This window comes from Saccopteryx bilineata, chromosome 3 (genome assembly GCF_036850765.1).
Source record: "Saccopteryx bilineata isolate mSacBil1 chromosome 3, mSacBil1_pri_phased_curated, whole genome shotgun sequence".
NCBI classification, from domain to species: Eukaryota; Metazoa; Chordata; class Mammalia; order Chiroptera; family Emballonuridae; genus Saccopteryx; species Saccopteryx bilineata.
The window spans coordinates 11,282,535-11,354,623 of NC_089492.1; the positions used below are offsets into that span (position 1 = coordinate 11,282,535).

General features: G+C 45.5%; 1 protein-coding gene and 1 long non-coding RNA gene across 2 annotated transcripts; both read left to right on the forward strand.

Moving 5' to 3' along the window:
* The first annotated feature begins 12,159 nt into the window (after positions 1-12,159).
* LOC136329726 (elongation factor 1-alpha 1-like) lies at positions 12,160-23,282 on the forward strand. Its single transcript, XM_066266388.1, is given in 14 exon segments — positions 12,160-12,360; positions 12,995-13,223; positions 13,371-13,506; positions 14,812-14,943; positions 15,903-16,069; positions 17,647-17,769; positions 21,277-21,465; positions 21,861-21,959; positions 21,962-22,058; positions 22,060-22,182; positions 22,184-22,773; positions 22,776-22,820; positions 22,823-23,125; positions 23,128-23,282. Coding segments are annotated over 14 exon segments (2,589 nt in total).
* Positions 23,283-43,136: 19,854 nt separating this feature from the next.
* On the forward strand, positions 43,137-51,085 carry LOC136328460 (uncharacterized). Its single transcript, XR_010730046.1, has 3 exons — positions 43,137-43,219; positions 43,372-43,451; positions 50,842-51,085. It is a non-coding gene; the product is annotated as an uncharacterized lncRNA (long non-coding RNA).
* Positions 51,086-72,089: the final 21,004 nt, after the last annotated feature.

Genomic DNA, 72,089 nt, shown 5'->3' on the forward strand with positions numbered 1-72,089 from the left:
TCTGTCCTCCACTTCTCAGAGCACTGAAAGATGGATTCCCCTCAGGCAAAACCTCTAGCCTGGCTCCTAGGCCTGAGAACAAGAGCTCTGGCTATTTGCCTGTAATTATACATTGCTATAACATCGCCCATAAAAAGTCATTACAAAGATGGCAGAGAAAAACCCCATTCCCTTCTACATACTTCCCTTATCCTTGGCACCTTTACTGAGCAAGGCCCTGGGGATAAGTTCTGTTTTTATGATCCTGAAGGTGGCACCCACCACACAGAAGCAGGTGATAACAGATGACAGCCCCCAGCAAGCATCAGAGGTGGGCGCTACCCTCTGGCCTCTGGGAAAGGACATCACACTTTTGTTACAGGTATTGAAAGAACATTGTTGCCTAAACACAAAAACTGAAAAAAATAAAAGAGCCCTGTACCGTTTCCACTGGCTTTGCCCCTCCACATAGAGAGGGGGAAGGCTTGGAGTTAGCACACTCATAACTGGAGCCCTTACTTGGTCACTTCCCAGTTGTGTGACCCCAGGAGAGTGGCCATCTTCCTTCTCTGAGTCTCACCAATGAAACACCAACTCCACAAATAAAAAAAATATATATAAATATTTATATAAATATATATTTATATATATATTTATATTTATATAAAAACTCTGACCTGTAGCGCAGTTAATAAAGTGTCAACCTGAAACACTGAGGTCACTGGTTCAAAACACTGGGCTTGCCTGGTCAACGCACAAATGACAAGCAATCAAAGTAATGAACTAAAGTGAAGCAACTACGAGTTGATACCTCTCACTCCCCACCTCTCTCTCCTCTTTCTCTAAAATCTTTAAAATAACCAACTTCTCAAAGTGGCTGTGGGGCTTAACTAAGCATAGGAATGGGAAAGGGCTCTTGCTTTAACTGCTCATCTTGTTATAGTTGCCCCACATGGTGCAAAATGGATGCTGAATGAATTTCAAGGATTGAAATGTGGGGCTAGAGAGGATTTCTGTGTCACACTTATCAGATCAGTGTTATATCAGGAGGTAAGTACTTCAGTACGCATGCTGTCACCTCTAACTTGAAGAGTTGTTTTAATCTTTGACAATGTATAATTTCCATAACCCTCAGCTGCCTCAGCTGTAAAACATTACAGGTGTTTCGTCTGTCCCATTACCCCGCTTGCCATGGGTCTACAGAAGAATCCACTTAAGATTTCTGTCAACATTTGAAACATGATTTTATGATAAAAGGTACTTATTTTAACCTAAGTCCTATAGCAGGCATTTATAAGTATTCCTCATCACTCAAATGGGTCAGAAATGTTTATGATACTATTTAACTATTATATCTATTTGTTTATTATCTATCTTTGTTCTAATATACTACTAGCTGGAAAAGTAACATCCATCCTGGAGGCTGGTTACTTCCTTCCTAGTATACTATGCCTGCAATTCAAATAAACACCACTAGGTAGAGTTGTCTCAGATCATTCATCCGAAAGTGTGCCTCTAGTTATTAATGTTGGAATCTACTGTAAAACAAAACAAAACAAAATCTTTAAAAAGTAACAATTTGCTTTTATTAGGATAGCTTGGTCCTAGTCTCCAACGACAAGTTCTATCTTCTAAGCTGTTTTCTTTTTTAAGTGAGAAGAGGGGAGATGAGACAGGCTCTCACATGTACCCCAACTAGGATCTAGCAGGCAACCCCCATCTGGGGCTGATGCTTGAATAATCCAAGCTGCTTTTTTCTAACTGAGAAGAGAGGAGGTGAGACAGACTGCTACATGTGCAGGATCCACCTGGTAACCAGGATCCACCTGGTAACCCCTGTCTGGGGCTGATATTCAAATCAACCTGTCTTCAGCCCCTGGGGCTGATGCTTAGACTAACTAAGCTATCTTCAGTACCTGAGGCCAACATTTGAACCCACTGAGTCACTGGCTGTGAGAGAAGAAGAGAGAGAGAAGTGGGAGAGGGAGAGGAAGAAAAGCAGATGGTCTCTTCTCATGTGTGCCCTGACTGTGGGTCAAACCCACGATGCGCACATATTGGGCTGATGCTCCATCCACTGAGCCAACTGACCAGAACCATTCTGAACTTCTAAAAGGACAAATCTGCTTCATTCTTGTTATTCTGAGTCATCATAACAATACCAGTGCTTACAAAAGTATACCTTTAAAGAATAGGTATCTTCATATCCCCTAATTATAAAAATCAATTGATTTTAGTCACCCTACATAGTTCCATGGGTTATATCACAAATATCAACTCTTAATCAGAAATACCTGAAGAAAGAGTGTACTTAATATTACTCAAACTATTAACTAACATCAAGTATCAAAGAGTACTTAGTAAATAGATATGCTCAATAAATACATAATATGAGGCAGGTATTTCCTCCTGTCTAATTTCTTAATTCTGTAAGTATTTATTAAGTTCCTGCCATATATCAGGCAATGAGCTTAATGGGGTTACAAACAACAACACCCATGGCCTTAAGCTTATAACTCACTGCAGGGATACATACATTAAATAATCAATAATTATTAGTAAAAAGCATTGCTATAAAAGGTAAGAACAGAAAATCATGAGAGAATAATGGGAAAGGAATTACTCAGGAAGAGACAGAAAAGATGTTTCAACCTCAACAATGAGAAGGAGACAAATACACCTGCTCTCCATGAGGAGAACGTTCCAGGCAGAACGGAGAACATATACAAAATCCAGGAGGCAGGCAAGATGTGGGAGCGTTTTAGAGTCTTAATAACGTCTGCATGGCTCAAGGGCCAGAAACAAGCCATAGAAGACTGTAAGATTTCGATGTAGAGAAGTAGACAAGGGCCAGACCATGAAGGGACTTAATCCCATAACAAGGGGGACATTGCAAACATGACAGGAAGCTTCTGAATGCTTTCCAGCAGAGGAATGAGATTATGCATGTTTTACAATCATCAGTAAATGCTGTGGCAGAGTGACCGTATGAACTGGTTGCAGTGAGTGGAGGGGAACAAGTCAGAGGGTGGCCAATTGTTTTTTGTTTTGTTTTGTTTTGTTTTTAGTGAGTCATCATTCAGGTTCCAGCAGGAAATAGATAACACTTTCAAAACAAGATAATTTGGGAGTTTAATACAGGATAGAGGTAGAGGTGGGGTGTACAGAAGCCACAGGAGAGCAGTGCAGTTCCTTGAGGACAATGAACAGTAGCCGCCATTAGCATACCTGCCACAAAGGGGCGGCTAATGTAGGGAGAGGTCATTAGATCATGGAGACAGATGGCTTCCTCCTGACATAAAAACGATACTTCCCACTGAGGACCCCAGCAAACCTGGCCGTCATGGAAGGAGGGAGCCACAGAACACACACCCCAACCTCACCCTTCTCCATCCAATTTCCTGCTGGTACTCCCCACTAACTGAGTCCCACCAGAAGCCCAATGGTGAGGGAGCTTATTAATGTGGCATAGACAGGTCAGCCTGCTGAGAAACAGAGCAGGATGGAACAGAAAAAGGGGGGAGAAAAGATCTGGAAGGGAAATGGAAAATTGCCATCCAGGCGAGAGTGGAGATACAGGTAAATAAAAAATTCAAAATATCCTTTATATAGAATTCCCATGAGGTGCGTATGCTTTCTACATGGAGAGTAGAGGAGACGTAGGCATCAACTATGAAGCTTAGCCTTCTATTTGGAGTAACAAGGTTAATTATGATGCTATCTACTAATATGTGGTAGACCTGTGGGAGAATGGGTGCTTAAGGAGAAGCTCAAAATTAATAGGCATGTAAAATGTAAGACGTCTGAGAAGCATCCAAGTGGCAGTGTCAACTGGGAAGGCGGATGAGCAAGACAGTATCTCCAAAGGCACATCTAGGCTGGGAGATAAATTTGAGAGTTGTCAGCATACACATCCTGTATAATGAGATGATAATGCTGTTATCTCGAAAGAGATTGCAAAGAGAAGAGAGAAGAGGGCCTGTTTTCAAGTTCTGACATCAGATAAAGGAGGAAAAGCCAGTACAGAAGACTAAGCAGGTGTCGCCGGAGTGGTAGAAAGAGAACCAGAAATGGATGAGGTCACAGACTATGTATGTTTCAGGGAGAAGGGTGGAGGGTGGGCAGTTGCGATGAATATCCAAGTGGTTGATAGCACTTCCAGACCCGTTTCAGGATGGGGAGCAGGCAGAAGTCAGGTTAGAAACAGATTTTTCACAGTAATCCTGGGATATAGGTTTCATTATTTGTATTAACAAAGGGGAAAAAAATAGTGCTAAAATGACCTAAGTAGCTCTTTCATTTAGTTCCTCAAGATTTAAATGTAGGTGTTTGATTCTCCAAACCCATGATCTTTTCCATTCTGCTGAGTAATTCTCCAACTCTATGATTCATGCTACACAGGGAACAGTCTGGAAGGTACTGGCAAGTTAGCTTCTGAGCCCAGGTTTCTGCCCAAATCTGACCTTCTCTCAGCTCTGGCTCCTAAAGGCAAAAGATGAGAAAAGGCTTCCCCTCCAAAGGGGTGGAAATAACATAAAATAAATGGCAAGATGCTAATCTTGAGAGCATTTACATAGGTGCTAAGTGCCCCCGTTGGCATTATGAGCAGTGAGCTTCAAATATCACTTGTATAGCAAGCTGCTTAGCTCTGCAGATAACAAGTCACAGCAGGCCTTCTTGGGTTGCAAATGTAGTCACTCTGTTTGCCAATTAACTCTTTCCCACATTGGTTTTTATATAACCAGCCAAGAAGCTTTGCTGAGACAGCAGGATCTGTTAGAAAACAGCACTGGCCTGAGAGTTGGAAGAGGTGATGTGTTAGAAACCGGGAGGTGGTAGCAACAGACTGTAGTAACAACATAGTAGAACCATGAGTAAGTCAGAGCCCTTGGGGACCCTCTATTTTCTGAAATAAATTTCCATGTGCTCTGAGCTTAATATCAGTCAGTGTCATAGGCAAGACATTGTTCTGTCACCTCAAGAAATTTCAATTTGACCTGACCAGGCAGTGGCACAGTGGATAGAGTATCAGATTGGGATGCAAAGGACCCAGGTTCAAAACCCGAGGTCGCCAGCTTCAGCATGGGCTCATCTGGTTTGAGCAAGGCTCACCAGCTTGAGCCCAAGGTTGCTGGCTTGAGCAAGGGGTCACTCACTCTGCTGTAGCCCCCTGTCAAGGCACATATGAGAAAGCAATCAATGAAACAACTAAGGGGCCACAATGAAGAATTGATGCTTCTCATCTCTCTCCCTTCCTGTCTGTCTGTCCCTATCTGTCCCTCTGTCTCTGTCACACACAAAAAAAGAACTTTCAATTTGCCCAAGTTATCTGAGCTTGCCATGGTCCTTCCAGGTATACTGCCGATGACCTTAAATCATTCATTAGCCTAGACTAGATTTCCCCAGGAGCAGGTGGCTTGCTGTCTTAGAATTCTCTCACCCACCAGGACGGTGACTTCTAGCAGGTGAACTACAAGGGTCTCCTGGGTGTTCTTTGCTTGCTTAACCTTCTGTCAACATTCAACATACTGACCACCTCACTTTCATAAAACCTGTTTCCTTCTGTCTTCCTGAATCCACAGCCTCCTGGCATTCCTCCTACCACAGGGGTTCTTCTTCCTCGGTTTCTTGTAGTGATTCCCCAACTCTTTCCTCACCCGACAGACCCTGAAACATCCTGGGGCTTTTCTTAAACTCTTTGCTTTTCCATTGTTTTTTTCTCTCCATGGAGAGTGTCAATATGATTGACCATCTAAAAGAGGACCATCTAGGGAGAGTCACAATGCAAGACCAGGCACTAAGTATTACAGAGTGTGAGGCCAGTGGCCACGCCATGGCCAGGCAGGTTCTCATTGGATTCGGGCAGATGGTAAAGAAACAGTGGAGCCAAACAATGGCGGGCCATTCCTTGATTACAGTCTCACACCGGCGGCCGATGAGCAAAGAGGCAGGGAAAACACTTCCCTTCCATTCAGAGCTCCCAAAGCTCTGACGCATTCTCCGTTCCTCCTAGAATCAAAGGCCCCACCAGTCTCAGCGGAGCCTACAAAGCCCCTCAGCTCTGGTTCCCCATCTGCACACCTTCTTCTCTTCTGCAAAACTGGCTTCTTCAGCACTCTGCATTCTCTCTGCTCTCCCTGCAAAACTGTCTGGGCCCACAAAGACCCCTCCTCCAGCAAACATTAGCAAAACAACTGCCCCTCCCGAGCAAGAACGCAATCTGCAATTTGCAATCAACTGCCCTGCTTGGAGGGCAAGCACACACGTGGCTGCCCAGTGCCATTTTTTAACAATAAGAGTGAGCAAACTCAAAAAAGACAAATTTTACAAATTCATTTGCCCAACACAGGACCACAGAAGTGTTTCTAGGTGACCGCCTCTGCATGGCAAAGATTCCTACATCTCTTATAGACTCCAGTCTCACCGACTCAGTGGTCAGCTTAACATCCCTCCTTGGATTCAAATATAGCATATGTAAATATCCCTCCTTGGACTCAACTATAGCATATGCAAAACATAATTTTTGAGTTTATTCCTACAAACCTGTTTCGTCTTCCCCTTTCTAGTAAACGGCTCCATCATTCATCCACCATTCATAAAGCCAGATCTTTGGATTCTCTTTCTTTTCCCCCTATATCCAGTTGATCAGCAGGTTCTATTGGCACCACTACCATCGAGGATAAAGCTGCTACCACCTCGCCGCTAGGTGGTGAGCTACGTCTTATTTCACGGGTCTTCCTTCTTCGATTATTGGCTTTCTGGAATCAGTTCCCCACACTTGGAGTAAAATGCATGCTCCTAACTTTGATGAGCAAGATTCTCCATGTGTTGGCCCTCCTCTGCCCTGTCCTGTCACCCACTCTGTCCACCCCCCAGTCCCTCTGGCCTTCTGGGGCTTTGCAGACCCTTCCTCTGCCCTTACAAGCCCTGATCCTCAATGGCTAGCTTCTTCTTTTTTTTTTTTTTTTTTTTTTTTTTGTATTTTTCCGAAGCTGGAAACGGGGAGAGACAGTCAGACAGACTCCCGCATGCGCCCGACCGGGATCCACCCGGCACGCCCACCAGGGGGCAATGCTCTGCCCACCAGGGGGCGATACTCTGCCCCTCCGGGGTGTCGCTCTGTTGCAACCAGAGCCACTCCAGCACCTGGGGCAGAGGCCAAGGAGCCATCCCCAGCGCCCAGGCCATCTTTGCTCCAATGGAGCCTTGGCTGCAGAAGGGGAAGAGAGAGACAGAGAGGAAGGAGAGGGGGAGGGGTGGAGAAGCAGATGGGCGCCTCTCCTGTGTGCCCTGGATGGGAATCGAACCCGGGACTTCTGCACGCCAGGCCGACACTCTATCACTGAGCCAACCGGCCAGGGCCTGGCTAGCTTCTTCTTGACATCTAGAGCTCTACTTACTGTATTTCTCCATGTATAAGATGCACACTTTTTCGAAAAACTTGGGGTCTATAAACTGGGTGCGTCTTATACAGTGGTTGTAGATTTTTAAACTTGCATCTCCCGCTTTTTTGCACAGATCAGGAGTTGTATGAATTTTATGATGAGAAAACTTGAGTTCAATAACTTTATGTAATACTTTTTTTTTTCAAATTTCAGGCTCTAAAATTAAGGTGCATCTTATAAATGGGGAAATACGATAAGTGATACCTCCTTAGAGAGCCTTTCTCAGTGGGGTTCCTCATCTGAACTACCAACCACAGTCATGATTTCAGTAACTCTCCCACCTCCAATTTTCTTCAGGACTGTATATTATTAGTATTATTCTAAATGCATAGAAGAGAAGCGAGTTCATTATATCCAATGGTTGCCTCAGGACCGTTGAACTTAATTCTCCAGGGAACCCGTTAAAAAAGGCAAACTATGCTCTCTCATCTCATCACCTGTTACTCTTCTTCTAAAAGTGCTTATTAGGAGCTGGTATTTTCCCTCATTTATTTACTTATTTGTTTATTCCCTATCTCTTCCCCCAGATAGTAAACTCCTTAAGAGTAGCAACCACAACCACGTCCGTGTTCTCTGCTGGTACACAAGGTACATTCAGTGTCTGTTGGAGGTGAATAATGGAGCTATAGGGAACCAGGATGGAGAACCTAGAAGCATGAGGGTTTCGCAAAAACCCCTTCTGAGGTGAACCTTCCCTCCGAGCTTATGATTTTCTTTTTATTAGACCATGCCATATATTTCTTTGACAGTCCCCATCACAACCTGCAATTATCTCATTGTTATATGTGCTTGGTGTCTCTCTCCTCTCCCTGCAGTACGAGTTCCAGGTAACAGAGACACCACCGGACATGCTGTCCTGTGTATCCCCGATGTCTCCCCCAGTTCTTGGCACATACCAGTTTTATTGACTAAATAAATGGGAAAAAATGGGCAAGTCTCTGAGTAAAGAGGCTGCAGTCCAGGTTAAGCTTAGGTCAACCTTGCCATGGACCTCTAAGCTTGTCACTAAGCCAGTTTATATGTCAGATGTCCCCATCTGTAAAGTGAATCTCCATTAAGATTAGACCCACCCTATACATCATGAGGGATGGATTATTTACATGTCATTTGCATGGGCTGTTTTATGTAGTTTGAGTCCCCCAGCAGCAGTCTCTGAAACAAGGATTCCAGCGTAAGACGCCGGTGAGGAGCAGGAAAACGCAGATGGCCACCAGTGCGGGCAACTGAGCTTGCTCCCAATGGGCTCCCTGGGAGACAGCGGAGTGCAGGTGTCTCGGACAGAGCGCAGGCGGCTCTCACCAAAGGAAAAGGGGGGCTGGGGCGTTCACACTCCTGCCAATCTTTGATCAAGGGCTGTTCCCAGGGGGCACGAATTTCCCGGCACCGCAGGCTGCGGGAAGGGTGGCGAGTCCTCCCCTATGGGAAAGCTGTAGGTGGAGAAACGCAGGAAGCAGCGCTGGACGTTGGGCGGGTCTGCACTGCAGCGGCGAGAGCGAGGGGGTAGGGAGGGCCCGGGAGCGAGCATCTGCTCCCACGACCCGCTGTGGAAAGCGACAGCCTGCACAGCACAGTACCCAGTCAGCAAGTGCGCGCTCTTGTTCATGAACCCTCAGAATTGCTATACAAAACTGTGGATCATTTTGCATTTTGGGGGGAAAGGATGCTAAACTTTCATCAGATATTTAAAAGGATCTGGGACTCCAAAGAATGAAGAGCCACTGGTACATACATCTATCACACTCGAGGCTTGTCCCTTTTCTACTCACCCATTCACAAACGTTGTGGCAGGAGCCGCAGACCAAGCACAAAGGCAGCACTGCTGACGGCCTCACGGCAATCTCGCGGGGAAGGACCAGGGTGCTCCCCACCCACGGGGCAGGGATCCGAGCCACCGTCACACAGCTCTCCACGGGGAACGGCACCGCCCTGACACACAGCTTTTCACATGTTAAAAGGATGTAGCCATCTCTACCTTGTCAGGCTCTTGGAAGAACTGAATGGCATACTTTATGTAACACATGCAAGTACCTAACAAAAGTCCCGATACCCCAGCGCCTAGAGGGCCGGTGCAACGACCACATTTTTGTTCATCCTTTGGACACCTGGGAGTGTTGGGCCCCTGAATGCACATTGGGCCGGCTTACGTAGAGGAGAGCTGAGTGACAGGGTGAGCAGGCAGCCGGACCAGAGTGAGTTTCAGCCCCTCGGGTATTTCCAGAGAGAGGCCCCGTGAAGCCAGTGACATACAGGGAGGGCACATAGGGCATTTAGTAGACTGGTGTGGATGGGAATGGGCTCTGAGCGCTTGGAGGACCCTGTGGTAAGGACACAGCTGGAAGGTCAGAAATAAGGAGACGCCGCAGACACATTTCCGACTGTTTCCTTGACACAGGAGGCGGGGGTTCCGACAGAGGTTGGTCTCCTGACATTTGACTCCAGGGTGCCAGGTCAACATGCTCAGCTGACTAGATTTCAATCTCAGGTACATTATTGTTATTATTATTATTATTACTATTGTTAAAATGTCTTGGCTGGTACATTTTTGCACTATCTACATGTTGGGCAAAGAGCCACATGGACACAGTAAATGGAATCATCGTTTTCTAGCTCTGTGGGCTAGAAGTATTTTCAAACAATTGCTTAGAAGCATGGCTATTGCCTAGAAAAGATTTTGCGTCAGTCACTAGAAGGCCCAGGTGCAAATTGCAGCCTATCGATTACACGGGAGGCGAAGATCAAATTGTCCTAAGCCTCACTGTTCTCACCCAGAAACCAAATCCAGGCTGAGAAGATTAGCAATGTGCGGGATATATGTGCGTGTGTGTGCATGTGTGTGTTGAGCAAAAATGGTAGCTGTTCTAAGTATCCAGCCCAGTCCTTCCTCTGAGATTTTACAGATGAGTTAAGTGAGGATAGGAGGAGTTTAGCTAATGGCCTCAGTCATGCTCGTTAAGTAAGCAAAGCAGAGCAGAGGTCTGCAAACTACTACCCACGGGCCAAGTCCTGCCTGTTTTTGTAAGTGGCGTTTTATTAGATGACAGACACACCCAGGCATTTCTGTCGTGTCTATGACTGCTTCTACGCTCTACCAAAGGAGCTGAGCAGTTGTGGCAGACACCAGATGGGCCAGAAGCCTAGATGTTTACTTTCTGACGCTTTCCCGAAAATGTTTGTCAACCCTTGAAATGGAAGATGGGTGAACGTCACATTATGAGCCGTGTCCCTACACCGATCGCCCATGCCTGCCCCTTCCGAAGCTGAGAGCTCCCTTGTCCAACATGGTGGGAAACAGGAACAGGGTTGGCCTTGGAGGAGCCTCAGACTGGCATTGCCCTTCCTCCCCACACTCTCCCTTGTCCACATCCATCCTCTCCTGGGACCCCCAGGTCCCTGCTGTCCACTTAGGGGCTGACTTGCTCAAACCAGGTTGTGATCTCCCGGCAGCTATGGCGTGGTACAAACAACCCCATTTCCTCTTCCTGAAGTATCAGGTTTATAGAAAATGATGTAAAATCTTATCTTTTTATAAACACAAATAAGGCATAGGGCTGCAAATAAGACTCCCCAGTCTGCTGTGCGTCTCCCCATTATCCTCGCCCGAGAACACACTGGCCCTCTCTGCTTCAGGATCTGAAGGAGAGGAACTTGGCAAGGATCCCGCATTGCAGCCGGCTGTGCCGGAATCAGGCGGACCTGCGTTTGCCTCTCTGGTCCATTGCTAAATGGCTTGTGTCCTAAGAACTCCAGCACACTCCCTGCTTCCCATTCCACAAAGTGAGGGGTGGCAGGAGTAAGATGACCTTCCTGGGGAGGTCGGGGGGAGAGGAAAAAGACAATTAGAGTCAATGGCTCTCAAACCTGACCGCACATGAAAAGTACCCGAGGAACTTGCTGGGTGCCTGAGCCCCACCCTCAGACCAATGAAAACGAACAGGGAGTGGGGACCAGCACCGCATCGGCTGAGTTGCTCCCGGTGGTGGTTCTATTGTGAAGCCTGGGTTAAGAAAATAGCGATGGTCATGGACGTGTTCGCATGATGCTGACTCACAGTTGGTCATCAATAAACGGTAGCTGAAAGTGGGAATGGGCGTGTGGCCCTCACCCGGGACTGCCTACTCCCGGCAAGCTGCAACTTACCCTGGTGTGGCAGATAGCCCGAGGCTAACGTGTCACCCCACCCATGTCATGGATTTGCATTGCAGAGCCCAATGGCGCCCTTAAATCACATCATGGAGACAGCTGCTGGCTCCACCTGATGCCAGCCCAGGTCTGCGGTGGGTGCTGCTGTCGGGGCAGCTGGGGGTGAACGCTAGTGCCGATGAATTCACGGGAACCCCTGTCCGTTACAGGCGTGGGAAAACACAGTGTCCGCTCTTTCGGGGCCCAACAACTTATGAGATTCTCTGGAAACACTCTAGAGCTTCACCTGCTTGATATGGACATGGACCAAAGCGTGTACATGTGTGCATACGTGTCTCTGTGTGTGTGTGTGTGTGTGTGTGTGTGTCTGTTAATTGCAGCACTCCTGACCTTCGGTCAGAGTTCTGGCTTCTCTCCCATCTTGTCCTAGCCTGGATTCCCAAGTGAAACGCCCGAGTCAGAGCTCGTACCACAGCAGTGTAGACGGCAGGTGACCTCAGGGACCACACGGGAAACAGGGAGGAAGGACGGGAATGTAAAAACACGCTGTCACTTCACTCATGGGGTTGTGGCCCCACCCCTCTCCCTCTGCAATATGTCTCAGAAGGAAAGAAAAGGGGAACTATCTACCCAACAGTCTCAGTCTCCTTTTGGATATGAGAGGCCCTTCATCTCTGACCTCTCCGATAATCCATCCTTAAAAGCCGAGCGAAGTTTTACAGTGTGCCAAAGAAAACCGGACTGGAGGCTCACCCCTGCACAAAAGCTGTTGAAGGGCATGGGACGGTGCGCGCAGGTTTGGAGCTGGGAGGATCCGCCATTATGCAGAAAGGTGTTTCCCACTGACTCCCTGACTCAGCAGATGTTCTCCGCATCATCTCATCGGGTCCTCCCCAAGCCCTAAGCGGCTGGCATCTTTCTCTTCATTTCACAGATGAGAAAACTGGACCTTAGACATGTCAGGAGACTGACAGTGTCTGAGCAGACATTCCAACCAGGTGCCCACAAGGGCATGCTGTGCTTTTCCCCTCTGAGCTGGGAAATAGAAGGGTTGGCACATCACTGCATCTTTCTGATTCTTGGTGACCTTGCTTCTAACATTGTGCCACTAACCTCTGCCTCCTTCTTGAGCTGTGAAGAAGACAAAATGAGGACTGCATATAAACTATAAAGAAAAGTGCCTATGCGAGGAATGAATTTTTTTTTTTCAAAGGCAATACAAAACAAAACCCGCAACAGCACGTACACCGTAGCAGGAGATGGGAAGGCGGGTTCAAAGCCACATCCATGATGGGGGTGGCTCTGGTTGCAGATAGGCTGCCCCAGGGTTCTTCCTGGTTTGGGACAGCCTTTCTCTGGGGTTCCAAGAAACATCGAAGTAACTGGGGGCAGGAGGACAGTTGCTGGGCCCGCCTCTGCTTCTCCTGGAGAAACAAAGACCAAGAGCCCGGTTCCTGCGCAGGGATGTGAAGCGGCTCTGCAAGGGAAAGCCAGAGCAACCCGCCCGGAGCACTTCTCTGTTCATCATTATTCCCAGGCCGCTGTGTCACACCTCACACTTTCCATCGGGCATGTTGGTGCAGAGTCGGTGGCAGCCGTTCCCAGCGTTCCGCCAGCTGACTGCCCAGCCTGGCCCCGGGAGCAGCGAGCCCGTGGCTCGTTAACTGCAGTCCCTGCCCACGGACCGCAAACCCCGAAGAAGAGCAGATGCTGGGTATTGAAGGAAATTCTCCTCGCTTGAAAATGACTACAAAGTCTTTTTTTTTTTCTTTTTTTACTATCAAGCTCCTGTTGGCATTTTTCTAGAAAGAAAGACTGTGAACCTCTTGAAGAGTCCCGTGTTCACCTGCATTACAACTCAGCTGACGGTGCGGATGCTGCTGGGCAAAGCTTTGACTCACAGGCACAAGACACAAGACACCCGGGCGCCCCGGGCCTCCAAGTATGGGGATTTAAAGTGACAGGCTTGCGAGCGCCGGAGCGCGGCAATGCTCATGCCGCCATCATGTGGCTGGGAGCGGAACTGCATCAGGAATTTGTCTTTTTCCCCTTTTCTCTCCTTCTCTCCCTGCTTCCTCCTGTCTTCCTCCTCTCCCTTTCTCATTCCCTTTGTTCCTTCCCCCTTCCTTCCACTGTGACAAACACTGGCATACGAAAATACATTGGAGCCCATTCCTGCTCTTAAGTAGTTTAGTGAAAGAGAAGAGGAAAGGTAGGGTGAAATAATTAAGTTCCACTGTTTGCACCCCCCTCCCTGTTCCTGGGAGTTTACCTGTACAGGATTGTTGCACGTAATCCTCACCTTCCCCGCGTGGGAGAAGGTGTCACTGACACATAGTTCCCCAATGAATCTGAGTGGTCATTCAATACATTCTTGATGGCACTGCTGTTAAAATAGGGTAGGTGAATTCAATGCCAAAATTGTGCAGCTTACCTTTAAGAAAAGCTGATTCCCACAGAATTTTATGGGCTTTATACCTGGGTCTTTGGCTTACTTACTGCTTTAAATAAAAATTGGCATTTTCCCAAAACAAAACCAAAAGGCCTTAGGACTATGCTCTTCTCCTTTGTTTTCTTAGATTGTCTTCTAATTGTCCATTTGTAAATGCTCTTTGTGTCCTGGAGTTATCACCCTGTTGTGTGTTGCTACTGGTTGCAAATACTTTCTCATCATCAGTTATTGGCTTCCTTTCTTCATGGAGTTTCCTAACACCTAGATTTTTTCCCGTTATTAATATTGATTTTTAATAGAAGCAGAGCCGCTAACTTTGTTTTTCCTTTGCAGCTTCTGGGCTTCATGTCTGTCATGCTCAGGAGGGCCCCCTCTACTTGAAGTGATGAATGTTGTCTTTCATATTATTATGATTTTATACTTTTATTTTTGTTTACATTTAATGCAAATGAACTTATTTTTATACTTTAAGGTAGGCTAAGTTTATTTTCATCTAAATGTGAAATCAATGTCTCTACACCATTAAAACCAACCAAACAAAAAAGACCTTTGTCCTTTCCCCACTGAAATGAAATGGCATATTTATCATAAACTAAGTGCCCTGTATGTGTGTGTGTGTGTCTGGGTCCTATCAGTTTCACCGACATATTTACACTTCTCCACCATCATGCTGTTTTCATCTGGTAGGATAAACACCCAACCCTTACTAATTTTCTTTGACAAAATATTCTTAGCCATTCTTAAACATTAACTCCTCTATCATATAAGTATGCATACATGGTTTGAATTTTATAGTAAACAGACATCACTTTTGTTGACAAAAACCGTCTTCCTTTCTGGACCTTCTGCCGAGCTTACATCACCTTCCGGACGCCTGGCAGGAGAGCGCCACCTGGAGGCGGCCCGAGCCCTGGACCCTGCCAGAGGGTATCGGACTGGCCCGCACTCAGGCACGACCTCTTCCACTGTTGCCAGGGGAAGGGTCTCGGTGGTTTATACATGTTTATACATGCTGCCGAGGGTCCACCCTATCTGTTAGCCGTGGTTGTTCCCAGGAAACGGGGGTGGATGTGAGATGGGCGGAGACCCCAGTGTTTACTATGTTCCTTAACCCCGCATGCTTGAATTGATTGCTGTTTATATGCCAGGGTTTAAAACTAAGAAATCAAAAATAAATCAGTTACAGCCCTTGCATTCAAAGAGCTCACATTCTACAAGGGACTGACATATGTGAAGGCAAAGTCAGCATCCTGCTAGGCAAAAAAGTGGAATGGAGAAATGTATATTGTGCTGCATTGGCTTTAAGGGAGGAGCAGGTATGCCCGTCCCACCCTACCCCTGTGAGGCAGGATGTGATCAGAGGAGTGGACAATGTGTGAGGGTGATGTGGCACACTGTCCCTTCCTTCTTGGAGGACTTGGTCCTTGCTCAGCTCAGTGGTAGAAAGACGGGCGAGTACTCTTGTGCATATGTGCGTGTGGGTGTGCATGCAGTTTGGTCCAGTCCCCTGCACTGGAGCCCCGCCAGAAGCCACAGAGATTGCAGAAGTGGGTTGAAGAGACAGATTGAAGGCTTTAGGAAGGAAGGAACTCATATACATCCTTCCCATTCTTCTTCCCCGTCCTCAAGTGACAACGCAGGCAAACACTTCACGCAGCCCCTCCAAAGAAGACAAAGTTCTCCCTGTCCCAGGAAATGGGAGCTTATACCTTGAATAAAGAGTCCGCTTCATACTGTCCCACCTTTGCCCGCCTCCCTCCTGACACACAAATGCCGTTTGTTTGAAAGTTTATCTCCACGGGAGGCTTCAAGGAAGGGCCCCCTGACGTGGCCGTAGATCCTGTGTTATGCTTCAGCTGTTTTCTGATGTTTGTCTGTTCACACAGACGAAGTTATGAAGATCACAATCTGGGAAAGACGATACTTTCTGCAGTAATTATTGTTCTTGGAAACAGGAGAGCGGAGCCTGAGGGACTGGGAGGGAAGGAAGGGATTCAGGCGGCCAGCCAGCATGCCACCAGCTTAACCCCGGGTGGAAGAGGGACCCGGGGAGGTAGGTGACGGGACCTGGCCAAGCGCACACAGCTAGCTTGCCCTGCACAGGTGTATCTGAAGAAGACCTCTCCTGGAAGGCTTCGTCGTCACATCATCATGCAATGACGGTCTCCTTTTGGTGGGACACATCAGTTCTTTCTCTTCCAAACGTCAACGTCAGGGTTATTTACAGTCGTTTTATATGTGAGCATTTACAGATAAAATACTCCACACAGGAGTGAGTGATGGTTCCAAAATGATAAAAGCACAGAGAGGTTCACCTCAACCCCCAAGAAGGGCTTCCAACAGGGAAAGCCTAACGAGGCAGGGAATACTTATTTCTCCCTCCAAGGTCTTTCTGAAGAAGTTGTTTCTGGAACGCTGCTGCCATTCAGCCTACACCCCCACCCCCAGTAAGAGCCCCAACGTTCTGTGTGGATGGTGTTGTATTGAGCTGTACTCTTGAAACCTGTATGGTTTGGTGAACCAGGTCAACCCAATAAATTTTAAAAATAAATAAAAGATAAATAAATAAGTAAGAGCCCCCAAGCTGCCATGTCAGAGAGTTCGGGACGAAGCCCGGAGCTGATAAGGTGCACCTCTCCGTTCCTGTGTCAGCCCACTGCGCGGGGAGAGGAAGGGTGCGTTTCCTGCCATGCGGATGAAGGGCGTACACCACAAAAAAAAAATGTCTTTTTTTCCCAGCCCTGGCAGGGCCCTGGTATCAAGGGCAGCCTAATTCTGGGGAGCAGTGTTAGAAAACTCACCGCGGCCTTATCCCCAGGACTCTCTGTGTCGGTAACAGAGGTGGTATTTGTGCCCCATCCGTCAGCCCCTCGAGTCTGTCAGAGAACACCAACGTGCACCAGCAGGTGCTGATTCAGGGACGGAGAGTAGCTTCCCCGTGGCTTCTACAAAGGTCAAGGATGTCCCAAATTTCACGGGGAACGTAAATACTTTTCTTCATCACAGTTGAAAGCTGTTTTTAAAACTCAGTACTTTTTTTTTTTTTTTTTTTGCTATATTGTACCTTTCTCTTTGGATAGAAGCAGAGCAGAAAGTATGAGTGATGAGAACTTAATTCGGCCATCAAGACAGGCCACTCAAAAGAGACTCGTCCGAGAGGCAGGCAACACCTGAGAGGTCAATGGAAGGAATCTCCTGGGACTCCCACCCAGACCCCCGGATCATTTTTCTCTGGGCTCCGCAAGTCTCGCAGAATCTTGGAGCAGAAAGGTAGGGTTCTCTGAGGTCACCTGAGGCAAGCCGTGTTGAGGACTTTGCAGTCCTGCTACGACATCCCCAGAAAGCATCTGCCCAGGTTCAGCTTCCCCATGGCCAGGGCGCTGAAGCCTATTAACACCAAAGTCAGCGCGTCCCATCTTTAACAAGCCTATCCGTGCACAAGTTTCGCTTTGGCTTGTTTGTGCCCAGCATGCTGGGAGTGGCCTCCCCGAGCTCCATCTCGGTTCTTCTCTTCCTGGGATAAGCGCGTCCTTCATCAGTTCTAAGATGCCTACTTGTTAACAGTCTGTCTCTGAATGGGGAGGGTCCCTTCACCGCTGAAGGCGTCTGATGGCTGCGTTCGACCTGCAGTGGCGGCGACACAGCTGTGGTTTGCGCACGTGTGCGCTGGGCTGTCCCGCGCGGTGCGCTGGAAAAGGCAACGTCTCAACATGTCAGTCATCAAACCATTGTGGTGCCATAGGAATGTGGAACGTAAACCCTCTTTCTGACCTGAAAAATCTTCACGGTGGAAACTTTCTGAACATCACAAAAGCACCAGCATGAAAATGTTTGGAAGGCATCTTGAATAAAAAGAATCCTGGGGACAATTGTGAGGCACTCGAAGCATATATTGTACGACAGTGTTCTTGTAAAGAGAATAAAACTGAGGGCACACTACAACCATGCGCCTGGCACACTGAGTGCGTAACTGTTTAGGAAATGAAATAGTTGTTGATTTATGATGTGCTAGTGACCTTCCCATATTTTATTCCACTTAATCCACCTAGAAACCCAATGAGGTAGTGAGTACAGCTACCCTACCCCTCATCCGGAGCTCTTGAGGCAAGATGCGTTTTGAACTTCACAACTATGTTTATGATGTTAGGAAGGTAATGTGGGGCGTGTTTTTCATCTGATGGCATCAGCAGGGCCTGGGATAATGTGGTTTAGTCCAACACATTAATATTTTGTAGCAAATCACATGCACCTTCACGCGGAGCGGGGTATAGACAGACCAGAACAAGCCTCATGCCAGTTCAGGTCAGGTGTAGCTGACAAATGAGTTGGCCTGGGCCTTATGGAAATGTTTTCTGTTTTCAGATATATTTGGACTTTAGAACTGCCCAGGAGGCATTTGGGATGTGTGTTACTATCTCTACTTTGAAATACAGAAAGTATGGTTTTCTAAGTGGCTTCGTTGGTGCACGCAGCACAGAAGTGTGGATTCAGCTGTGAGACACGGGCCAGCCTCCCTCCACAGCGCATCACAAGAGGACCGTTACCACGAGGCTCGGTGGCCTCACGGAATAGCCACCTGTCAGGTGGATGAGGCTGCCACCCCAGGTCCTGGTCTCCTGTTCTGCAAACTAACTGCCTGCAGATAACCACCATCCCAGATAGTCTCACCACAATGGCTACTGTCCTCTGAATACACAGCAGCTCCTCCCGACCTCTCGGGCACAGTCTCACACCACACGGAGGGAGACAACTGCTAACAGAGGGATGGCAGGGTGTGGTGAGGAAGTCCACCCCCGCAACACCAGCCACTTGCTCAGTGAGTCTTTTTATAAAAAAAAACTCAGAAAGAAATCATAAGCCAATCAAGTGGCCTCTGCTTTTATAGTGTTCATAATTTTAGAGGACAAAGAAGAGAGAGACACCATGGGTTCCAAACTCAGCATCAAACAACTTCCATCCTAGTTCTATTGAAATTACTAGTCTTCATAGAAATCCTCCGAGGAAGTCACAAATATCAGAAGGATTTTAATAATCATCCACTTCAGGCCCTGTAGCCGGCTTATCTGGTCTGAATCCCATTCTGCCACTTCCTGGCTGGAAGACCTTGAGAAAATTACTTAACCCCTCTGCACCTCAGTTTTCCCATCTAACAAATGAAAAGAATAATATCGCCTACCTTCGAGAGTTGGTGTGAGAATGAAATGATTTGACATGCGTGAGCTCTAGGACTAGTGTCTGGCTGTAGGAGGGATTCAATGAATGGAACTTTTTCATCGTTACCATCCTAAGCAGCATTCTCGTGAAGGATATATTTTAACCTATGAGCCACGGTCTCCCAGGAAGGAAAAGTAGCAGAAGCAACCTGAGGAGCCATACCTCTCTCTGCCTCTGGAGCCCGGGATCTTCAGTGTCCGACTGTCCTGCTTCACACGCCCAGGAGTTGTGATGCCTGGAGACGAGGCTACCCACCCCCTGAAATCCTAGGGCCCTTCCACATCCACTCCAAGGAGCACCACCATGGCTTTTCCTGCCTCGGAATCACGACTTGGTGCAAAGCAAAACAAAGACCTCCAGCCATCTCCACCGGGTCCCCCCGGTATATTAAAGCAGCTCACATGTGCTCCAACACGCTCATTATTAGGCTTCACTACGGGTAGGAATTTCTGGGGTGCTCTCCAAGCAAACAAAGGTGGTCCGAACAGTCTTTGTCTTCAGTGAGATCTCACCTTAGTGGAAGTTACACTGTATATACAAATACCTCAGAATACGGTGCAATGCATACGGGGTGGGGCAAAAGTAGGTTTACAGTTGTGAGTACCTGAAACAGAGTTTATTCTTGCATTGTTATTTATTAATTATTGTATGATTTTTCCATACAAACAACTGTAAATGTCCTTTTGCCCCATGCTGTATATATAGACTCCTGACGCTTTGTGCTCAATGTTTACTTCCTGCGTCTGAGTCTGAGTTTATTCATAGAGAATGGCTTTTATTTATTCTCTCCCATGTATTTTTATGTCTTTCAAGAAGGGACCATGTCTTGCTCATTTCTACATACATGTTGCCCACAGAAATAAATGCTTGATAAGAAACAAATGAATAAATGACTTACGCGAAATCCCTAATGGGATACAAGTAATTTCCACCTCACAGAAGCCCCACCCCCCATTCCATGGTGAATCCTTTCTAGAACTCCCAGTGGACGCCTGAACCACAGATAGTACCCAACCTTACGTATACTCTTTTTTCCAATACAGACATACTTATGAGAAAGTTTAACTTATAAACTAGGCACCATGAGAGATTCACAACAATAACTAATAATAAAATAGAACAATGATAACAATATACTGTGATAAAAGTTGTGTGAATGAGGTCTCTTCTCTCAAAATATCTAGCTGTGCAGTACTCACCGTCTCACTCACGGGAAGCACTTCCCAGCGCCTCCTGGGTGTGTCCGCTTTGCCAGCTCCACTGCTTTGCACTTGGGGGCCATTATTACGTAAAACAATGATCACTTGAACACAAGACAGAGGAGCTCATGACCACGATGGCTCCTGGAGCTCATGACCACGATGGCCCCTGACGAGTGGCCTGGCAGCGCCCCAGTGCGGATACGCTGGGTAAGGGGATGACTCATGCTCCCGGTGCGCAGAAGTGAAACAGCGCGAGACTTCATCATGCTGCTCAGAATGCGGCACAATTTCAAATTTATGAATTGTCTATTTCTGAAATTTTCCATTTAATAACTTTTGAACTCACTGGAGAGCAGGTAACTGCAACCCCAGAAAGCAAAACCACGCACGGCTCAGGGGAACTACCGTGCTGACTTGTGCTCCCTACAGAAATACGGCCTCTAGGGGCCCAGCTGCAGCGCACCCCCCACGCAGGACTCCCACCCGGTCTCTAGGGGCCCAGCTGCAGCACCCCCCACTCAGGACTCCCACCCGGCCTCTAGGGGCCCAGCTGCAGCACACCCCCCACTCAGGACTCCCACCCAGCCTCTAGGAGCCCAGCTGCAGCACCCCCCCACTCAGGACTCCCACCCGGCCTCTAGGGGCCCAGCTGCAGCACACTCCCCACTCAGGACTCCCACCCGGCCTCTAGGGGCCCAGCTGCAGCACACTCCCCACTCAGGACTCCCACCCAGCCTCTAGGGGCCCAGCTGCAGCACACCCCCCACGCAGGACTCCCACCCGGCCTCTAGGGGCACAGCTGCAGCGCACCCCCCATGCAGGACTCCCACCCGTCCGTCCCCAGCAGCCCGGCGAGCCCGCACCTGGCCCCTCCAGACACGTTCCCTCACGGGCTGCGGGGAAGAGGCCCACCTGAGACCTAAAGAGAACGAGGATGGCGTCTCTTTTAACCGCCTGGCCCAGGTGGGCAGGGGAAGTCGGAAGAAAAGGAAAGGAGCATGCTTCACAGATGCACGTCGCCCTCAGAGCGCAGGCAAGCCCTGAGCTGAGTGGGTTAGGGTTGCTGAATTTTTAAGGGTGCCCACTGAGCAGCCTTTTAACTGTGTGTTCACATATCACCAGCTTTAAGAAGCATCTCTTAGCTACTCCATGCCTCGGTCTGATGGTCCCCTCCTCTGAGAGGCAGGTTAATGGTTGGGTTCGGGCCATGGGGTCCAACCCAGGTTCAAATCCCTCCACTCCAAACACTATCCATGGGACCTTCTGCAATATATAAGCCTCTTTAAGCCCTGTATCCCCTGATTGGAAAATGTGAGTATCAATAACACCTACCTCACAGAGCAGTTTTAGAAATTAACAGGGGGAGCTCTCTCGCAGCGGATTTGCTGCCAGAATGCAGGTGTTGTGAAAACCACCACTAAATCAAAGCCAAACTGGGAAAGGAAAAGACTCCTATCAACATCGTCGTCGTTGGCCACAAAGATTCCGGCAAGTGTGCCGCGACCGGCCAGAGCTACAAATGCGGCGGCTCAACAAAAGAACCACTGAAAATTTTGAGAAGGGGGTTGCTGAGATGGGGAAGGGCTCCTTCCAGCCCACCAGGGTCTCGGAGACACTGAGAGCTGAATGGTATCACCACTGATGTCTCCCTGTGGAAACCCGAGTCCAGCAAGGACGCTGTGACCGTCAGCGATGTCCCAGGACACAGAGACTTCATCAGAAACCTGACAGGCACACCTCAGGCTGACTGCTGTTCTGACCGGTGCTACTTGTGTTGGTGAATTTGAAACAGCTCTCTCTAAGAACGAGTGGACCAGCGAGCATGCTTACACACTGGGTGTGAGACAACTGATTGTTCACGTTAACAAAATGGATTCCCCTAAGCCACCCCACAGACAGAGCAGAATGAGGAAAGTGTTTAAAAAGTTGCACCTACATGAAGAAAACTGGCTACAACCAGACACAGTAGCGTTTGTGCCCATTTCTGGTTGAAATGGCAACAATGTGCTGGAGCCAAGTGCCCACGTGCCTCGGTTCAAGGGGTGGAAAGTCACCCGTAAAGAGGGCAATGCGGGTGGAACCATGCTGCTTGAAGTTCTGGAGCGCATCCTGCCAACTCGTCCGACCGAGAAGCCCCTGCGTCTGCCCCTCCAGGAGGTCTACAAAGTTGGTGGTATTCATGCTGTCCCTGTGGACCCAGTGGAGACCGGTGTTCTCAAACCCGGCATGGTGGCCACCTTTGCTCCAGGCGATGTTACAACTGAAGAAAAATCTGTTGAAATGCACCATGGAGCTTTGAGGAAAGCTCTTCCTAGGGGCCTTGTGGGCTTCAACATCGAGAACCTGTCAAAGATGGTCGTCATGGCAATGCGGCTGTTGAGGGTAAAAATGACCACCAATGGGAGCAGCTGGCTTCGCAGCTCAGGTGATGGTCCTGCACCATCCAGGCCAAGTCAGCGCCGGATCAGCACCTGTGCCAGATTGTCACACAGCTCACAGTGCTTGCAAATCTGCTGAGCAGAAGGAGAAGAGTGATCATCCCGGGAAAAAGCGGGAAGATGGCCCAAAGTTGCTGAAATCTGGTGATGCTGCCATCATTGATATGGTCCCAGACGAGCCCATGTGGATTGAGAGCTTCTCTAACTATCCTCCTCTGGGCTATTTTGCTGTTTGTGACATGAGACAGACAGTTGCTGTGGTGTCATCAAAGCAGTGGACAAGAAGGCAGCTGGAGCTGCGAAGTTGCCACCCCTGCCCAGGAAGCTCAGAAGGATGAATGAGCATGACCCCAGTGGCTGCCCCAGCCTTCCTCAGTGGAGGAATGGCCCCAGGACCGTTTGTCTCATTTGAACAGTTAAGTTGAAGAGTAAAAGACTGGTTGGTGATTACAATACACAGTAAACCTTTAGAAGGAAAGGACAATGTTTTGTGGACCACTTGTGTGTGTATGTGTGTGTGTGTGTGTGTGTGAATGTTTGAGCCAGTTTCTAAGTTATTAGTTTTTAAAACTAGTACTTTTCAAGTATTTTCTCTAAAAATCTTTTTTTTTTTTTTTTTTTTTTTTTTTTTTTTTTTTTTTTTGCCCTGGCCGGTTGGCTCAGCGGTAGAGCGTCGGCCTGGCATGCGGGAGACCCGGGTTCAATTCCCGGCCAGGGCACACAGGAGAAGCGCCCGTTTGCTTCTCCAGCCCCCCCCCCCTCCTTCCTCTCTGTCTCTCTCTTCCCCTCCCGCAGCCAAGGCTCCATTGGAGCAAAGATGGCCCAGGCGCTGGGGATGGTTCCTTGGCCTCTGCCCCAGGCGCTAGAGTGGCTCTGGCTCAGCAGAGTGACGCCCCGGAGGGGCAGAGCATTGCCCCCTGGTGGGCAGAGCGTCGCCCCTGGTTGGCGTGCCAGGTGGATCCCGGTCGGGCGCATGCGGGAGTCTGTCTGACTGTCTCTCCCCGTTTCCAGCTTCAGAAAAATACCAAAAAAAAAATTTTTTTTTTATTGTTTGATTTTGAGGGAGAGAGGGAGACAGAGAATTAGAGAGAGAGAAAGAGATCGACTCAGTGCTCCACATAGTCGTACATCACTGGTTGATTCTTGCATGTGCCCTGGCTGGGTATCAACCCTGTGGCCACTGCTGTTGGGACAGTGCTCCAACCACCTGGACTATCCAGCCAGGGCCTAAGATCAGTACTTTTTAATGGAAACACCTTGACCAAAAATGTGTCACAGAATTTTGGAGCCCTATTAAAACAAATTTAATGAGAACAAAAATTAAGAGAGATAGTCTGTGTAATGTCAGTCCCATACCGGTCTAAACCGAATGCTGCTCAGTGCCAGGTGTAATGCCGGCGGTCAAGGCCAGGCTGGTTCACACTGGATTCAGGCAGACAACAGAAGAGCTGTGAGCTGAAAATCACCGGGCACTCCCATTTATTGGATTCTTGCAGCAGCAGGCGAGCAACTAGGCAAATAGTCCCTCATGGTGGCGGGCAAGTGATCAGCCCCGAGGGAAAGTGCAGGTGACCTTATACAGACTATACACACATGTGGCTTTCTGCCACGTGCTCACACACTAATCATGCAAACTGCTTGCAGCCAGAAAACCAGCGAGCAAGCCTATCACACCTGTTTTCCCTACAGTCTGCATGGAAAGCGCTCTGCTTATTTTTTGACAGAGTTGTCTTCAAAATATTTAAAATGATGTATTTATAATTATTAATTGTATTGATAACATGTTGCATTTAATAATTATAGATGTTCCTTATTTGTCATTTAAATATTTAATGCATGTTTGTTTTGTCTTTTCGATGGCATTAGCTACATATTAAATTTCAGTTGTAGTCTCAGGAGGATTAATATGTTTTTCAGCAAGATATGGTGATTCTCGGCAAAATTGCGATGTAGGTGAAAGCAAACTGCATAGTTTTGAGGCAGGAACACTTCTTAAGCTTCAGTTATCTTCTCTAAGCAATTACCTGCCCGAGATATCTCCCATCCATCTCTGGGAAAAAACATTCTTCCAGGTGCAGGGAACAAATTAAATCCTGAGAGTACGGTGCATTACAAGGCAAAGGGGAATTAAGGTTGCTGATGAAATAAAGGTTGCTAATCAGCTGTATTTGTGATAGGGAGGTTATCCTGGAATACCTGGTGGCCCAATGTAATCACAGGGTCCTTAAAGGGGAAAGAGAGAGGCAGAAGAATCAGAACCAGAGAAATGTTCCCTTGAGAAACACTCAGTGGCTATTTATTGCTGACTTTGGAAATGGATAGAGGGAGCCATGAGTCGAAGAACACAGGCCGCCTCTAGAAGCTGGGAAAGGCAGGAACACAAAGTCTCCCCCAGGGCCTGCAACAGCAACCCAGGCCCGTCGACGCCTTGATTGCAGCCCAGTGAGATCCACTTTGGACTTCTGAACTCCACACTGTATGGCAATTCATGTGTGGTTTATTTAAGCCACAGCATCTGTGGTCATTTGTTCCAACAGCAGTGGAAGACGAACCATGAGGTTATAGAACTAGAACGTGGGCACTCCTAGGGGCAGGGTCGATGTAGAGAGTTTATCAGATGACCTGGAGCAGGGCAGCCAGAAGGAGAACGTGACCTGACAAGGCAAGGAGAGCAGGAGCCATGCCTCCATGTACGATGTGTATCTGTACCTCCTGTGACACCCGCTATGCACCCTGATACCAAAATCAGCCAGAATACATGTTGACCTACAGTCTATTCAAAGAAGCCAATGACAGTGGTCAATGTGATCATCTCTCCATGAGATGTGGACTCTAGACATGAAGGCACGTCTTTCCTTTTATAATAGCTCTAATATCTTACTTCCTGAGAAGCAAGCCAGCGCCAACAACAGTCTATTGTGATAGTGAGTGTTTTCATCAAGTACATTAACAAACACAGAAAAATAGTAAGTGTTCTTCCTCCCTCCCCTCCTTCTTTTCTTCTGTCTTTCTTGCTGTCCACGATCACATTCTATAAGCTCTAGTTGTGCCAGAGAATGCAGATTCCGTGGACGGTCGGGGCCCCGGGAGGATGGGAAGCATGAAAGAGGGTGAGTGTATCTTGTAGTTTCCCAGGATGCCAGGAAGAGTGTTAGAGTTTTTCTCTGTGTGTTTCTGTCCGTTTTTCTGTCTCCTCTGAATCACACCTGGCTTTCTATCACAAACAGCACTTCTCCACACGCAGAATTTTCTGAGCAAATAGCCGCATTGGTCCCTGGGAAATAGGCCTAATTCTGCCCACAGACGACGGGAGAAGAGAGGCGGTCTCAGAGCCAGTGTCGTCAATGACACCAGCGCTCTACCCTGGGATCGGTATCAGGAAGTTTATTTTTGAACCCGATGGCCTGAATAATAACTAAAGGAAAAACTTCAAAATTCAATTGGGAAATACAGATAGTGTTTCTCACATTGGAGTATTATTTTATTTTCTGGCAGTTGCCTGAGGACATCAGGACGAATGAGTGAAACCTGCATGTTGCGTTCATTTAACAGCCGAGAAGACACAGGGCTGGCAGTAGGCCAGCGTTGGGCCCACAGCCCTTTCCAGCTGACTGTCCTTGGATAAGCCTCCTCCTCTCTATGGGATAAGGACTTTTGGCTCTGGGGTATCCAACATTTATTTATTCTGGTTATGAAGGTCTAGGCCACATTGCTCTAGCTAAAGGTCACTGTCATTTTTCCAAAGTTGCTTTCACAGTCAGGAAATTTTAGGACCGTCTACCAATCCATGTATCATGGTGACAAAACATTCTTGGCTACCTGTGGGAGTGGTCATCGGCCACCAAGGAGCAAAGAGGGGCAAACAAGCTGCATCTCTGTGGCACTGACCAGCTTCCAAAGCTACTGCTTAGAAATGTCTTTCACAAGATTCTAAGCCCTACTCCAAACTCCCTTCCTAAAAAAATAATAATAATTTCAACTTCAGTGCAGGGATTAGAACTGAAAGTGGCCCTTGAGATCATTCCCATTAACCCGTTGGTCCTTCCTAATGCTCATCACAGCCATTGATATGTGAGGACACCTAAATCTCAATGTGGCCCATGGGTCCATTCCCAAAATGGCAGAGCTGGAGTGAATACAGGTAGCTCCCCAAGGAGACATCTGCTCTTGGTGGATTGCAAAGGCCACCCTGTATTGGAGTCACTGTAATTGGCTAGAATACAGTCCTAGGGAGTCCCATTAACCTTGCTTCATACAGGGTGGTTGGTGACCCAGCAGTAGCCACTGGAAATTTGTTAGAAATGCAGACTCTCAGGCCCCTCCCCAGATCTACATGATTAGAAGCTGCCTTTGTGATAAGGCCTACCGGGTGATTTATGTTCACATTAAAGTTTGAGAAGCACCAGGATGAGCTGTCCCTTAATGGAGTACAAACAGTCACAGTTCCCCAAGATTCTCCCAGTCCAGTCACCCAGCGCTGGGAATTATTATGGTTCGCAGTGGCCCCAGAGGACTATCATGGTCACTTATAAATCAGCATTAGCAAGTGGTTCTTTAGTTCTCGTACAGAAATCTGTGACCTCCATGGGAAAGGCCTTAATGATTTTCCATCTCCTCTCAGGAGTCAACATTCATTTTGGTGTCTAGGAAAGAAGGAGGAGATGGCTTTTTTAAAAAATATCTGATGACTGTGACTCTTTTGTTAACTTTGGCTTACTTTGCTTTGGCTTCGGTTTCATGAAACCAGAACCTCCTGTTTACATAGGGTTTCTATAAGGCTTATTGTACTTTGGGGGCACACAAAGGGAGCCTACGGATGAGAAAGAGCAGGAGGAGTGGGCCCAGAGTCCCCCCAGAGCTGTGCTCCAACACTATCCCCACTATTTGATAGCTGTGTGACCCAAGGCAGAGCAGTTTACCTCTCTGAACCTTACTTATCAGTAAAACAGTTATGCCAATAATAATTAACTTACAAGAGTCGTGAGAGATTATATATGAGAAAATTCCCAGCACAGAGCAAGTATTAATAGAATGCAGAGCTGGGCCATTCAGAAAGTGAGTAATTAGACTATGCAACAAACATGCTTGAGTATTGGCAACGTGGTTAGACTCTGGGGATACAAGAGCAGATGAGACAGGGGGAGTATCTGTTCCAATAGAACTACTGCCCATTGAGAAAGTAAGACAAAGTAATAATGGCTAGCAATGACTGAGTGCTTGCTACCTTCTGTTCTAAGGACTTTACGTGGGTTGACCGATTTAATCATTGCTGCCATCCAATGGATACTAGGTGCTATTATTAGCCCACTTTACAGATGAGGAGACTGAGGCATGCAGAGGTTAGGTAACCTGGCCAAGAGCTATACTGCTAGTAACCAGGAGAACCTAGGTTATGAACCCAGACAGGATGGTTCTAGAGCCCACTTACTTAAACTCTATGCTAACCTACCTTGCCAAGTGCGGCAACTAAATATACAAATACGTTCAACAAGGAGATGCCAGAAAGCTTGGAGAGGATACCAGGGAGCCCTCTCCTGGTCTGGGGAGGCAGAGAAGCCTCTCAGAGGAGGTGATGAGAAGGAGATGATGAGAACCCGGGTAAGGAAGGGGAAGAGTCACTCCAGCAGGGCAAGGACAGGGACGAAGACCTGGAATTCACTGAGAACTGGGGTAATTTAACATTAGGTGACAGAATGGTGCTCGATTTCTGATGAAGACTGCAGCTCAAAATTAAACCAACAAATAAAGTCTTTTGACTGCTACTTCTGTCACATATACATTCCCAACTTTTCGTCTTGGCCAGTGTCAACACCTATCATTTTGAGAGCTAACAATGAAGAAAGGTAAGCTGGCAATGAGATGGAGAAAAGGCGACGGCTTTGGCATCAAGTCCGGACATGGATCCACTGATTTCTCCTTTGGGTGTGACCTTGAGAAGATTATTTAAACCTATTCTCTGAACCTCAGTTTTCTTATCTGGAAAATGGGAATAATAAAACTTCTAACAGTTGTGGTGAGGATTAAATAAAGCCACGCACACATGGTGCCTGGCCCAGGGGGAGGGCCCAGGGAAGGTTCTCTCCCTTCCCTTTTTAGTGATCAAAGTTAGAAGCTGGCATTTGTGCAGGGAAACCAGATTCCAACTTCAAACACCCAGGTACCTTCCATCGTGGAAGGTGTTTGGTTTTTCTGATATATTATCCAATGTCAACTAATCAAGTTCTATCACCGGGCACCCATAGAGTTTTTTAAAATGTGTTAATTTGCTTAAGATTCTTCAGAGGAAGCAAACCTTCCATTTGGATGAAGTCCTTAAAGTGCCCTACTGTCAGACTCTCTTCTAAACAAACAAAAATGAAAAGTGTGTAATACAATCACAATATAAAAAGACAGCTAATGAAATTAATGAAATTTTCTGCTACCAGTGCACACTAAAAGAATATACTGGACCTCAGTTCGCACCAAATGGCAGAGAGAGAAATTTGGAATCAACAGTGTCTGATTTTTTCATGGGTAACCTGGGACTTCAGAACCAGAAATCATTTGAAAGAATATTGGGTCAAGCCCCACCATTATGTAGCATATATGTATGGTTTTTTTAAAGGTCATATGGGATTACTGGAAGAATTAGGACTTGAATTTGGGATTTCCGGGACAATGGAGGGGTGGCATATATATACTAATTTAGCTAAAGAGATTTGCTGTTCAACCCAAATAGTTTCAATTTTAACATGTAAGCAGAAAGCTGTGATGGATAAGCAGCTAAAATCCCTTCCATGGACAGGGAAAATAGAGTTAAAACTGTTATAAACCAACAAAGGCTCAATTCAACAAATGTAAGAACACACTCTTTTTCCTAATGGATGTGCTAATCCTCATGCTTGTCACTTTCCATTGACCCCTTTGTGGGAAGTTAGTCAAGTTTGCTTAGATTTGCATGTGATTTCCATACTGGTCACCAATCCCAAACTCACGTCAATGAGTAATCACAAGATTGCTTCTGTGCTGGTTCTTGGTCATTAAGTAAGAATGCCGAGTGCCTTGGCCTCTGTCAGGCAAAGCCATCCCCCACGGAAAGCAAGGCCATTCATTCTCCATCACTGCCTCTCTCCAAAGAGGATCAGGGCAGACCTCCTCATTCTGATGCCCTTCAGATGCCTTTCAAAAAGCCACAAAAGACGCCCCAATGCCGTGATGCTGTGTGTGGTCTCAGCAAATCAGCTATGCAAGGAATATCTGGGCCAACTGGGGACATCTGAATTTGGACTTGGCACCCATGGCTCTAGAAAGCTACAATGACCTTGGATGGGAAAGATAATTGTATTGTTGGTATGTCAGATAAGAGTGTCCCTTTTTAGAGATGCATTCTGAAATATTTGGGAGTAAAATATCAAAACATCTGTAATTTTCTCTAAAATATAAGCTACTTTGAAATACAAGCAAAAAATTGTTTAAAAAGAGGATAAAAGCAAATGTAGCAAATGTGAGTAAGTGTTAAATCAAGGTGTGAGGATGTGAGTATCCATTATAATATTCTGTCTACTTTCCTGTAGCTAAATACTGACCCACTACACATTTTTTAAAAGAAATAAAGTTATTCTGTTACAATTAGAATAAGAATGATAGACCATCAATCACCTTTTGTTATTCTGTTGGACGAGCCAAAGCTCCACTTCCATAGACAGACACTATGATGAAGAAAACAAGAACACCTTTCTTTTACATGAAAAGTGCACACAGGTAACTCATACGTGGTTGGTTGTTGTTGTTTTTTTACTCACTGCAATAACTGCTAACTATCTATAGGGAAAGGTGGGGACTAACAAGTAAACGTCCCTCTCTGCAGACTGCCTCCCTTCCCCTGGTCAATTCCTCCACTTTCCCCCCACCATTAACAGGTTAGTGTAAGTGAGTAGGAAAATAGATTTGTGTTCTTGGGCCAAACTCAATGCTGAAATTATCCAGCAGAGAAATAACACAAGCAGAATAGTGGGAAGGGCGGGGGGCAGGGGAATGGGGCCAGAATGAGAGAAAGCACTCTTTTCGAATCACTGGAGAGCTGGATGCAGACATATTCTCTGTGGAAAGAGCCCTCGGTGCTCTCTATGCATTCTCCCCATGAGGAGAATACGACCTTCTTGAGACCGAGTTCAGTTCATTATCCAGTGAACCTGAGGTTTGTACCCACTTCCTTACACCCAAATGCCCAGGTTGGTAAAGGTACGTCCTTCCCCATGGTAGTAAGATTGGAAAGTCCCTCCCCCACAGCCCATATTCTTGACACTGCTTTCTTGACATGGCAGAGCCCAGTCTGGGGAGACAGTGCCACCAGCAGCTTTTAGCCCTGAGGAATAGTCAAGGCTCCATCCAGAGTGACAGCCAGGACAAGGCGAGGCATGGGCATCATGCCTGCCCCCTCTTCACTGCATACCCTTGGCTGAATGAAACCAGAACTCATGATAGAGATGCAGGTGCCAACTGCTCTTGCTATTCAGCAACAATGGGCAGTGGGTTACACCAAATATATGGTGGTTTCATAAATATATTCAATTTCTGGTATGATTCATACACTTTGATTTCCTGAAACTTGGTAGAAACAAATTTGGCACCCATAGCCATGCACACAGGTAACAGCTTATACCCGAGGTGACACAAGAACCATTTACCCCTAGAAAAATGTGACCTCAAGAGACTCAGAATTCTCCAGCTCACTTAGGCTTTAGCACAGTGTTTCCCAACCTTTTTTGTGCCATGCCCCACCTTAACCTTTCTAAAATTTTTATGTCCCCCCCTATGTAACATACATAATTTTTAACATTAAAAAATTGATTTGTTCACTTAATAAACATAAATGACATGTTCTAGGAAGAAATCACTATGAAATTGTTCACAAAATACAGTAAGTAAAATTTCAAAACATATACTGAAAAACAGAAATTTAAATTCCAAATAATTTTAATACAGATTTTTCTATATTAATTTATTATTTTAATTTAGTGTGATCCGTGTGCTTGATGCTTGCTGCAGAGATTTTATATTAGGTTCCAATTTGGTTAGCTTTAGTCTCAAGTCTCCACGTTGTGTTATATCCAGCTGATTTCTTTTTTTTTTTTTACCAGTAAATCATTTACAGCACTAAATCCACATTCAGCTAAAAATGAAGATGGAAATGGTAGCAATAGTTTTCTTGCACATTTGGTTGAAGTTGGGTATTTGATTTCCGTTTCCTCACAAAGCCATGCCATCGTTCCTTTGATATTAAATAAAGCTTTTAACTGACTCATCATTTTGCAATTCTGCGAGTTCTTCTTGATACTGCATATTTGATATATCAGACAAATCCACTAACATTGGCTGCATCATCCATGTTGGGAAATCAATTTGTTTTAAATCAGAAAATCTTTCTTTTAAATCAGCCGATAGAATATTCAAATGATTGACAATAACAAGTAAAGCGGTATCAGTTACTTCACATTTTTGGAGCCAATGAAACTTGAAAGTTTTTGTTGTTAATATGTTTCTGACATAACTCAATATTGGTAATGAAACCAAATATCTTTGCTTTTGCATCGACAAGAGTTTTATTTGTTCCTTGAAGTTGCTTATTTAATATATTTAGTTTTTCAAAGATATTGGCTAAATAACTCACAAATGCTTTACCATCTATTGTTAACAGATACTTCATTTCAGGTTTGTCGCTTAAAAAATCACTAAGAGTATCAAACAGTTCCATAAATCTTTTCAAACAGTTTCCTTTAGATAGCCATCTGACTTCAGTATGAAGTAAAAGTCTCACATGGTCTTCATTTTGTTCTTCACAAAATAGCTTGAAAAGATGCTCACATTTGGCACTAGCTTTAATAGCAGTAACACACTTTATTACTGTATGTAATACTTCATTCAGAACAGGCGAGATGTTTTTAGCTACCAAGTTTTCCCTATGAATAACACAATGCAAAAGAATCATTTCTGGATTTGCATCTTTCATCAATTTTAAGCAGCCATTTTTCTTGCCCATCATATTGGGAGCACCATCTGCAGCACAAGATGTTATATTTTTCATTGGTATATCATTGACATCTAAGTAGTTTTTTAGCTTATTATATATATCTTTGGAGATATATATTATATATATCTTTCTAATCTTTTACAGAACAACATTTCTTCAGCAAAATGTCCTTTATCAATATATCTTACGTAAGTTATCAATACTGCCTCACTGTCTCTCAAAGTTGATTCATCCATTTGCAAGGAGAATTTTCTTATTTTCAGCTTTTCAATAAGTTGTTTTTCAATATCCTCACTCATTTCGTCTATTCTTCTGCTACCAGAATTGTTACTGAGTGGCATAGCTTTTACATCTTTGTCATCTCTTTCAAGAACCGTTTTAAGAAATGCTGATATTGACGGTTTTATTAAATTCTCTCCTATAGTGTGATTTTCTCCAGTTTTAGCAATGAATAAAAAAATTTGATAACTAGCCTCAAGAACACGATTATTAGTTGAAGTATGAGCAGTAAATAGAGACTTTAGTGTTGTCCTTTTTTCAAAATTTTCTTTAAAGTTTTAAAGTAACTCAAATCTGAATTAATATGAGCACTATGTTTCGCCTTCAAATGCGCCTCAAGACGACCTTGTTTCATTGATTCGTTGGTCAAGCATTGCTGGCATAAAAGACAAAAAGGAATCTGCTCATCGTGAACAGCGGGTATGAACCCAAATTTTAAATATTCCTCCGAATATTGACAAGTTTTTTTCTTGCTTGCACCACTCATTTTACTATGGGCTATAAGAAATAAAAATAAGATCAATTAAAAACTAATATTAAAATATGTGTTAAAATATATTCAATGTGACATAGAGTAAACATATACTAAAATTCATATTTACTTAAATGTATATAACACATTTACTACACTACCACCGCAAATCAAAAGGTATCTATATTTTTTCCACTTGACAAAATTTTCTGGAAAGTTATGCTTCTAAAATTAAAATTGTCATGCATGCACTATTATAGCCCCAATAATATTTATAAAATATTATTGCTTTCTAGCCCTGATGCAAGAAGTACTTAATAAAGAGTTTAATATTGATAAAAATAAAATCAAATACTTACCAATTATATCTATGCAATATATATGTATATTTATTAAATCAACGAGCTTTTACAACAGTTTTGACTGACACTTATTTCAAATTAACACCAACTGAATGATGTGAAACACTACAGAAGTTGTGATGGGCCAATTAGGTGAGAATAACTGCGTTGTTTAGCGAGTTTTTAAAACGTTCGGGGTTCCCCGCGTCAGACAGAACGCTCCGCGGTGAACCCAGGACGAAGTTTACTTGACGACGCCAATCACCCAGATGATATTTTGGTCTCGTCAAATGAAATTATACTTAATAATTATTTACCGCAATTATTTAAGAATTGCATTTTTTGTTAAATTTGGCACGAATATCTAGCATTGTATTTAAATGGCCCAGGGCAAAAGAGTTAAAGTCGTGTGGAGTCCATTTTCAAATTGCCCCCCTTAACTATCGAATTGCCCCCTTGTGGGGAGTGGGCCCCACGTTGGGAAACACCACTTTAGCAGGAGGAATTGAACTCTGACAGTCTGGTAGAAGGCACTGAGCAAAATGTTGGGAAAGTAACACATTGTATTGAAACAATGGACTGGCTCTCTTCTTTTGGGTGGTAAGGTTGTGATTTCCAGAAATAGGACTGACTCATTTGTCTCAAGCAGGTAATTACCATTCCAGCTTGTCTGGGCTCTGGGCGTCCATTCTAAGAAGATGCAGGAGAAATATATGCTAGAAATAGCAACACTTGAGAGATAATTCCTGGGAAGAAAAAAGAAAACCCTCGATGATCAAGGCCTTCTTCTTACCTTTCTTATCTCTTTACCAAGCAGGCCTCCTTCTGGGTCCTCCTTAGATCTGGGAGTATAGTTATATGAAGAGAATCAACTAGTTCATGTTTATTAGAGAGGAAAAAAGAAGTAATATTTCTAAGTGCTTTATCAATCAATTAGGAATGCTGTGGAGTGCACATATGAGAAAAGTGGTCTAATGGTGGCTTAAACAAATATTTGTTTGTTTTTCTCCATCATAGATCAAGAAATGTATAGATAAATAGCCCTAATATGGCAGCTCAGGGATACCTATCAGGAACACCCATTCCTTCTACCTTTCAACTTCTACCCTTAGTAAATTGGCCTTTCTTCTTCATTGCTACTGCCTAATGGTGACAAAATGGATCCCCCATCTCCAAGAAACACAACTTCCATAAAGGAAGGAAGGATGAGGGAAAAGGTATCTTTCCCTTTTTTTCTAAAAGAAAATATCTTAGCCTACTGCCCCCTGAACTCTCCTTGGCCAGAACTGGGTTATGTCACCTCCAAAATTGACATAAAGGATCAAAATTGATGAAGGGATCCAAAACTGCCTTTTGACAAGGGAAAAAGGCACCCATGACTGAAGTCAAACAATCGTGATTTGCTGCCCGTAACTATGCACACTGTGGAAGTTGTTGTTACCAGGAAAGAAGATGGAAGCGGACATTAAACAGAGAACCAATATTGCTGTCCCATTGGATGACCATTCTCTATCTTCAGTGCCTTGTTCGTAGTCTCTTCTTCCCTCCTCTCCTTTTAACCCAAATAAAAAATAAAACTTTCTTACTCTGTAAGGCTTGGCTTCAGTCTTCCTGGATGGTCTCCTCCAAGCCCCTACCTTGGAAGACGTTATCCCACAGAAAGTAGAGCTTCCATGAATTGATGTTTTTTATAAGCCAAATATTCTCCTAAATTTGAAATACTACTACTAATTCTCACAGCAATCCTGCCAAAGAGTTAACAGCCCTCATCACCTAGTAACTTTTCCACAGTCACCATGGTCCGTATTCAATGGGGGCATTAATGTGGTTCTGACTCTATCTGGAGCCAAAGACTTTCTCTCTTTCCCCTTTAGCATAGGCGCCATTTTTCTCTACTGAACTCCTATGGAACTTAGAGTTCTGCCAGAGTCTCTGTTGTCTCTTGTATTATTCTATAATTATTGACATGTGTGAATTATACAAAATGAGTTCTACTTTCTAGGGTCAGGAAGGTCTTCTGTTTGTCCTGGTCACTTATCCCCAACCATGTCTAACTGGCCATTGAGCTTCCTATATACGATTTTATACACAGGGCCTCAAGGAACGCTTCTCAGTGGAAGCTGGACTTCGGTGCCTGTGTCTTATTGAGAAATAAAGGATGTCTGTTAAAATTATGGTGCCTTGGTTCTCAATTTTGACCGCTTTAGCCGGTCTGAGATGGGACCTGGGTTGAGCCCAGACATCAGTATTTTTTTTTTAATCTCTTTAAGTTTAAATGTACAGCCCAAATGACAGTCTTAAGATGGGTCTCAGACTATATGCTCACCTAGCTTGTTTCAACAGGTATAATGATCAGGTTAGCCTGTGCAGACTGACCACATAAATGGCCTTTCTTTTTCTTTTTTTTTTTTTTGTATTTTTCTGAAGCTGGAAACGGGGAGAGACAGTCAGATAGACTCCCACATGCGCCAGATCGGGATCCACCCGGCACGCCCACCAGGCAGCGATGCGACGCCCCGAGGGGCGTCGCTCGTTGCGACCAGAGCCACTCTAGCGCCTGGGGCAGAGGCCAAGGAGCCATCCCCAGCGCCCGGGCCATCTTTGCTCCAATGGAGCCTTGGCTGCGGGAGGGGAAGAGAGAGACAGAGAGGAAGGAGGGGAGTGGTGGAGAAGCAAATGGGCGCTTCTCCTATGTGCCCTGGCCGGGAATCAAACCCGGGTCCCCCGCACGCCAGGCTGACGCTCTACTGCTGAGCCAACCGGCCAGGGCCTAAATGGCCTTTTTGAAGGAGAAATGGAAACTCTTTCTAGGCCCTGGATCATGATGGAGAATTTCTCTAGTCCTGGGCTGGAGTGTGCCCGTCCAGTGTCAAGAGCTTTTGTAAAACATAACAAAGCTAGTCTTTATAGAACCTCTATGACAATGCAAGTCACTATTCTTGGGACTCTAAATAGCTGATTTTTTTTTTAACACTGCTACCCTTTGAGCTAACCAAGTGTTTGTATTACCCATTTCATAGGGAAATTATGTCAAATCACACAGCGAATGGTGGAACCAGGGATCCCATCCCGGAAGTCTGAGGCTTGGTCTCGAGCTGTATATAGTGTTTTCTGCTCTAGATCACATTGGACACTCTCAGTGACATCATGAAGGAAGTATTATCCTCTCTGCTGAGCCAGGAAAGAGGATAGCGCATTAGAGGCCACTATTGGTCTGTACCTCTGTCTAGGAGCACGGTAATCTGATATAGAGGAAACACAGCAGGCTTAAGATGGCAGAGGACACGTGATGTTATGAAATCAACTTAAAGCATCATCCGACCACGTGTCAGGCCTCACTCCGAGTGCGAGGACTTGATCATTTCAAGGCACAGTCAACAGCTCCTCTGTCGGCAGGATACAGGGGCTAACCTAGGGCCTCCACATCTAAGACAGTTGGCAGGTCAACTCCAACACTTGCAAGCAGGAGTCCTAGAAGCTCGTGTCTTTAACTCTCTGAGCCCCAATTGCCTCAGCTATGAGACAAATAAAATAAATGCTTCAAATGGCTGTGAATAAAAGGAAATAATCCACATGGTAGCCTGGAAAAACACTGTAAACAACTACTTAGTCAAGTTCCTTAAGCAAAACCCATTCAGTTCAGCCATCAAAGGGTTAAAAAAAAGCAACTTGAGTGTAGTCCGGGGTTGAGAGATTTTATTTTCTCAACCAAGGTCCTGTCCTCTCAGGTCGGCTCCGCCCTTCCCCAGCTCCTCACCCAATCCTTGCAGCCACTTGTGGGACTTGTAGGCAGGCCCAGAGCTTCCGCTGCAATGCTCTTTGAAAAAGCACTGTGCTTTCATAAGTCACTGTTCTCTCCTCAGGCTAAGTTCTCGTGAATTAGATTGCAAGGCACTTTATGCAAAGCATCTGACCTTCACCAGCTCTGATTTGCATTGTCATCGTTCCTTTATTCTTCTAAAGTGCCTTCATTTTGCATAATGTTATAATGTTATTGGGCTTTGCAGTTAACACTATCTATCTCATTTCTCCAATTATGACCATTTTAAGCAAAGCTATAGATAACCTTCAGAAACCCGTGCCTGTGTGATATTTCTTTCATAAGGAAGAAGCAATGGAACTGGACTTTAAAACAGGAGAGGGGGGACTAAAAAGGTCATTTAGGCTGGAAATTTAAAACTCTAAGACTACATTTTCTTTCCTTTTTTGGTGATTAAGAGCCTGTTGTCTGTGTCCCCCTTGAGAATCTCTACATTACAGGAGATGCTTACTGTTGGAACAGAACATCTACCTAAAGAAAATAACCCAGTGCCATAGATGTAGAAAGAGTCTCAGACAAGATCTCCCTTCCAACTGTTCGTGTGGGCACCGCCCTACTGCAGGAATGCCATCCCCAAGCCAATGAGTGGAATCACTTCAGGTATCAGTGTCTGCAAGAGACATGATACATTACATCTTTAGCTGCCACTTACTCATCCAAATGAGATTCTGATCCTTCCTTCCAATTTAGAATTGGGTGGGAAAGACCCAGAAAAAGATTCTGAGAGACGGGAATGGAGACGGAGTGAGGAGATGACCCCAAACCAAATGTCAACCCTTCTGCTCTGATGCAAAGACCCTTGATTCCAATGCAGATGTGCTAACCAGTGGCAGGGAACATTCATTTTTTATAACATTCATCAAATACCTGCTATTCCCCAGACCTTGAGCTGCAGGACCTCATTAGCACTGAGGTCCTGCCGTGAGGTGAGGTCAGTGTACGCAAGCGTACAGAGGAAAGGGGCTCACATCTCACTGAGCATCCTGGCATCCTGGGCGCTTCAGTACGTGGCTCTCACTTTATCCCTGGCATTTCTACCCATTCTCCACACATTCCGACAGCTTGTTCTCCCTGGACACGGGCCTTCCTATCACTGGATGACAGCTAAGGTTGTCTGTCTTGAGCGAGCTTGCCAAACCACTCCACTGATTGCAACAGACCGACTAACCAAGGTCCATTTTATTATTATTATTTTATTTTGCATTTTTTATTTTTCAATTACAGATTACTTTCAATTATTTTGTATTGACTGCTGTGTATAGCATAGTGATTAGACCATCATATGCTTTACCAAGTGTCCCCCTGATATTTCCAGTACCCATCAGGCACCGTACAGAGCTATCACAAAGTGATTGACTAGATTCCCTGTGCTATACTTTACTTTCCCGTGACTATTCTGTAACTACCAATATGTACTTCTGAATCCCTTCATCAAGGTTTGTTTTAGATACTGTGTCTTTGTGAATCATTCTTAATGACTGCCTTTTCCAGAAACCTGGTAACACTCCATGTTCTTACCTACATGAATGCTCCTCAAGCCAGAAGAATGGGCCAATTCCTCTGAGAAACTTCCTTTGATATTCAGTTTTGGTTAGTTTTTTTCCCTGTTACCCCACAGTTGTTTGTTGTTGTTGTTCTTTTGTATTTTTTCTGAAGTGAGAAGCAGGGAGGCAGACAGACAGACTCTCGCATGCACCCAACCAGGACCCACCCGGCATGCCCACTAGGGGGCGATGCTCTGCCCATCTGGGGTGTTGCTCTGTTACAACTGGAGCCATTCTAGCACCTGAGGCAGAGGCCATAGAGCCATCCTCAGCGCCCGGGCCAACTTTGCTCCAATGGAGCCTTGGCTGCGGGAGGGGAAGAGAGAGACAGAGAGGAAGGAGAGGGGGAGGGGCAGAGAAGCAGATGGACGCTTCTCCTGTGTGCCCTGGCTGGGAATCGAACCCAGAATTTCCACATACCAGGCCGACCTCTACCACTGAGCCAACCGGCCAGAGCCGTATCCCACAGTTTTTGAGAAAAACCATCATGTTTATCTGGCTCCCTCCTTCCTCAGAAGACACCACGGAGAAAGAAAGACAACTGGTCTCTCTCTCTCTATTCCTCACTCGCTCCATCTAAGGAAGGAAGAGTGAGACAGCCAACTGCTGGGTTTGGGAGAAGGGAGCAGAGAAAGATAATGTTGACCTCTTCTTGCATCCTCTCCTCTTCCCTGGTCCTCTACCCCTTAGAGCTTTACTGTCTGCGGGATACACACATCCTTGTCTGCTCTCCACCAGGTGGTAAGTGAGAGCTTCTTTCCAGGAGGAAGCCTTGCTGTCCCATTCCTCCAAAAGCTATTTGGGTAAGTTCAATTCTAGTCCGAAGTGTTGTTAGTGAGACCTCTGGGTGGTACATCCGGTATCAGACCCTCCCATCCGGTTCTTATCACAGATAGCGCTGACATGTTGCTCTCCACGTGTTTGTCCCATGTGCCTCTCAACTGACTCAGAATGTGACAGAGAGAAAAGCCACGCTGCCAACCTCCTTTGTGATGGTTTTCAGCAGGGGTTCCCAAACTACGGCCTGCGGGCCGCATGCGGCCCCCTGAGGCCATTTATCTGGCCCCCACTGCACTTCTGGAAGGGGCACCTCTTTCATTGGTGGTCAGTGAGAGGAGCATAGTTCCCATTGAAATACTGGTCAGTTTGTTGATTTAAATTTACTTGTTCTTTATTTTAAATATTGTATTTGTTCCCGTTTTGATTTTTACTTTAAAATAAGATATGTGCAGTGTGCATAGGGATTTGTTCATAGTTTTTTTTATAGTACGGCCCTCCAACAGTCTGAGGGACAGTGAACTGGCCCCCTGTGTAAAAAGTTTGGGACCCCTGGTTTTCAGCCCAGTCAATACCACTTTCCTTCTCTGTCTCTTCTTCTCAGCCTGTAAATTCCTGGAGGACAGGGACTATATTTTTCACCATTTTTCTATCTCCAGTTTCTATCGCATTATGGCTCAATAAATATCTTCAATGAAAGGATGGATGAACAAACACTTTATACCATGTGAGTGGCTTATAATAGTTCTTGTAACAGAATTGCAGTAATAAATAATGAATGGCATGTACTTGTATACTCTGTAACTAACTCTGATTCCTTGCCACACCTTGCCTACCAGCTTGCACACTCTGCATCTCACAGTTTTGCTGCAGGCCTGCTGTTGAGGAGCATTTGCTTCACTGCTTTGATTTGCCAATGCTGAGGATGCTCACGTTTAGCCAGGGAGGTGAACTGCAATCACCCACGGAGCACGGCATCAAAGCTGGGTGATAGCATCCCTCTCACCACAATCTTCCCTTTATGCTCTGCCACTCTCCCCTTCATAAACCAATCTGCTTCTCACTGTATGTTCAACCATAATAGTACCTCTCTCGGCTTTCCTTATCACAAACAAGCTGGCACAGGCATTCGGGAAGCCCACGATGTCTATAGGACAAGAAAACCAATTACTTTTTTCTGAATCGTTTTTCCTCCAAAGTATTACGCTCTTCCCAGAAATGCGGCAGTGTTATTTTTAGCCCGAATTAGGTGTGTCTCTTTCTAGGAGACTTCCTGTCTGTCAGCTGTGGCAAAGACTTGAGAAGCATTCTCAGCTTCAACATATTCAAAACCATGTTGTTTATTCATTAGCCATCTCTAGAGGCTGGGTGAGTATTTTGACAGAGAAAAGAGAGGCTAATTTGAACACAATTTTCAACGCTGGGCTTCTAGACCACCACCATTTGTCTAGGGAAGTAAAGTATCCGATAATCCCAGAATGTTTCCCATCTCAGTTACCTTCATGAACTGCCCATTTGCGAGTCCTGAATGAGTACTCTACATTCCCTCTGTCAGTTACTGTTCAACAAATCACTCCCTAATACAGTGGCTTTAAATGACAGCCGTCTATTATTTTTCATGGACTTATTGACGACCTGGGAAATTTTGCTGATCTGGGCTGCTGGGCTTGGTTGGTCGTGACTGAGCTCACTGGGGCGTTTGTGGTCAGCTGAGTTGGGATGACAGGTCTGCTGATCCTGGTGGGGCTTCTATGTTACATGTTTAGAGCGTGGACTGCTCCAAGAGGACTTTGGCTGTGACAACTTAGCTCTTCTCAAATCTCTCAGCCCCCAGCCGGCTAATCTAGACACAGTTCCTTGGAGCTGGTAGAACTGCATGTTCACGAAACAGCAATCATGCAAGATAAGTGGAGACACTCGAGGGCTTTCCAAGCCTTTACTTGTGACACATTTGCTAACACCCTAATGGCCAAAGGAAAGTATACTCTTAGCCCAAAGTCAGAGGTGGAGAAGGGGCTTCCAGTTACAGGATAAGGGCATGAACAAGGAGAACCTCTTAATGGGGCCCATCAGTGCAACACTGACTTACCATTTTCCAAACTCAACTTCTGACTTGTGTATGCCCTGATTAACTCCTGGTGGAAAAACAGCAATGCCAACAACAAATAGGCTTCATGGACCACCAACCATTGTGCTTAGACTATGAATAAATGTCCTTGTTTAGTTCAACCCTATAAGAACAGCCTTATAAGAACAACCCTATAAGGTAGATGCTATCATTATTTCAACCCAGGTCTTTTAACTGCAAACCCCGTGGGATTCCGCATGCGGCAGTCTTCCTGTAAAAGCAGGTTTGGATTTATGTCTCCTGCAGGAACACCTATCATGATAATGGCCTTTTGTTACATGTTGTTGTTGTCTCCCAGGAAAAACTTTTTGGTGGAACTTTATACACCAAATCCCTTCTTACAGTGCAAATTATTTGAATGGCCAAAGGGTGTGTGAATATACCAGCAAGTACAAAATTTAGAGGTGCATTGAAAGATATAACTCAAGGATTATTTCTCAATAATGGCTCACAAATCATTGTGTGCCAAGTCCTCAGGCCATTGGAATCTCTCCTGTCCCTCTCAAGATGTTGCTAGGAAACAACACACATGGGCTGGGGGCGGGGAATCTGCTTCTGAGAACATCCCTCAGCCCCGAGCCCTGCCCTTCTGAACCCGTTTCCACAGAGATGCTGGGTCCAACAAGGAAGTGACATACCCACGCAGACCTGGAGGACAACGAGCCAGGTTTCACAGGGGGTGAGAATGAGGAAGAGGAGCGGGAAGAAGACACACCTGCCACTTAGGAAGAAGCCAACATCACGTCTTAACAAGCCTGACTTAGGATACGCTTTCATACAATAGGCCCTGCAACAAATTACTCAAAGTAAAAAAAAAAAAAAATCACTTCATCTAATGCAAATTTCATTAGCCTTCTTAAGCTTTTGAAATGACCAGAACTGTTCAGCAAGACAGTCTTTAGGCTGTTGTGATTTCATCAACCGTGCAGGTGGAGAAGGATGTTGTAGAATACTGGTGGGCCAATGCAGGTTTACAGTTGTGAGTACGCAAAGCACAGAATTTATTCTTGTGTTGTTATTTGTTTAATAATGATTGTATTTTCCACATGAACAACTTTTGCCCACCCAATATAGCCCAGCACTTACTGGAGGTTCTTTGCTCTGAGTGCTCACGTTTAATTTGCTTTATAGGCTCCGTGATGCCCAGAAGTGTCCCAAGTAACAATGTTGGCCAAGGGTCAATGGGAATTGTTTCTGTAAAAGGCCAGATGGTAAGTACAAGTACGTTAGGTTTTTTTTCAGGCAACTGGGTCGCTATTGTAACTATGCCATTTTGTGCAAAGGCAGCCATAGGCAATACGTAAATCAATGTCTATGAGTGTTTGTCTATAAAACTTTATTTATAAAAACAGAGGGTGGGCCTGATTCAGCCCGTGGGCTATAGTTTTCTGCCGGCCGAGCTAAACAATCAGGAAGACTCTGAAGATAGGGGGTCTATTGCTTCGGAGAATAAGTTCCACTTCCGGGCAGGATGAGGCACAGGCCAATTTAATGGAGGAGTTTAAGCTTCCCCTTCTCAGGACGCTCTGTCATTTGCCTGCCTTGGTTCAGAATTATGTGATGAGCTGCAGACTGGATTGCCCAGGAGGGGTTTTTTTTGGAGATTCCCCCGGAGAGAAGGAGACTAAGGCCACAGAGGAGTCCAGTGTTCCTCTGAGACAAATTCTGAGACAAATTCAGCTTTTCTCTGCCACAAACTGTCTCTAAAGTGCTTGGAGAGCTAAAGGCAAGAAAAACCAATGGACGCAAGTCAAAGTCTTAAAATGTCACTGAACTAGAAGTAAGAAGACCCAAGGACCGGTACCAGCCTTGCCATCACGAACTGTAGGAATCTGTTACTTGATTATTAAGGTCAAGTTTTCTCCACCTACAAAATAAATTCCAGCGTTTCTCAAAGTATCTGCATCAGAATTGCTTAGGCTGCTTATTTAAAAGGCAAATTTCAGACACCACCCCCAGCCTACTGAGTTATCATTTCTGAGGGCTGAATAGCCCTAGTCCAGGGCTTCCTAAAAGCCAGTAGTCTGAGAATCGCTGGACAAGAAAGATGCTCTCCAATTAGCCTTGCAGCCCAACGTCCTGTGCCCCTCTCCTGCTGGCGACTCCGGAGCCAGGCCTGCGAACTGTGACCCAGGGTGTTCAGCAGAGCCCTGTGCGATTTCAGCAAGGATAATCCACCTCACCTATGCCTCTGCTTGGAGAAATGGTCTCCTGGCCCGGGCAGATGTGTTATTTGACATTCACAAGAGCAAAGAAATAACTCCACACCCTTTTCCTCAGGCAAAAATGCAAATCTGGAACTCACCCTGCATGCCTTTCCAGGGAGGTGCCACAGCTGACAGGGCCTGCAGCTCGCAGCAGCAGGGTCTGGAAATTGAACCCTACCCTGGAAACTGTGCGCTCTTCAGCTCAATAGAGCTTCAAGGGAGAAGTAAAAGGGGTGTGTGTGTGTGTTCATGCTGTCTGTGTGCTGTAGGCATGTGTGTGTTCATGCTGTATGCTGTAGGCATGTGTGTGTGCTGTAGGCGCTTATGTGTGGTGTGTGTGTTCATGCTGTCTGTGTGCTGTAGGCATGTGTGTGTGTGTGTGTGGTGTGTGTGTATTCATGCTGTCTGTGTGCTGTAGGCACGTGTGTGTGTGTGTGTGGTGTGTGTATTCATGCTGTCTGTGTGCTGTAGTCATGTGTGTGTGGTGTGTGTGTGGTGTGTGTGTTCATGCTGTCTGTGTGCTGTAGTCATGTGTGTGTGGTGTGTGTGTGGTGTGTGTGTTCATGCTGTCTGTGTGCTGTAGGCATGTGTGTGTGTGTGTGTGGTGTGTGTGTATTCATGCTGTCTGTGTGCTGTAGGCACGTGTGTGTGTGTGTGTGTGGTGTGTGTGTGTGTGTTCATGCTATCTGTGTGCTGTAGTCATGTGTGTGTGTGTGTGTGTGGTGTGTGTATTCATGCTGTCTGTGTGCTGTAGGCATGTGTGTGTGTGTGTGTGGTGTGTGTATTCATGCTGTCTGTGTGCTGTAGTCATGTGTGTGTGTGTGGTGTGTGTATTCATGCTGTCTGTGTGCTGTAGGCACGTGTGTGTGTGTGGTGTGTGTATTCATGCTGTCTGTGTGCTGCAGTCATGTGTGTGGTGTGTGTGTTCATGCTGTCTGTGTGCTGTAGGCATGTGTGTGTGTGGTGTTTGTGTTCATGCTGTCTGTGCGTTGTAGGCGTGTGTGTGGTATGTGTGGTGTTTGCATGTGTATGTTGTATGCATAGGGTGTGTTTGTGTGCAATGTGTGTATGTTGTATATATGTGTGTGTGATGTGTATAGTATTTGTGTGTGGGGTGTGTTTAGTATGATGTGGTAGTGAGCAGAATGTGCATGTTGTGTCTGTGTGCTTAGTGTGTGGTGGTGTGATATGTGTCGTATTTGTGTGTATGTGAGTTGTACATGCAGTGTGCATATATGTGTGTGTGGTGTGCATGCTGTGTCTGTGCGTATGTGCTGGGGGAGGGGGTAAGGGGGGGTTAGCCAGGAAAGCCAGAGTCCGTAGAGACAGACTCCCCTATGTGTGCCAGCCCGGGCAAGGGGCTGCGAGGACAGAGCTGACTCAGAGCCAGCGCTGCCTTGATGGCCCTGAGGTCAGGGCACAGGCTTTCCTGAGCGCTGTGTGCCGGGCACGTTCTCTGCATCACCCTCCCAGCAGCCCCTCTGAGGTAAAGACTGGGTTCCCCTCATTGCACAGCCGAGGCCAGCAGAAGCTAAGCGAGGTTAGCAACAAAGTGCTCTAACCAGCCTGAAGAGCTTGAACCCAGGCCGGATTCCAGAGCCCGTTCTAGTAACCACAGCCAGCACAGCAGCTAACTTTATCTCAGGATGTGCTCCAACAACCGCATGAGAGAGACACTGTCATTCTCGCTGTGCCAGCAAGTAAGCTGTCCAGTGTCAGGGGTCCCGCCCCAAGCCTTCTGACTTTGTCTCTTAAAGATAGATGAGCATGGAAATGCAGACAAAAGATGCATGTACAGAGCTTAAAGGAAGAAAAGGGTAACTTCCTGGGGGAGCCCAGAGACTGTTTCCCTCGGAAGTACAACCTGTTTGCTTGCATTTGCAAACCCAGCTCCTGGAGAATCAGCAGAGACCGTATTCCGCTGGCTGTGACTTTACAGACAAGAGAGAGTTTGATGGTTGTAATTTCATACCTGCTTGATTTGTCCTTGGTTGGGTGGAGAACAGGGAGTCATGTTCTACTTCTTTTTTCCTTTCTTTGAACATAAACTCCCTGGATGAAATGTGAAAGCCCCATTTTGGCCACATCAGTAGCCTCTTATAGGAAGTACCCCCAGCCCCTGGAGCTGGAGGAGTCGAGGGCAGTAGACAAGTTTGCACACGGACAGAGAAGAGGGGCCGTGATGAGGCTGGGGGTGCAGGACAGTGCTCCGGAGAGTCAGGGGCTGGGGCATTGGGGAAAAAGTCTGGTGGATTATTTTATCTCCAGTTCTGTTACAGTTTCTAGTCTTCTTTCCAAAAGAACTGGAAATGATTTAATAATAAAGTCATGGTTATTTTGTGTTTCAAAAAGATAGGTCTGACTCAGCTATATTCCGAAAAGACAATCTTATCCCCACAGGTGTGGGTTTAGCTGGGCAGGACATTAATGGCTAGAGCCAGAGCTGAAAGTTTATTAGAACTGTGGTGTGTTATTTTTAACATCTTGAAAATAGAACAATATAGAGATGAGGATGACCAAACTTGATTAAATAAATAAGTACAGAAACTAGAAGACACCTAAGTGAGCGAATTGAGTGAACTTGGTGTCCGTGTGTGGCTGTGTGTGTGTGAGTCTGCATGCACACAGCGCTTCTGGTCACTCTGTTCTTGTGTGAGCTTGCTCGCTACTTGCACGGGCAGATCACTCCATTGTTTTGCCACTCAGATTGTGAGGATGAGTTTCTTCTAACACTCACCAGCTGTCCTAGTTCTGACTTCTAAAGCTACTCAGAGTCTATTTGTAATACATTTTAGTGACTTCAACTTCTTATTGGGAGAAAGACAGAAAAGCAAATGTACGCAAGTAAAATAAAGAAATAAATCATTCTTCTCCACATAAAAAAGCCCATTGATTAGTTGAAGATGACTAATAAATCCCACTAATCCTTTTCTTCTCCATCCAGCTTAAATATCACTTCTGCCCGGATCCAACTCCCACGTCCAGAGATGCATGACTCTTCCCAGATACACACCCACGCATGCACACATGCACACATACACACGGCTAATTGGTGGGTTCAACTCTCCTTTAAAACCCCGTGAATGGTATTGTCCTTAAGTGTGAAGTGCTCAGAAAACTTCCTTTACAGTTAAATTTGCTGACTGTCCAGCTCAGCGCATACACTGTGCTGAACTCCCTACATTGTGGCTCAGTTCACCATTGGGTCTTGCCATGGTCCTGAGTGGGTCTCTGTCTTTAAACCACCTTTCCCAATGAGTGGGTCTATTTTCATCACACTTATTACTTCTTGGACTGAACTCGATCCCAGGTCCCTGTCCAGCAATCTTTTCTGACTGCCTGGCATGGAACATTTTAACAAACTCGATGTTCATTTCAAACAATCACTTAAATTTGCAAGGAAGGTCATGAGTGGACAAATATAGCAGGTAGCTGTTAAGTGTCCTATTCTTCAACCAATGTGTATCTATTAAAAGTTACTACCAGCCAGCCTTGATTTCTCAAGTTCTATTTCCAAAATATTCTGAAGGAAAGTCCTACGTGTCTTGCTAAGATTGATACATATGGTATCAGTAGTGTCCGATTCTCTACTAATCTATCACTCTACCCGAAAAGGGAAGAGGTGAATTTGTCATCACCTCTTCTTATTCTTGGTGATCCAGACCAGTTCCTGGTGATCAAGACTTCCTCTTCTAAGTGCTGAGGAAAAAATTGTATGTATCAGTTACAGATTTTTCTTGGGGACATAAATTTTAGGTATATATTCTAACAGCCATCTTTCTTTCCTATTTAACATGGAATCATTTATCCTCCAGTCTTCTGGAATTGCCCTTTGCCATATTTTTGGAGATCACTGAGAGTTACAATTGTACTTTTAAGTTCTTAGTAGGGAAAGCTTGAGGTTTAGATGTGAGTTTAAATCCTGTTTCCATTTAAAGTCGCTTATTCAGGGTGGTAACCTTGAGCAAATGATTTATATTCTTTGCAGCACACTTTTCTTGTCTGTAAAATGGATATTATGTGTGTTTTTTTAGAATTGTTATGAGAAAAGAGCTCAATCATAAATAGCCAAAAAACACCTAACCCGGTGCCTGGTGTGTCCTTCAATAAATGTCTGTCCCTGCTCCAGGGGGAATCAATGTTTCGTTTCTGCATGTTGACCTCTCTGCTTCCGTAATATTTTCTCATGTGTCCTCCCTCCGTGTTCTACCCTTTCCAGCTGGAACATCATGCCTCTGGACAGCGAGGACATATGTTCTAAGACATACAGCTCTGTTTCCTCACAGTCATCTGTCAACATTGTCTTTTCTGCTCTGGGCAGCGAGCTTCTCCTTTGTGCATCCTTCTTACTGAGAAAATAGCTTCTATATAACATATGTAGTCCCATTCTGACTCCAGCGCCCTTTTAATGGTGAGTACTTTTTACAAGTCATGGCTTCTTTAACAAATATTAATGAAAGGCTCACTACATCCAGCCCGTGCTCCGTGCTGAAGGTGCGCTGATGAACACAGTGACAGGGTCCCTGTCCTGCCGCATCTCATAGGGCCGTGTCTGTCTCCCGCAGCTGAAGCTAGGGTCAACTCATGCCCCGAGTTCTAGCACAGATGGAACCGGGATTCTAGTCTAGGCTCCCTGTCTACCATATGAAAGGTTTTTGAGAAACGTGACCAGCACCAGGGAATTATTATAAAGTAAGCTGTTAGGAGGCCTCATGATCCTCCTTCTGACATCATCCGCTTTCATTCACTGACTATCAACTAATCCTTCTTAAATGGTTACTGGATAGGGTAGTAGTTAAGGTGGCACTGATAACAACTCCGGCGGGAATGAAGTGAGTGACCTTAGTCACGTCTACACGGTCAGGGGAGGGGGTGCGGGGGAGATGAGTCTTTCCCCCACGTACCACTCAGCCTGACTCAGTCCTTGCAGCGCTCGATGCTAAGTCCTGACCCCAGGGAACGCAGAAGCTCCTCCTACTCCACAGCCACACACTCTTTGGCCCGTTCACTCGTTCTCCATTCGCTGAGGTCTGAAAGCTCTGCAGCAGCCGTGAGTAGCAGGTCTGAGCCATTGTCTCACCCTGGCCACTGGCACGGTACGTGGCCCTGGGGAGTCACCACGGCTCCCTGGACCCTCCATCCTCAACTGTAAAATCAAGACGTTGGAATAAAAAATCCTGAGAGAAGTCTGACTAAACTTCTCAGCGGTCAGTTGCCCGGTTGCAGGGACACTTGGCTTTGCACTGATGGCAGCACTCAGCCTTCGGACCCGAGTGTAACTGGCTCTGCAGAAACGAGGGCGTGGCCCGACAGCGGGGCTCGCGTGCTGTGGCCTGAGCGCTCGCCTGGCTGCCGGTGCGCATGCGCACCCCTTCAGACGGCCTCCACGGGGAAGGATAGAATGGGACCTAGGGCAGTAGGCTTGCAGCCTAGCTTTGTCACAGTGCTGTGTGGCCTTCAGGAAGCCATGCCACCTCTCTGAGCCTCCGTTACTTCCTCTGTACATTTGTACATGGCAGAATCATGCAACTTTAAAAGCAGCATGGAGCCTAGAAACGTTTATAAATTATAATGTATCATTTATAAACTAAAGTATGGATCTGATTGACAGGTGGCCCAAGGGGCTGGACTCGAACCTGTGATCGTGAGGTGAGCAAGCACGAGCACAGTAGATTGACTCAGAGTGCTTGCTTACTGGCGGGGACTTGAGTGACAGTACCAATGTGCAGAATGTGAGGTGGGAGGGCTCAAGCCTCCTGGAGTTACCCCAATGGCACAGTCACTATTCAGAGCTGTTGTGACAATTCAATGTGATTCCATAGGTTAAAATGCCTGGCAAGTGCGCAAGGACATTTAAAAAAATGCTAGTTTTGAACATGAGTGTGCTTGGGCCAGGTTAAGTACACATGGCTCTAAAGTCCTTTGTCCTACAATAAGGTTGACCCTAGGGGCAGGAGTTAACATCTTGTAGAGGCAGTGCCTAGAGAAACAAAATAATCATCTTTTTAAGAAACCCAGTCTTGTGACCAGGTGGTGGCTCAGTGGATAGAGCATTGCCCTGAGATGCTGAGGACCCAGGTTTGTATCCTCGAGATCACCAGCTTGAGCGCAGGCTCACCAGTTTGAGTGCGGGGTCACCGGCTTGAGCGTGGGGATCATAGACATGCACCGCAGGTTCGCTGGCTTGAGCCCAAAAGTCACTGGTTTGAAGCCCAAGGTTGCTGGCTTGAGCCCAAGGTCACTGGCTTGAGCAAGGGGTCACTTGCTCTGCTGTAGCCTCCTGGTCAAGGCACATATGAGAAAACAGTCAATGAACAACTGAGGTACCACAATGATGAGCTGATGTTTCTCATCTCTCTCCCTTCCTGTCTGTCTGTCCCTTTCTCTCTAAAAGAAGAAGAAGAGGAACAACAACAACAAAGCCCACCCTACCCCAAAGGTTTGAGGTCAGACTGCTGAGGCGACGGGACACTGCAGACGGGAGCTGCTGGGCTCTCACACTCAGGCGGAGCCTGGGGCTTACAGAGCAGAGCTGTTGGCACCTGTCCCTCCCGGCCTGCCCCTGGCAACGTTTGGAAACTGAGTCTGCACCCAGCTCCCAGCTCCCAGCAGGCCTTCAATAAATGTTCAGTATTTGAATGGACGAATTAGTAAATTCATATACAAATGAAAAAAAAATGGAATAAAATATTTTACCAGACCAGTTAATTTTTCATTTCATACACACCTCCCCACTCTCCAAATCAGTTTCTCTGAAGGCAACGTCCTGGAGTATTTTCCTCCTATGATATTTCTACATGCAGAATCAATGGAGAGCACTCACAGTATTTTTTAAAACTTTTAATTTCTCTTCCAGCTTTGGAAAATTCTATTCTGAAATTTTAAATAGATCCATAGATAGGTGAGTTTAAAAAGCATCCTCTGAAATCTCAGCGTTTGTAGGAGCTGTCTCCCTAAATCTTTCAGGGAGCTGCCCCCTTCTTCCCCAGTGGCGGGAGGCTACTTTCGCACCTGGGCACGTGGCTGCCCAGGAAAAACTCCACATTGTCCTGCCTCCATTGCAGGTAGGTGTGGCCATATGACAAGTCCCATGCGACCTGAGTAGAGGTGGTGAGTGCAGCTTCCTGGCAATGTCCTTACCCAGGGGGGTCTGTTTTCGCCTTCCCCTTCTCTTTGTAAGTGCCAATGGAAAGATGATCTCAGATGTTGAGATGACCTTGGAAATGGAATACACATGTAAATATTAAAACATAGGAAGATTGGGGTCCCTCATAGGGACCTTTTCAGACCTTACCTAAAAGAGATATAAAACTCAACTGAGGCCCTGGCCGGTTGGCTCAGCGGTAGAGCGTCGGCCTGGCGTGCGGGGGACCCGGGTTCAATTCCCAGCCAGGGCACATAGGAGAGGCGCCCATTTGCTTCTCCACCCTCCCTCCTTCCTCTCTGTCTCTCTCTTCCCCTCCCGCAGCCGGGGCTCCATTGGAGCGGAGATGGCCCGGGCGCTGGGGATGGCTCCTTGGCCTCTGCCCCAGGCGCTAGAGTGGCTCTGGTCATGGCAGAGCAACGCCCTGGAGGGGCAGAGCATTGCCCCCTGGTGGGCAGAGTATCGCCCCTGGTGGGCGTGCCGGGTGGATCCCGGTCGGGCGCATGCGGGAGTCTGTCTGACTGTCTCTCCCCGTTTCCAGCTTCAGAAAAATACAAAAAAAAAAAAAACAAACAAAAAAACTCAACTGAAAATAAAAAACTATGTTTTGGTGTTTCCTCTCCCACATAGTTGAAGCAAATCCTGACTCATCCAGAGATGGCCCTCAGAACCCTTGGGAAATGCTATTCATATAACATGTCGCAATACAACGAGCCAGACTGGGAAATAGTTACCGAATAAAGCATATATAACCGATAACAACTAAGGTGAGGTCCGGTCCAGCTTCTATCACTTCTGAAGCTTACTGACATGCAAGAAATCATTTCCATTTTTAAAGCTTCAGTTTTCCCCTCAGCAGAATATGGACATTAAATTAAGATCTCCTTTCCAAATTTACTACCCTATGAAACTTTTTAGAAAAATACATCATGCGTTCCCGTGTGAAATAACCTATCAAGCTCAAGGCTATTAGGGACGGAAGAATCTGGTTGTAAACACAGTCAATCAATATTTGCCATGCGGCTAACTCATGCCAGGTGCGATACTGGCAGTGTGGAGGTGAACTGGAGAACAAAGGCATTAACAAATACTATAAATAGAAAAAGATTTGTGTAGGAGAGAAGTACCCACATTACAAAACCATGTGTCGGGGGACACAACTCGGTGGTGGGAAGAGATCAGGAAGGAAGACAGAAGAAGTGATATTTAAACTGAAATATGAAGGCTGAATGACAGGTAATTAGATGGACAATAGGAAGAAAGAAACACAGAAAAATAGGTCTTAAGTGAACTTGAAGGGTTCCTTTTGGATTGTTTGATCAAGACTATTGAGCTGGAATCAGAGACTCATAGATTTACACTTTCCCAGACTTGGTGCTCTGAGAAACGGATGCCTCCCAGCGAAAGCTCCGCCTGATACTTAAACATTCGTGGTTTCCAACCCTGGAAGGTACTTCTCCTTGAAGTGGCAACACCGAGCATGTGGGGCTGGATGCTGTCCCTTTCATGTGTACAGCATCTTTCAACTCACTGTTGAGAAAGAGGCCTCGCATGTATAACTTCACCTGCCGTACGACATAGGCGACGAGATCCTCAACCACAGGGGCAGAAACGGAAAGGGGGAGCAGCATGCCATTCGGGCCCCTGCTTTCCCCCTCGCGGGAAAATGAGTGAAGATTGGACACCCACCCTTGGGTTGTTGACCCTAAACATGATCCCACAACTTGACCACAGTCTTTACTCAACAGAGTGGCTTAGAATGGCACTTGTGCCTGTTTCCAGAGAATCAGCTCCACCCTCGGAGGATAAAGATTCAGCACCACAGGGAAGGCTCTAAAGAATGTTGTGCTGTCAGCTCCGAATGCCGTTCTCAGGAATGTCCAAACGTGTCCGAACGGTGGCGGTGCTGTCTGAATGAGGGGCACCCTTTGCCGAGGGAGATCAATTGACCAGAGAAATGCCAATGTTTCCATGACTGATCCAGTATTAGAGATAAGAAGTCTTCCACCTTCCCCTTCACTGCCCTCCAGCCACCTAATACTCAAGACCACTCCCTTAAATCACCATCATCAAAAAAATAATCCAATTCTAGTAGCTCAGATTCTGAAATTCATGTTTTTGTGCAACATAACATGTTGTGATACTGTCGGGGCTAAGAATTCAGACTCAGTTATTGGATGACTTGGGTGCTCATGTTCTGAAATGCACAACTTGTGTGATCTCGGGCAAATGACTGAGCATCGTATACTTCAGATTTCTCCCCTGCAACACAGCAAGTGATATTGACACTTTTCTCTTTTATGGAGGTGTTCAGTACAAGAAATCCTGAAATATAAGCACTTGGTAAATGTTACCTTAAAAAATGCAAGCAAACTTTTATTCTACATTCCACTTCTTTGTTTCCACTAAAATTTCTCCTTGTCTTTATTTCCAACTCAGTTCCTAAATCCCTCCCATTTCCCCAGATCTATTATTCTTAACTCCCCTGCAAGATCGAGACTATCAAGGAGCTATTGGAACTACAATCTTGCAAGACCCCTACTCTCTCACCTTGACCTTCCGTACCACCTGCCTTTCCAACTTCTACCTCCCAGATCCCGATCTTCTGAGTACTGTTGGGATAAAACGCTTAGGGATGGTAATTAGCAACACTATATACCCATACTCAGTCTCGGGTGGGTGCAGAATGCTTAGAGGTACCTGTTAGTCACACCTACTTCCCACTTCCCACACTGTAAGCTGCTATGCCAACCAATTCAACTCTTAGCATGAATGAATTTCTTCATACATGTCCGAATTTACTTAGTCAATACGTATTTACTCAATCTCTTCTATGAGCTAGATTAATGGTTTCCAAAATGACTACTTCCACTAAGAAAAGTCTGAGACTCACTTGTTCATTCATTCATTCCTTCATTAAAAATAATCTTACTACTTCAGAAAGAACACCATGAGCTTTATTACATATTCTTCTCCTTCTCAAACTCAGTCTACACTTTCTTCTAATGTCCTAGGAAAAGACATCTTATTTCTTTGCAATTGTAGTTCCCTCATCAGCACTCCTCTGTGGTCTCCTTTTCCTTGATATCCATTTCTACATTTCTTCATTCCCCCTGAACCCCTCTGGCCGATTCTTTATTCTTTGAGAGTTAGGATTTAGAAAGCAAAACAAGCATTTTTGTTTGTTTTCACTCTCTCTCTCACTCCCCCCCCCTCCTCGGTAAACATTCTAAGCCTGTCTAACACTCTCTCAATCCCTCTCCCATCCCCTGATCCATGCGTAGAGATGCACAGGGACAGTGTAGCCCTCAGGCAGATTGCTTCCTCCAAGGGCAGCAATGGCCAGTTTTGAAAAGTTCTAGGGATCTTCCTCAATCCTCATGTTACTTCTCTTTCCTTCCTATAGCATTTAGCCTTGGTGACCCCCAACTGCTGGAAAGGTGACCCCCTTCCCCCTGCTGTCATTTCATTCTGAGCACTTTTCTGTGACCTTTCTGTTTCTTCTCTTCTCCCCATTTGTCAGACCTCAGATTTCCAACAGTGACAGGACGCCCCCATGAAGATGGTCAACTCAAATGCAGGTTTCCAGAAGAATGTATGGCCTTTATCATACTGTACGGCCAGTAGTCACGGCCACCATCACAGCTGCCTAGCCAAAGCAGATTCACATTTGATTTGGACAGATGTTAAGGAATCAACAGAGCCAAGAACTGGTGATCCATTTTCCTTTATTCTAGACTCGTACTCAGTAAGCAAGTAAAAACAAACACACTGGGCTCCAAAACCCACTCATTCAGCGCTCACAAAGCCACTGACTCATCTGAGTTTCCTAGAATCAAAGGCTTCCACCTCACCAGTCTTATCCACCTCTGTTCCCCATCTCCTCCTCACGAACTGACTTCTTCCCCATTCTGCCATTTTGGCTACCTCCTCCACATGGCCTCCCTGCCCTGCTCAAGCCTGGGCTGCTTCTCCCTACAAGAACATGGCCATTCTCTCTCTAAAATGGCCTCCTAGTTCCTCCTTTAAAAACCTTTTGGTGCAAAAGTTCTCCCCCCAACACACATTAGCATAACCACGCCTCTTTCCAAGCATGAAGGGCAACTAGCTGTATCACATGAGGACAGCAGCCATCTTTAACAATAAGGGTGAGAAAAAATAACTTTATCTGCCCAACACATATTTTCCTCAACTTCTGCAAAGGCCCCTTAGTTGGTTCACTTCTGTCATCTTGCTGTTTTTCCTGGTCATAATCGATAGTGCCCATTGTCACCAAGGATATTCTTCTTAGAGTCACATAGATCATTCTTTCAAAACCCATTTATCAAAATGCTCCCACAGAGAAAACAATTGTATCCTTACTAATACAGTTCCCAAATACCTTGATGATTTGGGCCCAATTCATCATCTTCATTCCTTCATGTAGTCATTCAGTCAAGAAATATTTATTGCGTACTTACTATGAGCCAGGCACTGTTTTAGGTATCAGTGACTATAGTTGATAATAATAATGTTCTTAATTATGAATAGTAGTATTTATTATTATTCCTGCCCTTATGGAGTTCTCACTATTATTGTGTGGATTTATCTCCTGCACTATGCTACATCCCACTTACATTGAATTATTTCCTTTTCCTGGTCTACACAATTTTGTTTTTTACTGTTATTATTACTTTAATTCGTGGAATTTCTTTTCTTCATTTCTTTCTGTTCTGACAAAAAAAAAGAGAGAGAGAATTTCCTTTTAGCTTATCCACCATGCTCATGAATAAAAACCTCAGAAAAAATAGGTTTGTCAAAATCTACCCTGTGCCCACGCCTGATCCTCATCCCTTCCTTCATCCTGCAGGTGTGTCAGTGTTTTACAAAACTCACGTCTTGTAACTCCTGGGCTGGCCGTGCTCTCTCAGGAGCCTGCACCTCTGCTGCTGGGCTGACCCCAGGATTGAGAACCCCCTTTCTCTCTGCTCTATCACTGGCTAACTCCAGGAAGATGACTGCATGGGACAGTCGGTGCCTAAATTGGAATCCTGGCTCCACTCTCTACCCACAACATGACCTGCAGAGATTCATCTCTCAAAGTCACAGTTTCATCACCTGCACAACACAGAGGTGTTGCCGTGATTAGATGAGATAATACACGGAAAATAAATAGAACCCTGCCCGGCACCTGCGAGGCCTCGATAACCAGTGCCTGATATTAGGATTGCCGCCGTCCTGCGGGAGAGATTACCAGGGCTAGGAGCACACAAGCGCAGTCACTCTAACCTTGAGAAGTCTGGGAAGGTTGGAGGCGCTGGCACTTCTTACGCGTGCCCATGAACCCCGGGTTCATCTCTGCCACAGGACTGGGACATGACATTTCCATTGAATATTTACATTTCTCTCCACCACAGAGAGGCCGAGCGGGTAGGCGTCACACCTTATTCATATTTGTATTCACAACACATAGCGCAGGGACCGGCTTTGGGGAAGCTCAGTACCGCTGAGTGAGTATAAGAATGAATCAAAAAAAAAAAAAAAAGAATCAAAAAAAAAAAAAGAATGAATCAAATGTAACTGCGGAGTCAGCGTCCTCTCAGAGGCATTGCTGGCTCACCCCTACACACCCGGCTGGGTAACTCCTCTTGTTCTCGGCAGCTGCGGATGCCTCTGCACCATCTGGTCACCTGGGCGACCGCTGGCTCCCCCACTAGACGGGAAGCTGGCTGAGAGCAACCCGCGCGTCTGCAAGGCGCAGCTCCAAGTCCCTTTGCTGAAAGGAGGTCTGAGCAGGGCTGAGATCACTCTTGGAAACAGAGTTGCTAGGAGTCAGGAAGTGCACGGAAAACACAGGCAGGGGCCTGGAGGGTGGCCGGGGCCTTGCTCACACTTCCTGCCTTCCTCCCGAGCCCGTGCTCGCACCGCCAAACGCCCCGGCTCCCTGTGTGGCAGAGCGTTGGAATCTGGCGGCTAGACTGCAACGCAGGGGAAGCGGCGGGGCCAGGGAGTCGCTGGAAACGACTGTCCTGATATCCCATTTCATCGTGTGTGCATGCGCCTAATGACACAGCAGGAAACTTTTTTCCAACAGCAAGTTTTTCCCCCCCTCCACTTGTGGACATGTTGAAAGATCACACATACGTTTTCAATGAAGTCACTGACAATCACGGGAAACCAGCAGCAACAGCTGGTAGGTCCCAGTTACCCGGAGGCGATCTGATCCCCGGCCCCACATTGGGAAAGCAGTGTGAGGAAAGTAAAGACTCCATGGAAAAAAAAAAAAAAAGTAGGTTTTTGGTTTTTTTTTTGAAGAAATAAAGAAACCAAGAACAAAAAGAGAAATTGTATGGCTTGAGGCAGCTGCTGCTGTTCCTAAAAACCAAGGAAGAAGGCGGGAGGGGCCTTGCCCCATGGATGAAGTGAAGTTTGTTATCAGCTGCCAGGGTGGCCGGGACCAGCGCTCCTGGGAGAATATCACTTCCTTTGTGGAATGAGACACCAGCAGATTTCCAACTCCCAGCAGACCAGCCCAGGGAGTGTGGGATTCGGGGCTCCTCTGATCCCGAGTGCCTGCACTCACTCATAAACAATGTCAGTATCACTCGTGAGAGATGAGTAACAGGAGAGGGACAATTAACAGGCCAGGGAACCTTGAAAGTGGTCATTAAAATCTTGAAAGATGCAGGCGGCAGGGTGGCACAGCTGTTGAGCACGTCAGTGAAGGATTCTGGCGGAGGATGACATTCCAGGGACACCTCACCCCCACGGCTTGCACCTCAGGTCCCATGGCACGCTACAGGACTCCTCCCCAAAAGCCGGGCAGAAGGGAGAAGAGGACTGGGAGGGTCCCTGATCTCACTTTTCCTGGGGAACTGAGAGCTTCACATGTTTAGCTAGAATTTCATGACCATATTTTAGTTCATCAGTCAGTTACCAGAAACCATCCTGCAAAGGGCACGCTTAGTTTCCCCCCCAAACTGGGGCATTTGTTCATCTAAAGGAATAGTTGACCAGGAGATAGGACCACCTCTTTTCTTACAAATAATGAGACTGAAACTCTCCTGCTATAGTTGACTGATCAGCTCCAAAAGCTTTTGTACACGACGCTCCCAAAGATAAATGAGGTCATGTCCCTGACCTTGAGAGACTCAACAGTCACTAGGAGAAGAGAGTCGTATAAACAGGTAATTATGTTATAGCAGTCTACGTGCATGTCGCCACGGAGTTCTGCGCCTGCTGTGACCGCTGAGACTAAAGAGAGCATGGGACTGAGTTTAGAGAGCAGAGAAGGAGAGAGTGGGGGGCAGTAACAGGGTAGGAGAGGGCAAGGCTGCCAAGGGGCCAAGTGGTCTCCTCGCACAGTTTCTTTGCATCTGTGCTTGTACAGTGCTTCCTTCCTCCCTGCGCACACGTTCACTGGTACGCAGCTCCCTTTCTGAACTCTTCTTCAAGTTTTTCTCACTTGCCCTCTCAACAACCTACCATTCCTGTGTTCCTTGTTCCTACTATATGCTTCCTGCCCGTTTTGCAGCTGTCCCTGACGTGAGGACTGTCCTCCCCAGTATTTACAGTACATCAATCTACCCATCATTCAAATCCTGTCTATCTTCCTCAGCCTCTGTATCTTTAAGCTTATCTTTGAATTCATGGGGCAAAGGTTTTTGCTTCCACTAATTTTTGCTTAATAATGGGCAAGAGAAGAAATGTGATTGTTGAAGATGCCAATATAAAAGAGGGTAATTTTTTTTGTGGTAAATATTTGTGTGTGTGTGTGTGTGTGTGTGAGAGAGAGAGAGAGAGAGAGAGAGACAGACAGACAGACAGAGACAGGAAAGAAGATGAGATGCACCAACTAGTAGTTGCGTCACTTTAGTTGTTCATTGATTGCTTCTCATATGTGCCTTGACCAGGAGGTTCCAGCCAAGCCAGTGACCCTTTGCACAAACCAGCAACCTTGGGCTCAAGTCAGTGACCTTGGGCTTTAAGCTAGTGACCTTTGAGCTCAAGCCGGTGACCATGGGATCATGTCCGATGACCCCCACAGTCAAGCTGATGACCCCACACTTACGCTGGTGAGCCTGCATTCAAGCCAGAGGAGCCCACACTCAAGCCAGAGACCTCAGGGTTTTGAATCTGGGACCTTGGCATCCCAGGTTTAGGCTGTATCCACTGTTCCACCAACAGTCAAGCTGGTAAATACTTTTAATGGCACATCCAGGGCTTTGAAATAACTTTTCAACAACAACTTGCTATTGCCTATTTGAATATTCAAATCATTTTTACTTGAACTATATAATAGGGAAGTTATATTTTGGGTGATAGTGTCTTTTCACTGAATGCTATTGAAATTTTGCTTACTTTTTAGCTCTTATAATATCTTACTTTCAGAAATTTATCACCACAACCCTTTTCAACTATATGATCCCACAGAGTTGGGATCATGATCCAAACCACTCAATCGGAATTTTCCCTGACCACAAAAATTAGCTTAGGTATGAGGACATGACAGAGTCCCAGACAAATCAAAGCCCTCCTATGATATTTTCCTGAAGCCACTGGGCAAAAAAAGAAAAAGAAAAAAAATAAAAAAATAAAAAGAGACAAGCTAGATGATCTAAAACTGCTAATAACCTGTGAAGAACTATGGGTGGTGATCTTAGACCCTGTGTGCAAAATACATAACTAGAAATAAAGCTAATACAAAAAATAAGATGGAACAGGGAAGAAAGAACAAGAAAGAGAATATTGCTTCCCTCTTTGAATTCAGCTATGTCCAGAAGTAGAACAACTGTTTTTAAACTTCTCAGTATGTAAATCTATTCATTCCGACATTTTGTTGCTTAACTTAGGTTCTATGGAGTTTTTGACTCTTGCAACCAAAAGCATTTATTTTTAAATTCAGTTTTATAAACATATATTACCTGATACAATAATGTTAATATTATTTTAAATAAAAGCAGGGATTTACCAGGCTATAACGGAAAGAGAACGGAATATATAGTAAAATAAAAATAATAAGAGATATGGTTGGGGCATTACATGCTGATAAAAGGTGCAATCCACCAGGAAAACATGGTAATTTTAAATACATATGCACCAAACAACAGAGTCTCAAAACACACAAAACAAAAACGGATAGAGCTGAAAGGAGAAACAGACCAATGCATATTCTAGTTAAAGACACTGACACTCCACTCATAACAAATAACGGAATGACTACACAGAGAAACAGGGGAAGATAGATACAGAATTCAGCAACACAATCCACCAACAGGGTTTAGTTAACATATTCAGAACAATGAACCCAATCGTGCAGAATACACACTTCTTGTAAGCAGCTATGGAACATTCACCAAGATAGACATATCCTGGAATGAAACAAGCCTTAACAAATTTAAAAGAGTTGAAATCATAGAGAGTATGTCCTCTGACTATAATAAAATCAAATTAAAACTCAATAACAGAAAAAAAAAGGGAAAAAAATCTCAAAATATTCAAAAATTAAGTAACACACTTCTAAATAATTCATGGGCCAAAAAGGAAGTCTCAAAGATAATTTTAGAAAATACAGGCCTGACCTGTGGTGGTGCAGTGGATAAAGCATTGACCTGGAAATGCTGAGGTCGCCGGTTCGAAACCCTGGGCTTGCCTGGTCAAGGCACATATGGGAGTTGATGCTTCCAGCTCATCCCCCCCTTCTCTCTCCCTGTCTCTCCTCTCTCTCTCTGTCTCTCCTCTCTCTCACCCTCTCTCTCTGTCTCTCCCTCTCCTCTCTAAAATGAATAAATAATAAAAAAAAGAAAATATATAAACCTGAATAAAAATACAACTTATCAAAATACATGGGGCGGATCTCCAGCGACACCGAAAGGTAGTTCATAGCACCTAAGAGAGAAAAGGTTTCAAATCAATAACCTAAATTCTGCTTCAAGAAACTAGAAAAAGAGAAGCACAATGAACACAAAGCAAGCATAGGGAAAGAAAGACTATAATAAAGATAAGAACAAAAGTAAGTGTAATTGACAACAGGAAGACAATAGAAAAAAATCAATGAAACAAAAAGCTGGTTTCTTCAATAAAGTTAATAAACCTCTGGCAGAATAAGATACAAGATGAAAAGACACAACTCACCATCTCAGGCATGAAACAGGGAATATTACTATAGATCCTGCAGCCATTAAAAGGATAATATGAGGGTAATACAAATAACTTTATGCTTATAAATTTGACAATGCTGAAGAAATGAAGCAATTTCTCAAAAACCACAAAGTGCCATCCATCAGCCACGAGGAAATAGGCTCCTGCATAGCCCTATAACCACTAAAGAAATTTAATTTGCAATTTAGAGCTACTCAAAATGAAGTCTCCAGACTCAGACGGTTGCACTGAAGAAATCCGCCAAACATTTAAAGAAGAATTAACACCAATTTTACACAATCCCTTCCCGAAAATGGAATAGGAGTTCTGCCCCACTCTTTGTATTAGGCATGACCCTGCTACCGAACCAAAAGAGAACTGTACAAGAAGTAAATAAATAAAAATGCAGAAGAAAACTGCCCACCAAATATCTCTCACGAATTCAGATACAAAAATTCTCAACAAAATATTAACACATTGAATCTAGCAATGTATAAAAAGAATTATATGTCAGGAACAAGTGGGACGTATTCTCTGTATGGACTATGTAAAGCCTGGTTCACTATTCAAAAATTAATCAGGCACTGGCCGGTTGGCTCAGTGGTAGAGCGTCGGCCTGGAGTGCAGGAGTCCCGGGTTCAATTGCCGGCCAGGGCACACAGGAGAAGCGCCTATCTGCTTCTCCACCCCTCTCCCTCTCTCCTTCCTCTCTGTCTCTCTCTTCCCCTCCCGCAGCTGAGGCTCCATTGGAGCAAAGATGGCCTGGGCGCTGAGGATGGCTCTGTGCTCTCTGCCTCAGGCACTAGGATGGCTCTGGATGCAACAGAGCAATGCCCCAGAGGGGCAGAGCATCACCCCCTGGTGGGCATGCCGGGTGGATCCTGGTCAGGTGCATGCGGGAGTCTGTCTGACTGCCTCCCCGTTTCCAGCTTCGGAAAAATGAAAAAAAAAATTAATCAATGTGACCTACCAGGTCAGCAGGGTAAAGGGAATAAAAAAGCATATGATCATAGGCTTGTGGTGCAGATAAAGCATTTGACCAAATCTAACACCCATTCATAATAGACACTCTCAGCAAATAGGAAGGAATAGAGAATTACCTCAATACAATAAAGAAAAGATAGAAGAAACCTTCAGCTAACATCCTACTTAAAGATGGAATGCTCTCCCTCTAAGACCAGGAACAAGGTGAAGGTACTGATTCTCACCATTCTTATTCAATGTAGCCCTGGAAGTCCAGGCCAACCCTTATCTAATTTGAGTCTAAAGTAGGCTTTTAGCAAGGGGTTGAGGAGGGGTTGGCCTGCACTTGGAGAATGAAAAGCGGGTAGAGCCTCCGACTTGTGTGACGCACAGAGGTGCAGAGGGCTGGGAGGTGTGAGCGAGAACCACGAACTGGAAAAGGCCTTCGAGTGATTTCTCCCCTCTATTAGGTACGTAACCAGAGATGTGAAGCCAGAGTCCCAGGCTGCAGGGCCCCCTGCCCCCGGCTCCCCACCCAACAGCCCTCCGATCCCAGCAGCAGAACTGCATTCTGCACAACACAGCAGAAACCGTGGCTTTTTGCACCTAAAGAGCCATTTAAATTTTATCAGGCCAGCTGGGGCTTGTTTTTGAGTCTGTGGAAAGATAGGAAGCTCTCAAACAGGAAGTTAGGATAGGGTTACAATGACAAATCTGTAATTTCACTCATGACTTTAGAGAAGAAGAATGTTCCATTGCAAAACGGCATTGCTACAACCAAGCATAAAATATAAATATTAGCGCGCGCGCGCACACACACACACAATATATATATATTGACTTAAATATACATATATGTTTAAAATACATATTGGCTTAAACATAATGTCTATGTTTAAGCCAATTCAGCTGCTTGGAGCTGGTTCTGGGTGTTTATCTTTGTTCTTCCCTAAGAAAACTCCTTTCCCTCATAGAGGGAAGCTGTCCCCTCTCTCATCTTCCTGACTGAGTCTCTACCTGTAGACCCTTCTCCACCTTGCTGCTGGTGTGACCTTCCCGAGACAAACAGGATCAAGTCATTTCCCTGCTTAGATAATTTCTGGTGGTTCCTCATCCTCAGCCATGCCACTGAAAGTGTAGTTCCCGGTCAGGGCTGGCCCAAGAATTCTGTTTTTGTCCATAACCAGGTAAGCGCAGAAGTCGAGAGCAAGCGTTTGTAAACTCTGATAGACATTTGACAAGACCGTGTTTTCTAAGTGTGTGATGGGTGGACTTGCGTCACTGAACAGGGTCCGCACAGGGTGCTGCTGAACGCCCACTGTGAGTCATCTGCGGTACAGTCTCCATTCCATATTCTTGTCGGTCAGGGGAAGACTGGGGGGTGGAGACCAATGCCTGGCCCTCCATCACCGCTAGTTAGAGAAATGCAGCGCCCCAGGATCAAGCCTAAGGACTTCACCCCAAACCCTTCACCAGCTGGTCTATGTCGACAGTGCTTCCGACACCTTCTGGAACTCCTGTATCTCCCCGGCTCCGTCAAGCTCCTTGACTGTTCTCCATATACGGTGCACTTATTAATTCTTCTTCCCTAAACGCCTTTCTCTACCTTGTCTGCTGGAGACTTTCACCCTTTCCAGTTCTGCTAAAATAGCCTCCGGGAAACCGTGCCTGAAGCTGTCGTACAGCCCAACCCAGACATCCTCTCCTTATTACAGCCTTCCATGCTCCTCAGGACACTCATTCAGGACGGGATTTTTGCCATGTCATATCCAGGATGAAGAGACTAAGAAAACCTCCCTGCCACCCAATGATTCCCAGTCTCATGAATTTTCCGTGTCTTGTCTCCTTGGAAACAGTGGTCATGCCTTAAACACCTTTGTGCCTCCAGAGCCATGAACATGGTAGGAACTGAGAGGATGGAATGGCACGTTTGGCATTAAGGTTGATCCTCATGGGTGAAACACAGAGAAGTGTGGGGAAACGTTTACCCCCTCAGTTAACCTTCCTGGGCTTTGTGTCCCCTCTGATCACATGCAGGATGTGTCAACACCTACAGTTCCTGTAAAGCTCAAATGTTCTTTCTAGAGCCGGAGAATTCATACTGCTGACTCCCCTAGAAGATGGCCCTTGGGCTCCCCGCCCCGGCCCCATCCAGGCCAGGTCCTCAGACTCTGAACACAAACGTAGCAGCCACAGGAATGCACCTGGCTGTGTTTTCCTGAGACTTCCTATTGGGTCTTTCTCAACATCACATCCCTTTGGTGACGGTGGCCTTTCAGCTGCTTGTAGACTGCTATTTAGCCAGGTAATTAAACAAACAAGAGATTTTAAATTTGGACTTTCATTGACCGGTGTCTTCTCCAAGTATTTCTGGGACATTGAGGGGAAAAGGTAGGCTTCAACACAAACATGGCCCATGTCCCTGCGCTTGGGGAAGAGCACCCAATAGTCATTCATACATAAAACAAGAGGGCCTGACCTGTGGTGGCGCAGTGGATAAAGCGTCAACCTGGAAATGCTGAGGTCGCCAGTTCGAAACCCTGGGCTTGCCTGGTCAAGGCACATGTGGGAGTTGATGCTTCCTGCTCCTCTCCCCCTTCTCTCTCTCTGTCTCTCTCTCCTCTCTCTCTCTCCCTCTCTCTCTCCTTTCTAAAATGAATAAATAAAATAAAAAATTAAAAAAAAACAAAACAAAAAAACAAGAGGTCTGGAACATCTTAAGTTAAAGATATCAAGCAGGAAATGGGCTGCCACTGTGGGTAATTAAATCAAAGTTTGTCCCCATTAAACCTCCTGAATGGACATCAATGCTTTCCTGCTCCTTACTGTCTCTCTCAGGTCAGATCCAAGTCTCCTGTCCTTACAAGTTTTCCTCACAATACACAGTTCTTTCTAGACTTGACCCAACATCCAATTCTTGATTTGAAATCAACAAATTCCATCTGACCAAATTTCTCCATTGCTCATATGTGATATTGTGGATGAGTTCATCTAATTCTTCTTTGAGTCACAGCAGCATCATAGACAGTGATCATTTTCCATTGTGTTGGCTTCCCGGAGAGGTTGGCAACATGCTCTGAGCAAGGACTTCTCTTGTCCAAAACACATATCCCAAGTCCCTCCTCACCTGGCTATGTCTGACTCACCTTGCAAGTCTCAAATGAGGTGACACTTCCATAGGTTCCTGTGTGTTCCCCAACCTGGGGCAAAGGACCTTCTTTCCTGCTCCCACAGTCTCCCTGAAAACCTACCTATGAAAGCAATGTAACAGTAATGCCAATATCAAATTACTTCTAACGACGGGTGCATCCATTGTGAGGTCTTCTGCCTCATGTGGTCTGATTCTAAGAAGAATATTCAAACTATAGCCAAGATGAAAGATCCCGATATTTTCATTTCCTCAATCAATTCTTCTCAGGAATACACAACCGAGTCAGACATATCCAGTGAGAGGGTCAAAGAGGCTGTAAGTGGAATGGGTCCACTGATTTACCTTGCTGGCAATGTCAGTTAGATGAAAAGCCTCCAAGGATGCGGGAAGGATGTTTTCTGAGGTTTTAGACATAAATCCATCCTATGTATCACCCTCTTTTATACTCGCCCCCCACCAAAAAGCAAAAGAAACCCCACTTCTGCATGAATTTGACATATGCATACTTGTAGGCAATTCTTCAATTCAAACCCACAGGAGAGAATGATTCTGCTGCTAGTCTCCAGGGTGTGCCCTGCAGAGAGTGCTGTCACCACGAGGTGCTGCCGCATCTGTCCTCATCTTTCAGGGTCCTTTCCCTTCAACTGACAGCTTGGCTTCCCTTCTCCCCTGTCCCTGGTGCCGTGCCCGCGGGCCTGCTACACATATTAGTGTTTTCAAAGCAACATTCCCAGCAGGAGTTCCCAGAGGAGGCTCCACACCCAGGAGGAAGGAGATAAAGGTCTGAAAACTCAGTTTTAATTGCATGTGGATTTGGGAAGCCTGTTTTGATTAACAAGTGATGCTGTAATGGCATCTCTTACAATTTAATGAAAAGGGCTCCCCCCCCCTTAAGAAAGTGAAAGACGGAGTCAGATATCTCCGCGCACCTCCCCCCAACCCCCAAGCAATAATTTGATTCATGCAAGCTGAGGAATTTGAATGCCAAAACCCTGATTGACAAAAATCAACTTTAAAAGGGCTCTGGCGCCCTCTGCTGGCAGTTGGTGCTGAGAGCAGTCACATAGGAAAGGATGCCTGGTCACCAAAGGTTGGACTTGATTCATTCCACTTCATTTTTCTTCTTTTTAAAAAAATTCAGTGTGAGGAGGAGAGGCAGAGAGACATATTCTTGCATGTGCCCTGACTGGGATCCATCCAGAAAACCCAATAGGGGGCTATAACCTGCCCATCTGGTGCATTGCTTTGTTGCTCAGCAACTGAACTCTTCTTAGCACCCAAGTGGAGGCCATGGAGCCATCCTCAGTGGCCGGGGCCAACTTGCTCCAATGGAGCCATGGCTGCAGGAGGAGAAGAGAGAGAGAAAGAGAGAGAGAACTGAGAAGGGGGGGAAGCAGATGGTCACTTCTCCTGTGTGCCCTGACTGGGAATCAAGCCCAGGACATCCACACACTGGGCTGATGCTCCACTATGGAGCCAACCGGGCAGGGATCGTTCATTTTTCTATTGATTGATTTGAGAGAGGGGTTGGGGGAGAGGGAGGAGCATTCATCTGTTGTTCCATTTAGTTGTGCATTCCTTGGTCACTTCCCACATGTGCCCTGGCCGAGGATCAAACCCACAACCTTGGTGTTTCTGGACAACAACCCAACGAAACGACCTAATGGGCCGAGGCTTCACTCAATTCATTTAAAGGTGAAGAAACGAGGATTGAAAAGCTTCCCTCTGTAAAGTCATTTAGCTTGTTAATGGGAATTGTGCTGTGGTCTGATGAACATTCCACTATGTTAGAACGTGTTAGAACACAGTTTAAAAAAACACACACACGCAACAGGTTTTTTTAATATGATGTATTTCCTTACTAGCTAAGTCCTTGAGCAAGTTATTAACCTATCTCCCATCTCTAAAATAAGATAATAATGCAGATCAAATGGTTGAAAAAGTCAAAAAAGTTACCATTCTTTGAAAGATATCGTTTACCTGGTAGATTCTACCTCTAGCACCATCAAGGTGGCCTGGATAATTAGGTGACCAGGGCTGATGGGTCCCCCTCCCTATTTAGTATTCGATAAGTCTGGCTAATGAGAAGTTGGGTAGTGAATAGGCAAGTTCTTTGGTTACAGTTGCAAAAATAACTGTGCTCCTGCACACATCTGACCAATGCCCATATCTGTAGCAAGTTGCAATCCATATGACATTAGAACTAACTACAGCACAGATGTGTTCATTACTGACTCTCCTTACCACTTGACTAGGACACCTGCCCTCCTTGTGAACCAGTGACCGAATGCCCTCTCTTCTCTTTTTGTGCCCAATCTGGCCTCGTTGCTTCCAGGCTCACGGCAGCCCTTCCTCTTTCTGACCTCACAGCTAACACGCGACGGACAGGAAGCTCTTGGAGTCTCTTCGTGCAACTGTGCGTTTCTGTCTTGGATTGGTATTCATTTGGCAATGCAAGATCTGGGTGAGTTCAGAAACATTCAAAGGCGGGGCAAGTTCCAGTGGAGACTCGAGCTGATAAATTCCTTTAGCTTATGAAAGCCACTGTAAAAATGTTGGCCCAGAAAAAAAAAAAAAAAAAAGAAGAAGCATTTTATAGACCTTCCTGGCTTTAGGCAGGAAAAGTGCAATGGCTCGCTTGTCTGTTGGTTGAAGAACTAGGTTCCTCACTGTACAGAATTCTTTTTCTCAATTACACGGATATGTATTAAGTATAAGCTGTAGGTGGGCATACTGTCTTGTTCTTAATACAGGACATGCAGGGAGCAAGAGAGACTGGCCACAACCCACCACGCCTGTAGTTCAGCAGAAAAGATGGGTGTTGGTCAAATACCATTTGACTAATTCCTCCAACAATTCAGCTGATTGCGAGAGCTGTACTTAAAAGCTGGCTGTAAACTGTTTCCCTGAGATTATACTACTAAATTATTTTAAATAGGCACTCATGTGTTTTAAAAGGACTTGGAGTACACAGGCGAAAGCGAGTTGTAAACTATAGAGAGTTGTCCCAGATATGTTAATTAATGCCCCCAGTTATTTTGAGTCCCAGCTCATAATCTTGTCACCATACTGGTAGCTCTCAAACTTTAGGGTTCAGATGGTGGCTTGTCGAATTGTACACACTCAAACCCTGAGTGGTTTTGTGAGCCAATGCCATCTCAATAAATTCAATAAAATAACTAATGTAGGAAAGCATTTGTCAGAGTATGGCCATAGGTGCTCCTGGGCCCCGCCTCTGCATTTCAGATTCAAAAGGTGGGGAGTGAGCCCACTTCCTGCTGGGCGGGGCCACAGCGGACACTCTCAGTAACGCTGTGCTTCCCTGTGAAGATTTCTTTTCCTTCGATTCAGGAATACATTTTAAGCTATTCTTTTTGGAGATGCACATGCATGTTGGACGTTTTCTGTTTCTAGGCACTCTGCGTGGTGCTTGCCCATGACGGCTCAGAACAGTGGCTAAGAGCAAAGATATTTATTAATTGTTCCCCAACACACACAGAAAAAGTTAAGTTTACCCTAGACTGTAGTCTATTAAGTGTGCAATAGCATTATGCCTAAAAAACAGTGTATATATGTTAATTTAAAAAATACTTTGTTGCTGAAAAATGCTAACCATCATCAGAGCCTGCTGGGGAAATAGCGCTGATGGACTTGCTTAACATAGAGTTATCACAATCCTTTAATTTGTTAAAAAAAATGTGGTCCTGGCTGGTTGGCTCAGTGGTAGAGCATTGGCCCTGTGTGTAGATGTCCTAGGTTCAATTTCTGGTCAGGGCACACAGGAGAAGTGACCATCTGCTTCTCCACCCTTCCCTTCCCCCCCCTTTCTCTCTCCCCATCCCACAGCCATGGCTCAATTGGTTTGAGTGAGATGGCCCTGGCTGCTGAGGATTGCTCCATGGTCTCTGCCTCAGGTACTAAAAAAAAAATGGCTTGGTTGCTGAGCAACAGAGCAATCCATTAGATGGGCAGAGCATCATCTCCTAGTGGGTTTGCCAGGTGGATCCCAGTCAGGGCGCATGCAGGAGTCTGTCTCTCTGCCTCTCCTCCTGTCACTAAAATTAAAAAAATAAAATGCAGTATCTGTGAGGTGCAATAAAGTGGGGCATAATAAAACCAGGTCTGCCTGTACCTTCATTGTACGATAATTGTGATGGTAAGATGCGTTTGGTGTCTGTAGAGCATTCAGCACAGCACCTGGAATACGAAGGCAGGTGTTTCCACTGCAGGTATGAAATGGAAGCTATAATGATTAAATGTCGGTCCAAGCACACAGAGCCAGTAAGTGGTATTGCCAGGATCAAATTCCACATAAACCTGAAGTTTGTTTCGCAGCATATTAACATACATTCCCTTTATCCCCAGCAAGCTTTCAGATAAAGCAACGCATTACTCCTGAGAGGAACAGTGAAATTTTTTGTGGCGTTTGCCAATGGAGGCGGTAGACCACGAGAAGTTCTATGTGAGTTTAGAAGAAACACCTCGACAGAGACCATGAAAGACTTGTCCACTGTCTCGTGGATGGAAAGATGTCTAGGAGTTTAGGGTAGACAGAAACCCATGTTTCCAGATATTCTGGATTCAATGAGCTTAAAATAGGAAGTGTGGGCTTCTAATAAGACGCTCTCTAATAAATTGTTCACTGGCCCCTGCTGGGCATTACGGAGAGCAAGTTCATTCTGCAACGTGTCCATGTCTGAGTGCAATCAACCTGATCTGGTCCGGAAGTTCTCTCCTAGAGGTAAAAGAAACATCTTTCTTTTTGCAAATTAAAATCATTTCACACACACCCCATCTCACCATTGGAAATGAGACTCTCACATAAATTGTATTACTGGTTAAAACATATGCATGCATTTCTCAACAGTAGTCAAGAAAATAATATAGATAGTGTAGCCATCCAATCCAATCAAGTGATTCAAAATCTAGAAAAATTGTTATTTCAGAACCTACTATGTGCTCCATGTTTTGACAAGTGCTGAATTAGACAGGTAATGGCTAATGTAGCAACATTTTCTTACGTTTCTGTATCACTCGGCGCACGCACACACACACTGATTCTCGTATTAATGGTCTTTTATTTTAAAACTACCTCTATACTCCATTGAAGGGATATTGAGATCATGTAGTTTTCAGTCCTAAGAACCTGCCATTCAACTGTGCTGACAGTATATTAAAGATCTTTCCACATTTCAATATTTGAACTTGTTCTTCCAAACAATAAAGTTCTACCCAAGAGGAGATGTCCCGTCTCCCATCGATCGTTTTTCTCTAAAGGAAAGGGCCAGTATGCCGTGTCCATTTCCATTCAGACTCAAACGACTTTTCGTCCCTCTAAACCATCCCACAGTCCTCCTGTCTGCTAGCTCTTTTCTAAATGACTTCATTCTCCTTCCTCTCCCACAATCATTATTGTTTCCAGATGCCACAGTCATGACTTGCTCAACAGTTAGCAATTACGATGGCCGTGACTAAATTTAACCGGTAATTGTGCAAAAGTTTGGTATCCCAGTGTAAGCCCAAAGTGATCGAGCTGTACAGACAAAAATGGAAGAAATAGGATCCTTGCAATGGCTCATGAAAGGAAAGGAAGGGCTTCCTTTGTGTTATTTTATAAAGGTGATAGGGTGTCTCAGCTCTTAAGTTGGAGGACAGGGGAGGGGCCCACACCCCAGTTGGCTAGAAGGCATTCCCTTAGATTTAGTTAATGAGAATGGAATGTGCTTTCTGGGCAACATGATACAGAGAAGGAGTTTCTGCAAACAGAAGAATGTCATAGTTTTGCCCACCAAATTAAATACACTACCGTGGAGTTAAAGAGAGAACTCAAGAACAGAGAGACTCATCCCTCCAGGCTTGTACTTGAGAGATGGGTACAAGCGTGAGCGTGTGTATGCATGTGTTTTCTAAACCGTGATAAGATGCTGTACAGGAGAGACATACCTGTATACAGAAAGATTCAGAAAGATTAGAAACAGAAGTATAGTCCATCTGGACAATAAAACATTATTCAGCGCTAAAATGAAATGAGCTATCAAGCCATGAAAAGATATGCAGAAACCAAGTGGAAAATGTCAACCTGAGAAGTCTGCGTGCTCCGTGACTCCTACTCGATGACATTCTGGGAAAGCAAAACTATGCAGACAGGTAGTAGAGGAATCAGTGGGGAAGGGGAGGGACAGATCCCCAGAGCACAGGTGGGTTTTAGGGCAGTGAAACCATCCTCTAGATAGAATAATGATGGCTACATATAGGGGTTTATATA